Below are 72,089 nucleotides of genomic sequence, written 5' to 3' on the forward strand. Positions count from 1 at the left end.
AAAAACCTTAGCCACTACTCTTCTTTACCTTTGGAAATTAGTTCTCAAGTAGCCACACCCGTGCTTTAGAGTCTATTGATTGCAGGTCTAACATTGCTCGGTTGATTATGGTTCTTGCTGAGCTTGCTTGTAGCTCAATAATGGTTAAGCCAAAGGCAAGCCCCGAGAGACTTCATTATTAAGACTATAGTTCCCAACGGTGTACCTCGAATTAAGTCCTTCTCAACCAAGACAATAGATCCTTGTCCCACTTACCCTATTGCAATGAACATGTCCAACCTTTCATGGAAAACTTAAGGACCTCTCCTCTTAGCAAGAAAGGAGAAACCAATAGCTCTGATACCAATGTAATGGAAATGGCCTATGAACTTTGAGAATAGCAGAATTAAGAGAATTAGAGTGAGCATTTTCATGAGACTACTTTGAGCACATAGAGGGTGAACTTAATTAGCAGTAACAACATAACCATTATACTTAATTAACTTGGCATGAACAATACTCTTGCAAGAGAGAGAATTAGAGAATATGATGATAGTTGAGGACCGGATTTATGTGAAGCTGGTCCCCCCTTAAATAGGCTTTTGTGTTATAGATTCTCTCATCACGAGAGACTTGGTACAATACAATCTTTGTGTTCCTTGAGGCCTAGGTAATGCAATGAAGATGGAAAGCTTCATGCATCACAAGCATAACATAAACTTTGTAATAGCATTAACCATCTCCGGCCTCAGTCCCAAGGCCTCAAACACCTTCAAAGGTGGAGAGAGCTAGCGGGGAATGAGGGCAAGGAAGGGGAAGAAGAAGCATTCATGGGAGAAAGAATTAGTTCCTCACTTATCATCACTCTTCTTGCTTAGCATAGCATAATATCATAGTAATGAAGATGAAGAAGATGGAAAGCTTAAGCATGAAGCATGGCTCTTGGTTGAATTTTCATTCCATAGCCAAGAGTGTTGGTGTAGGCTCTCAACTTCTCAAAAATCTTGGAGAAGGAGATGGAGCTCTTGCACTTTGCACTTCACACAATGAGTGTGTGTGTGTGGGAGAGTATACCCCCCAAGCTCCCCCCTAGCTTCCTTGGTAGACCCCCCCTTGTAGCTCATGCTAGAAGATGATTGGACCCCTACAAGCCTAGCCAATCACACATGCAGGGTGCATATCAAGCAACCATGCTAGCCTTGGGACAAGTGTCCTCCTTTCCCCTTTGAGAGAGAGGACTTGATAAATGCATAACCAATTAAATAAATTAGCTAAATTATCATTGGACCCCTTGAGAGGCCAACCAATAGGCTTTAGGAACACCATGAGGGCAACGTGAAGAGGAACTTGACAAGTGTCCTTGTTACTTCTTTAGACCAAGCTTGCCTTGTGTGAGGGTATGTGTGTTCTCTCTCATGCTCCTACACAATGAGGGCTCGCCCCCCCTTGAGTAGGGATCATGTTCGACTTTTGGGAACACCTTGAACCTCTTGAGCACCTTAGTCATGGAGCACCTTAGCACCTTAGTCATTAAACACCTCAAGCACCTTAGTCAGCAAGCACGACAAGCACCTCAAGCTTGGGTTGAGTTCCCACCTTAAGCACAGCCCTAGCTTGCCTAAGGTCAAAGGACTTTTAACACTAACCTTTGGAGGTCTTTAATGCAGCTAACCCTAAGGTCTTTAAGCTCCATTAGGTAACCTTGCTATTTGACAAACCCTCTCTCATTTGAACCCCTTTAACCTTGGCCCTGTGTTGAGATAGATCCATAAGCACATGTCTATATTTTAGCCCTTGTTCCCGTTTATTCTCCCACATTAAATGATCAATTTAATAGAAGAAAGTCATTTGGGTTGGCTAGATATTAGATTTGATTACATCTAATATTTGCAATGTTCCCTCTAAGCTTGTGTGAGAAACATTGGCAACTGCAAAGGACCCATTTACAAAATGAAATACCAAAGGTGATTTTTATCATTCAATGTCTTGCATGCAAAATTATGATGTAGTCCTAATTCCTTACGTATCAATGCCAACATTCAATGGTCCATAAGATCATTTTTTTGTGCCATAAAATTTAGCACAAAAGCCAAAATGTAAGTTGCACTGAGCAACGCTCGTAATGAGGCAATACCAACTAGTAGTCTTCTCAAGCTCATAGTTTGAAGGGGTAGCTATTGCATGCCATTGATAATGTGAAGGTAGCAAGATTTTAGAGGTTGGTACATTAATTTAATCTAAACATGGGGTCCTGCATGTGCATTGTCCTACCCCACAAACAAAGGATACAAGTCCAAGTGTTGTTTTCCATGACCATCCCTCAAGGACCTGCCTAGTAGTAACGAATGATGAAGAAATTTCATTAGTACTTGTTATCATTTTTGAGCTTTCAAAATTGATGTTTGTTAGTAATGGTGGTGGAAGTGAGAAATTAGTTGTAGAACAAGGGATAGGAGAATTCTTAAGTAGAATAACTCCATCTTTCCTTTGGACAACACGCAACATGGAAGGTTGGCTTAGGCTAGATGCACGTTAAGATTCAAAGCTCCTCTTGAGAATCATTACATTTTTATTCGTCTCTTCAATAGAAAAGGATTCATTAGACTTCTCAAAACCATTTTATAGTTGTGGCCACCATGAGATGATCATACCATAGTTACGTCGTAATTTGTGGTTTTGGTTTCACATGAAACATTGAAGTTGATGGGGATTTTGCACCCTTTTTAGAGATTGCACAACTCATGCTTGATAATCGGGTGAACAATTGTAGCTAGTCCATTTGCATTTCCGCTTGCTTTCTTGCAAAGGCCAAAGGGCCCACATGAGCTATCTAGCATGCACTTATTATCCAACATTTGCTAGACATTTTCCCACAAGCTTACAATCGATTTTCTATTGGCAGAAGGGAACCTACTCTAGGCTCCAAATGCACACCTCACCATCTCTCTCTGAAAAGCATAAACAATAAAGATCGTGACATATAATGCAACACACCTACACTTACACACATGAGGATGCCGGTATAGAAGTGTAAGAAGGAGAGATGTGAGAGAAGGAGAGGGTGACTAGATTTCACAAAAAGAATAGGGTAGAGAACAAGATAGGAGAATTACACAACTAATGATCTAAATCTAGCCCTAAGTGCATGACACACTTTGCGTCTTTTGTATTTAATATTTATTCAAAAGTAAGTCGTGTGTTGAATTAGAGGGCCCTCTTTTTATATAAAGTTATATGCTTAGAGGGCGCACCTCAAAAAACATAATGTACCATGTGCGTTCAAAAGGAGGATCGTTTCATTCACAATATTCATTTTATATTAATTATTTTACTTATAAAAGGTTTTTTTAGTTAAATTTTTCTTTAAAATCCAGCTTGTTTAACAAGAAAAGGGTTCATTTTATTACTTCATAATATGTAAGCATAGGGTGTTTTTATATGTTTTGAATGCGCCACATGATATAAACTGCCCAAGGTTGCATGGCCAACCATAGGAGTGGCTCCCATTGAGAACTAACTCTAGCTTTCTATATACTAAATGAGCTAAGATCGTTGGCTTTATTGAGCAAAAATAAAATAGTAATAAACACTACGCTGTTATGGCTTAAATATTGGGTTGAAGTAATCAACTGTGCAACCTCCTTCTCAAATGCTAAAATTCCAATCTACACAAACACCATTCTCAAAATTATCTAATGACTAATTTATCAAGACAACAACAAAGTTATTAACCATTACAAAGCCCACGTAGCCTTTACACATGTGATACTAACCATATGCAACACGTAAGGCATGGAGGGTCAACAATGCCATAACATCTCTCTTGACAAGGACAACAACTATCTTTAGATGCTCAATAGAGACATCAATTGGATATGAGTGATGAAAGGTAGAGAGAAGGTCTGAGAAATTATAAAAGAACTCTTTAGGTATCCAGTAGGCATCTTCTCTAGGGTGACACTCAAAATTCACAAGATATCTATTATAGACATTGCCAATGCATGTAGTTGTGGTCTCATGATGATGAACAATGTATGCAGATACAATTTTCTCTTCATGATCTACAAGTGAATGTGGATCGTCAGCTTCATAGATTAGAGAAGAGGGTATGGGATCCTCTGAAGGGCATTATGAATGTGCCAGCGAGATTGTAAATCTAGCTTATAAGAGACATCATTAAGGATGGATAAAATTTTAAAAGGATGTCCCCACCTAGAGACTAGGGCAACTTGATAGTTGGGCCTTCCTTTTTTCTTTGTTCCATTGACAACACTTTACTCCAATCCAAAGAAGCAAGGATACAAGCAATAGAGTGATGGAAGCATCTATCCTTCACAATCATGGATGTAAGGGCCCTATACCACAAGCCACTTCGATAATTCAAAGGTTATGATGGGAGCTAAATCCTATTACAACTAAGCTAAAGGCTCAACATACTTAGGATCTATGCATGATGCCTTTTTTCCCATGTTTAAGGGTTATTGATGCCATCCATAAACTCTTAAATATGGTAAGAGACTTATCCTTAACTGAGAGCTAGTTGCAAGAGAAGCAGCCCCTTTTGGTGCAATTCAGCCCACAGGGAGATCAACCCATGTACGTGGAGTAGCCAAGAGTGTTAGGAAGAGAAGATGTTGAATTCAACCCTTGTGTATGTGTGCTTGAGTAAGCAATCATAAGGAGAGCTTATTCATTTGCATATTTCATAAGAAGAGAAAATTTACAGTCATGGTGCACAATTTTTAGTCCGAAATATTGTCATGTACATGGGCTATTGTGGGATGCATCACTCTGGTGAATGCAACCTCTCACACATACATGCATACGAATCGTGGGTAGCCTTCTAGATTTGCACAAGGTGCGATGCAGGTGTTCATCCGAGCATGTATGGTCTATGAGGATTTGTGTGCACGTGTTTGAGGTGCGAAAAGAACACATGGCTTCTCATGTATAGTGGTGTGGGGTTAATTCAGTGAATATCAAGTTGGGTTGAAAGTTGCGTCATACACTTCTTTGAGCGCACATATATGCATTATGCTTTGCATATACCGAGGTGTACAGTAGCTCATGTATGCTTGAGTGTAGATTTTGCACATGATTTGCTCATGGTCTTTAGAATGTTTATGGCATGCATGGTTATGAAGGTCACATAACCAAAATATTGCCAAATTTTTCTACAATTTTGTGTGTTTATGCACATGGTTTGTTTGCAAGCATATTTTTGATTGCATTTTGGAACTCAGTGATTGCTTTGCCATATTGTTTTTGCATCCCATTGTGAGAGAGTTTTCTCTTGTTGGCTTGAGTTTTTGACTCGCCAGATTATGCCATGTTTCACATTTATGCGATACACTCTTCAAGAGGGAGATTGGTGACATGTGTTAGATGAGTATGTACGACATCTGTGGTTGCTTGCGTTGTGATGTTGTCGCATTGTTATGCCATTTTGAGTTGAGTTTATGCTACCCATACAAGGAAAACTTTGCCAAAATTTCCCCAGATTTCTTACCTCTTTCACATGGTGGTTGTCTTTATTTTATTCCCACATTGACGGGCATACAGTTGTTTGGACATGGATATGTGTTCACATACCCACACTCGTGCATGAGTGCGCATGAGATGTATGCTTGTGTGGCTACGAGTTATAGGTAGCTGATCTTGAGCTTTGGCAGTGGTTGAGTTGTTCTCCCACTCAGTCTATTTGTTCCATGCACAAGTTCCATGTACATTTGATAGTTGAGAGTTGCATCAGTACGTTGACGATTGTAGAGCATAGTGTGGTAACACCGTGCTCTACAATCGTTGATGTACTTGAGCACTACAAGTGTTGGTGAGCTCTTTTGAGAGCATTTTCTCTCTGCCATGAGCTCCTTTTGGTTCAAGCTTGATGCACTTCTCTTCAGCATTGATTTATGCAAAGTGCCCTTGCACAAGTTGTAGAGCCATAGATCTCGTTTATCCCACTTTGACATTTTTTTGGTCATAGTGGTTGAGTTGATCTCCCACTCTGACAGACACTTATGCCAATTGATATGTGTGTCAATACTGAGTCCAGAACAACGACTCATGTGAGACATCAGTCTCATTTGTACCAACATTTGAGATTTTGGCATTGTAGTCACATAGGGCACATTAGGGGACATTGCTTTAGATGCTTAAGGAAACATGGAGATACATGCAAGATGTAGATGCGGGTTTGACACATGTTAGAGAGGTAGTTACAATGGCGATATATGCTAGTGACAGTGATGTCACGCTTGCCTTGAGTATATCTCTTGCAGATACGTATATGGATAACACACTTTCTCCACAATGGTTACTAGATGGTGATGAAGCTATCTACGTCACACCATGTCGTGAGTGGTTTAGTAGTTTTTCTAGTGAGAGACTCGATTGTGTGCAACTTGTTGATGGTTCAACGTGTGACATAGAGGGTGCAGGAGATGTATGTTTGTCATTGCCCAGTGACGCATCATACACACATTATCATGTGCAATAAGTTCCTCAGATGAGGCATAGTTGATCTCGGTGAGATAGTTGAGAGATAGTGGATGTCAAGTACTGCTTAGAGAGTAATCTTTTTAGATGCATTGCAAATCGCTAGTGATTGCGCGGGGAGCTTGGAGTGGCTTGGTCTACCCTCGTTTATAAGTGACACGGGGTCACTTTCATGGGATCTACGACAGGGGCGCGCGATCGGCGTCGCGCGGATTTTAGACCGTCGGATATCCGTAGCAAGGGGGGGCAGACTTTATGTACGCGCGGACTCGCAACATGTGCACGGATGCGTAATAGGCGAGTTGGATAGAGCTAAGGAGTGTGGCGGGGGAGGTCCGGGGTTGAAGGCGCGACGGCCGACTGGGAACCCTAATTTTTTGTCTTCATGGAGCTTTAATTGACGTTGGATCTCTCCAGCGCCGTCGATCCCTCGAGTTGGCCCCGTGTCCTTTATGGACGAGGTTGGTCTACCCTGCGCATGCATCTGAGGGACAAGATGACATAAGCCTTGATTGTGTTGCAAACAAATCAAGAATCACAACTAAAATCCTCAAATTTGGATTCGCGAAAAAGTTCACCCTGTATGTAGGCTAACTCAAATGACACAACAGCCAAACCAGGAGTAGGCAATGCAGTAGCGGAATGGGGGAACGGGGCTCGGGTGTAGACACGAAAGCGAAGGAAGGGAAGAGTCGAGTCATCAAGGAGAGACGCAGTGCTAAGAGGAACAGAGTCTCGTACTCACAAGAAGCTCCCGATATTGACCATGAGCGAGAGGAAGGCTTGCAGCTGGAGAAAGGGCTTTCTAGCTATGGAGTCCAGCCTCTTGGAAATCTTTTCCTTTCTTCATTTACACACAACATCAGAGATTGCGGGCTCGGCTCCCTCTTCTTGCTAAGCGATGAAATCCTATGTGAAATTCTAGGGTTTCTCAAGGAGATTGACCTCGTCACGCTCTCTCTTGTCAGTAAATCCTTCTATGTCTTCTCTCACCAGGACTTTCTGTGGAGAAACCTAGTCCTGGATAAGTTTGGGGGAGACTTTCGTTTTAAAATCGATTGGAGATGCTCTTATGCAGCAGCTATATCACCCTTGTCTCCTCCTCCTCTGCCCGTCTTAGAAGTAAGCATGGTTTTTTGATTTCGCATCTTTGAATAGTATTTAATCACATGTTTAGATAAGAAAGTTGAAATACAGGGATTAAAATGCTAAATAAACTTTAATAAAAACATAGTGAGCTGACTTCAATCAAGTAGGAAGAAAATCAATGCGTCTTGATTGTCTCCGGTGTCATTTTGTGCATCGATGTGCTACATTTCGCACACCATTGTGCATCACACCAGTGCTGAAGTTTTACTGCTTGTGGTGGACTAGATGCTATTAACAATGCTTGCAAGCAAGTGTTGCAGTGGGCACATACTCTTTAAAGCTCGAACAATGGAGTGGGTGACATTTTGTGAATGTAGGAAGAACTAAAAATTCTTGTTTGGAATCTCTGTGTGTTTGGTACTCACACTATGAAGAATTCTGAGTAAAGCTTTTTGGATGATTGGGCTTCCTTTGAGAAGGCAAACTTGAACCTCAGTCTTTCTTCATAATATGGTAGCCAATCCAAGCACGAGCTATGAGTTGCCTCATGTTAGCAACAACTTTACCGACATAGAAGTCTTGAAGTGAAAAGGGTGGTATGATGGTGTTTCTCTTAATTGACATTGACTTGTTAGAGAGTAAACCATGAAAGTGGAGTGGTCATGGGCAATTAAGAGTCCCATAACTTCTACTTATAGGTTTGAGGGTATTTGAAGGAACAATCCGAAGGTGGCCCATGTTGCTACCAAGTCCAACTTGAAGGTGTCATCGAGGAAATTATGGAAGAAAACAGCTTGGAATGAAGAATTAGGTTACGAGCAGAGGAAATTTCACCATTGCATAGCACTCTTCTTCAAGAAGTTCAAGAAGGAATGATTTTCAACCTTGATTCTTCTATGGAGTTTTTTGTTTGGAATAAGAAAACAACTGGCTTCAGGAACTTTTAGGAGTGCTCAAAGTCTTGAACTTTGACGAAGGCAAAAGTTTGTATTGCATATCCGCATTTTTGAAAGGTCGGCAATTCATATAGGCGAGTAGCTTAAGTAGTGGAGTTTTGTGATGGAGGCACATGGTATGCAGACAAACGGAGAGGTAGTATTGTTACCCTTGGTGAAGACAAAAGTTTGTGTTGTAGATCCTCATTCCTTGAAGGTTTGCAATCTTGAAAGGGAGGAGCTTGAGTAGTGGAATTTTGTGATGAAAGTATGGAGACATGCGGAGGATGCACATGAAGAGGGCGCACATGAAGAGGGCTCACCAATGAGTAGTGATGCTACATCATCTCTAACAGATTGCGTATTCTTGGAGTCCATTATAGCACATGGGAAGGACATTGCTTCAATTTGCAGAGGGCATTGGGACTAGTAATTGAATAATGACGCAAATTTCTATTGCAACATTCTAATGATCATAGTGCAACACTTTAGTCAAGCAGAGTAGACAAGATAGTGAAGGTAGAGAGAAGATGGAGTGGGATACTTCTGATAAGAGAGTTCGCTAGTGCTTGATTGTCTTTGTTTGTTGGGTGTTTTCCTAGAATTTGAAGATAGCGTCTATCACAAATTGCAAACTAATTAAAATTTATTTGAGAAGCTTGAGCAGCTTGAGGTGCCTAAAGGGAACTTGTTGACAAAAATAGTAGGTGGTGGACTCGACGACCCAAAAACAGTGCACAACTTCATTCAAGCAAAGTAGACAAGATATTGAAGGGAGAAAGAAGAAGATGGAGTGGGATGCTTTTGATGAGAGAGATTGCTAGCGTTCGATTGCCTTTGTTTGTTGGGTATTTTCCTAGAATTTGAAGATAGTGTCTATCACAAATTGCGAACTAATTAGGATTTATTGAGAAGCTTGAGCTGCTTGAGGTGCTTCAAGGGAACGTTTTGACAAAATAGTAGGTGGACTCCACGATCCAAAAATAGTAGGCGGCTAATTTGCCAAAAACAGTAGATGGCTGATTTTGGCAATTCAAAAAGAGCAAGTGGTTGATTTAGTTGCCTTAAAAATAGTATATGGTTGATTTGGGGTTCCAAAAATAGTAGGTGGTTGATTTGGTTGCCCCGGAATGGCAAATGGATGACTCGACACTCTAAAAGTAGCAGATGATTGAAGTGATGATCCAAAAATAGGAGGAGGACACACTAGCAACCCATGCATCCATGGGTCTATACCTTGCACTTTCCTTCAAGGGTGAGTCTAGGCTTATCGTGGATTTTTCTAGGTATGTTTTTTAGTCATATAGCGGACATGCAGACTTCATATTCTGAAGTTTTTGTCCGAGTTACGACAATTTGATATTGTGCTAATTCTTTCTATCTTTTGTGATGTGTACGACACATCAACTAGTTTATTTTTGTCACCGTGATGGAGGCTGTAGAACAGTGTGACATGAGACATTTCGGGGTTTCGTGCCTTTTGGGGTTTTGAGATTTTTGAAACGTTTCGTTTCGGAGCTCAAAGAAAGCAAAACATAGGTTTTGTTTTACACGTATGTACTTTTAATCATATATTGAATATACATACAAATTCACCTGTCAAGACATGTGGAATATGAAAATCTAGATGTGAGACTTGAGTCACGAGTGAACAAGGTAAGTTGGCAGCCAACTACAACTAGAGGTAAATACGAGGGGGCCAGGGTGACACATTAGGTTGAGAGAGAGAGAGAGAGAGAGAGAGAGAGAGAGAGAGAGATTATTCGATGTGTGTAATGGTAAGAAAAATCCATAAATCTATCGATTTTTTGAGGCGGCCTTTGTACTCGTCTTTAAAAATCCCCACACGGGTGGTTTGAGGTCAATTGGTCAAAAGGGGGCTGTTGCTAAATGGACTATTTTCTTATTTTCTTATTTTCTCGAGTAATTTCTTTTTATTGAAAGTACGATATTTAAAGATATGTACTTGAACCGTAAGGTTAGGAACTGTAGATCTACTGGAATTATCAAAAGCCATCAGGAACGGACAACTCTGATGCATAATATGATGGGTGACATTAAGCATCGCGAAGGGGTTTTACCGTTAGTTCGGTGGGAGAGACCGGGAAACGAATATTTCTGATGCGTAACGTGATGGGGTGATGGGAGCATCGGAAAGGGAATATCTCGTTGGTCTGGCAGGAAACCCGAACTGGAAAGAGGAAAGACGCAAGCACATGAATAAAGATGGGTTCTGAGAAGCTTTTCTTAAAAAGCGGAATATTTTAGTGAGTTTTCCGAGAAGAGCAGACGCTTTCCCTTGAGGAATCTATGTTTGCATTGCATTCGTGCATGTGGTTGCATCGAGGGACGCCTGGGAAGTGTTGTGAAAGGCATTGTTTTTAACTTATAAGGTTTTATTGAGTTTTTGGGCAGGTTCAGACCAATTTTAAAATATACCGGCCGCCCACTTAATAAGTGGGCAGCCACTTAGAAAATAAAGCAACAAAACCAGCGAGCGAATTCTCTCTCCCTATTTCGGGTAGAACAAAAAAAAAAAAACCGGCCACGATCTCTACGTGAGCAGCTATTCGTGTGATGGCCAAGGAGCTATAAAAGCACCACATGCCCTCATTGAAAGGGAGTTACCAACGTCAGCAAGAGAAGACTCTGCCGCCAGATAACGCAAGAGATCGCGAGACTACGAAGCACGAAAGTCGCTTTTCCCGCGCAAGAGTGACAGGTATCTATTGTGGATTCGCCATACGAATTGTTGTCGCGTGTTTGTGTGTGTGTTTGCAGGTACTTCATCGCGAAGGAGAAGCGAGAAGGCTTCGGCCTACGCTTGGGAATTTCGGGAACGGAATTCGGAAATTGTCTGCGGAGTCTCGACTCCGAGTACAGACGGAAAAAGGATTGAGAGCTCGTCTCTCGGATTTCCCTTACGGGAAGGAACGACCATTGAGTCAGAGATTTAGAACGGAGGGGTTTTCTCCGGTTCTTGTGCTTGTAAAAAGATTCTCCCTAATAAAGGATTCTCTTTAAGGGGGGGGACTAGCCCATCTTCTTGTCCCAAATACCGTGTCGAACTTCTCCCTCAACTTTGTTTAGTTGAAAGATTATTTATTTTCATCTTGTTGATTAGTCGTGTGCGCTCCCGTTTGTGATAGTGGTATCAGAGTTCGGATTCCTCTCTGTCTCTGCAAAGAAGGACGATTCCAGGAAGGAACGGGAAGAACCATGACAAGCCACGGAAGAAACGTTGAAGACGAACTTCACCAACTGAGAGCCCAACTCGCGGATTGCAACAACTCATTGTGTTGCCGGCTGTCCAAAAGGCTTTGGACGGAATCAAGAAGCCGCAAGGAACGGATGCCGATGGGCGTCAAGAAAATCCTGTTAATGGAAGCAACCCGCAGGTGGATGGTGCGGAAAAAGGTGCCGAAACGCACAAGGGATCTCCGGATCCGGACAAACTGCCTTCCAAGAGCAAGGGCAAGGAAAAAGAACTTTCTGTGCTTAATGAAAGCAAGGATGTCTCTATCTCTTCTCCATCATACTCTCCTGATTATACTACTACATCTACTTCTCATACAATATCTAAATCTTCTCCCAAGAAGAAAACTCCTACTACTTCCCTACATGCTACTAAAGAGAAGCCCCAGATCAAGAGGGATAACCGCAGACGTCACCGCAAGATGCGGATTTTCAAATCCGGTGACAAGGATGTGAAGTTTGATAACTACACAGGATGGAGAGATATCTCCAAGGCACTGTCTTTCATCAGGCAGTTTGAAGTTGCTTATGCCAACGGAAACTTCACTGAAAAATCCAAGTTGCGTCATGTTGGGATGCATCTGAAGGAGATTGCAAGCAACTGGTGGCTAGCCAAAATTCTGGAAGGTACTCAAGCCAGAACCTGGGCTCAATTCAAAGCTGAATTCTATGAACAATTTCTTCCACCTGATTTCGAGAAGGACATTCGGAAGGAATGGGACTGGCTCGCCCAGAAGGAACAAGAGAAAGTCACGCTTTATGTTGACAAGTTTTGGTCGGTTCTTCTAAAAGTTACGCCTTTTATGAAGATTTCCGACGAAGAAAAGATGCAAAAGTTTGAAGTAGGTCTTCAACCACCGCTTCGGAAGAGCATGAAGGTGTACCCACATGACACCCTTCAGCGGATGATGGAGTCGGCAATCATTGCCAAGGATTTACATTCCACTAGTACCCCCAGACGGATGGAACATAGCACATACCGTGCAAGGCAAAGAGCGGTCTATGATGACCATGGCAACCAAGAAAAAAAGCGTTCCCCAAATGAGCCCAAGGAGCCAGAGGGTACCGGAAAACGGCTTACGTATCTCACGCCGAACCAAGTACAAACCTTCAAAGAGCAAGGAAGGTGCTTCTACTGTGGTGAAAAAGGACATATGAAGCCCGACTGCTCTGTTCGGTAGCAACGGCAGGAACAAGCTTCTTCGAAGAAGGAACAATCGAAGAAGGAATCCGCTCCACTGAGCTTGAATTCCATTCCTGACGTGCAAGGGAATACAGAAACCGAGAAAGGGAAGCCCCAGCTCCTTAAAGGCTGGGGATCTGTGAATAACCAACGGGTGTTGATCCTCTACGACCTTGGATCGACGGACAACTTCATCTTACTAGAAACTGTAGAACGTTTGGGCCTTACAACGGCTCAGCTTGGAACTCCAGTCACTTCCGGATCGGCATTTGAGGGGTTGACCACCAATGCAACTCCTGTGCAAGGACAACTCAATCTCCAGATTGGTGAATACAAGGACCGCGAATGCTTTTTGATGGCACCTATCGAGGAATGTGATATCATCCTCGGTATGCCATGGCATTACCATATGCAACCGGTCCCAGATTATGACCCTCGCTTTTGAGCATGAGGGCAAGAACATTAAAATTTTTGCTGATGCAGGGGATTGGCTATTCCCTATTGTAAGCCATATCTCCATTTAAGAAGAAAATAAAGAAGTGCGTTTCTGCTTACTTGATTTTTCACACGTGAAAGAGATATGTTGCCAAATTGGCTTTATCTGACAGAAAAATAATTCTAAATGAATTATTGGATTTATAAGTGAGAGGGTTTTCTCGCTTGGAACACCAAGGAAAAATAATTCTAAATGAAGTATTGGAATTTTAAGTGAGAGGGTTTTTCTCACTGGAGACATCCGAGTACAGAATATTCCTAGTGCGTCATTCAGAGTAATGACGGGAGCACTGTGAAAGGGAATATCTGTAAGGCCACCAGGAACGGGTACTTTTGATGCGTCACATCGGATGGGTGACAGGGAAGTATCCGACCATCCGGGAACGGACATCTCTGATGCGTCATAGGATGGGTGACATAGTGCATCGTGAAGGAGATTGTACCGTAAGTTCGGTAGGAAAGGACTAGGTGATGGGTATTCCTGATGCGTCACAAGGTGGGTGACGGGTGCATCTGAAAGGGAATATCCATAGTCGGGAGGAAATTCCGAACTGTGTTGGAATTGTGCACAAGGAAAAACAAGCACTTGAATGAAGATGGGTTCAGAGGAAACTTTGAGGAAAAACAGATGCTTTTTGAGAAAGCGGGATTGCTTTTCGGGAAAGCAGATGCTTTCCCGCGAGGAAGTCTATGTCTGCATTGCAACTGTGCATGTGATTGCATCCAGGGACGCCTGGGAAGTGCTGTGAAAGCATTGTTTTTAACTTATAAGGTTTTATTGAGTTTTTGGGCAGGTTCGGACTATTTTTAAAATACGTCGGCCACCCACTTAATAAGTGGGCAGCCATCTGATAAATAAGGCAACAGATCAGCCAATGTTTTCTCTCTCTCTTTTTTTGGCAGAACAAAAAAAAAAAAGAAAAAAAAATTAAAAAAAAAAAAAAAAAACGGCTGCGATCTCTATGCGAGCAGCTGTTCGTGCCCGTGGCCAGGAGCTATAAAAGCATCACATGCCCTCACTCAGAGGGGAAGACCGATCTTTGCAAGGAGGAGATGCTGCTGCAGATTTTCAGCCGTAAAGAAGACGTTGCTGGTGATGCCCATGGCTGCCCCAAGTGTACCAGATGTCGCCAAGACCCAGTGCGCGAGTTCCCTCGCGAAGAAGTGCCTACGGAGCGTGTTTCCATCGCGAGAAGTTGCTCGTTTTCTCTGTTTTCAGCCCATAAACGTCGTAGACGGGGCTGATCTACGAGAAGGAACCCGAGAACACACCTCTTCTGTGTGTAAGATTGGAAGAGAGGATTTTCTATGTAGAGATCTCTTCCGGGGAATTGTTTTTCGAGAACCGAGTTGCATTTCGAGCATCGAGACTTTGAAGGTAACGTTTTCATGTTATTATCTCTGAGTATTTGATTGCAGGTGTACTTCCTCTTCGTGAGGGAGTAGGAGCAGAGGAAGGCATGAGCCTCTGCACGAGAAAAGTGCTCTGAGGAACTAGAGCCAGATCAGCCCAAGGGTTTCGTACCCAAGTTTGGGAAGCAGATCCACGGATCGAAGAGAGGTAGACTCTCGAGATGTAATCCAGAAGTTGAAATTCCCAAGGGAAGGACTTCGTGTCCAGGAAAGCGGAGTTAATCTGCAGGAAGAGGACTTTGGAAACAGAGTTAGAAAAGATTTGCAGGGATGTCATGCCCTGAGTCTGGAAGGTGAGTTCCAGAGGCGAGAACCTTGGTTCTCAAGGATTTGGAATAAGGAACGGAAGTTCCTTGGAATAGGGTTTTGCCCTAGGAATCGGAAGCTAAGGCTTCCAGGAACCATCAAGTCTTATTCTAGAACGAACGTGGTAATATGTTCGGTTCAAGTGCTTGTATAGACTTCTCCTCAGTAATAAAGATACTATTACGGGGGGGGACCAACCCATCTTTTGGTCCCCAGTATTGTGTCGATCTTCTCACTCTCTATCTCTCTCTATCTATTTTTCTCTATATCCTTTGGCTTCAGTAAGAAGTGATAAAATCTATTTATCCGAATGTATTTTATATTGTTATGCGCTCCTGTTTGTGACAAGATAAAACTAATGAGGGTTCGCTCTCTAGTTTGGAAATTAAACGTTTTCAATTTCTTGAAAAGTATAAAGATTGTTTCACGGATACTCTACCAGACAAGCTACCTCCGGAACGTCCGGAAGATCATCGCATTGATCTCGTACCGGTAGCTCTCCCCCAAACCTACCCCCTTATCGGGTTAGTCTTGCTCAGCAAGAGGAAATTTTGAAGCAAGTCAACGAGCTTCTGGAAAAAGGTCTAGTACGACCAAGTACTTCGCCTTACTGCTCTCCAGTTCTACTGGTGCAGAAGAAAGACGGCACGTTTCGAATGTGCATAGATTATCGATCTCTAAACAAGATCACTATCAAGAATCGCTTTCCGATACCCCGGATTGATGATATTCTTGATAAGCTGCATGGAGCAAGCATTTTTAGTCGCATTGACTTAAAAAGCGGGTATCATCAGATACGCATAGCCCTTGAAGATGTCCATAAGACTGCCTTTCGCACAACTTTTGGACTTTATGACTTTTTGGTAATGCCGTTTGGGTTGACCAATGCTCCTGCCACATTCAATTGAATGATGGACCGAATTTTCAGCCCACACCGAGCTTTCACAGGAGTGTTCTTTGATGACATACTCGTCTTTTCAAAGACTGAGGAGGAACATCGGAAGCACTTGGATATAGTGTTTCAGGAATTGCAAAAGCATGAGTTGCATGTGAATGCAAAGAAGAGTGTGTTCTTCCTCACTGAGATACACTATCTTGGCCATATAGTCTCACACAACCAAGTGAAAATGGATCCCGCAAAGATCCAAGTCGTGCAAGATTGGCCAACTCCCACTACGGTACATGATGTACGAAGTTTTCTGGGATTGTGTTCTTACCATCGGAGGTTTATCCGAGGCTTTGCTCAAGTAGCAGGACCACTTCATGACCTAACAAGGAAAAAGATCCCTTTCAGGTGGGGATCGAGACAACAAGGTGCCTTTGGTAGGCTAAAGTACCTATTAAGACATGGACCTATTTTGATAGTGCCAGACTTAAGGAAACCATTCGAGGTTCACTGCGATGCTTCAGGTGATTGCATCGGTGCAGTGCTTAACGAAGAAGCCCATGCAGTGGCTTATGAAAGTAGACGACTTAAGGATGCAGAATTGCATGCCTCGATCTACGAGAAGGAACTTATGGCTGTGATCCACGCCTTGTCTACTTGGAAGCATTATCTTCTAGAAGCGGATTTTGTGATCAAAACCGATCACCAAAGTTTGCGGTATTTTCTTACGCAACGGAAATTATCTGAGAAGCAAATGAGATGGGCCATCTTTTTGTCCATGTTTCACTTCCAGATCCTCCATACGGCTGGGAGTAAGAATGTGGCTGCAGACGCATTGTCTAGACGGCCTAGGGTGAACGCAGTTACTTCTGTGTATCACCAAGAATTGGAATCACTTCCAGAGTTGTATCCGAATGACCCAGACTTCTCCTCCACTTGGAATAAATTACAGATCGGAGAGGATGAATATCCTTATTCTATTCGGGATGGTTACCTCTATCACCACCAAGCAATTTGCGTGGCAGAACCATTGAGAAAGAAAATCATGGAAGAAGCACATGCTTCACCATATGCAGGTCATCGGGGAATTCTCCCTACGACCTTAGCATTGGAAAGATATTTCTTTTGGAGCAGACATTGATCAATATGTCAGGGAATGCTTGGTTTGCCAAAAAGTAAAGTATGATCGGCATAAGACGCCTGGGTTACTCCAACCTTTACCTGTGCTTGATCAACCCTGGGAGAGTATTGCCATGGATTTTATTATGGATCTCCCAAAGACTCAAACTGGAAATGATGCGATCTGGACTATCGTGGACAGATTTAGCAAGCAAGCTCACTTTATTCCAGTTAAGAAAACAATCAAAGCAAACCATATCGCTAGAATTTTTCTAGCACAGATCTTTAAGCATCACGGGCTGCCCAAGTCTATTGTGAGTGATCGAGATCCTCGCATGACAGACAACTTTTGGCGTGCCTTGTTTGATAACCTTGGCACAAAGTTGAATTTTTCTTCTGCATATCATCCTCAAACGGATGGGCAGAGTGAGATCGCTAATTCCACAGTATTAGATATGCTTAAATCTTATGTGTCAGAAAGACAGTCTGACTAGAAGTATTTGCCCCTTGTTGAGTACGCGTATAACAATACCGTGCATTCGTCTACGGGGAAAGCACCTTTTGAGATTCTCTATGGTAAGCCTTTGCTTCCATCGATCCTTGTCACTAAGGATAAGATTTTCGCAGCAGATGAGTTTGTCCGGGATATGGACACGGCCTACGGGCAAGTTAAGAGAGCAATTTTGCGCTCTCAAGAAAAACATAAGAAAGCTGTGGACAAGCACAGAAGGAATCTGGACTTAACAGTCGGTCAATTAGTCTTACTCAAGTTTGAGAAGGCAAGACTAAAGAAACAAGCGACTCATAAAGGGAAAGTGGTAAAACTTTCCAATCGCTATTATGGGCCGTTTAAGATAATTGACCAAGTGAACGATGTGACGTTCCGATTAGACTTACTATCTAATTGGAAGATCCACAATACTTTCCATGTTAGTTTACTCCGGCCATATGTGGGACCGCCTCCAAGTCGGCCTATTGCTGAGGAACCTCCTGAGGTTGAGGAAACGGAAGAAATACTCCAACCGGAACAGATCATTCATCATCAGGACCGGCCACTTAAGTCCGGGAAGATTACACGGAAGTATTTGGTAAAGTTTAAGAATTATTCTACTCTAGATGCTCAGTGGATGACCGAGTAGGAATTAGCACCCTATCCCGAGATTCTGGAAGGATATGTACAAGCGCTACAGTTGAGGACAACTGTTTAGAAGCCAGAGGGATGTTGCTAAATGGACTATTTTCTTATTTTCTTATTTTCTCGAGTAATTTCTTTTTATTGAAATTAGGATATTTAAAGATGTGCACTTGAACCGTAAGGTTAGGAACTGTAGATCTACTGTAATTATTAAAAGCCATCAGGAACGGAAAACTCTGATGCGTCGTATGATGGGTGACATTAAGCATTGCGAAGGGGTTTTACCGTTAGTTCGGTGGGAGAGACCGGGAAACGAATATTTCTGATGCATCACGTGATGGGGTGACGGGAGCATCGGAAAGGGAATATCTCATTGGTCTGGCAGGAAACCCGAACTGGAAAGAGGAATACGCGTAAAGACGCAAGCACAAGAATAAAGATGGGTTCTGAGAAGCTTTTCTTAAAAAGCGGAATATTTTAACGAGTTTTCCGGGAAGAGCTGACGCTTTCCCTTGAGGAATCTATGTTTGCATTGCATTCGTGCATGTGGTTGCGTCGAGGGACGCCTGGGAAGTGTTGTGAAAGGCATTGTTTTTAACTTATAAGGTTTTATTGAGTTTTTGGGCAGGTTCAGACCAATTTTAAAATATACCACAAAACCAGCCAGCGAATTCTCTCTCCCTATTTCGGGTAGAACAAAAAAAAAAAAACCGGCCACGATCTCTACTCGAGCAGCTATTCGTGTGATGGCCAAGGAGCTATAAAAGCACCACATGCCCTCACTGAAAGGGAGTTACCAACGTCAGCAAGAGAAGACTCTGCCGCCAGATAACGCAAGAGATCGCGAGACTACGAAGCACGGAAGTCGCTTTTCCCGCGCAAGAGCGACAGGTATCTATTGTGGATTCGCCATACGAATTGTTGTCGCGTGTTTGTGTGTGTGTTTGCAGGTACTTCATCGCGAAGGAGAAGCGAGAAGGCTTCGGCCTACGCTTGGGAATTCCGGGAACGGAATTCGGAAATTGTCTGCGGAGTCTCGACTCCGAGTACAGACGGAAAAAGGATTGAGAGCTCGTCTCTCGGATTTCCCTTACGGGAAGGAACAACCATTGAGTCAGAGATTTAGAACGGAGGGATTTTCTTCGGTTCTTGTGCTTGTAAAAAGATTCTCCCTAATAAAGGATTCTCTTTAAGGGGGGGGGGGGGGGGGGACCAGCCCATCTTCTGATCCCAAATACTGTGTCGAACTTCTCCCTCAACTTTGTTTAGTTGAAAGATTATTTATTTTCATCTTGTTGATTATTCGTGTGCGCTCCCGTTTGTGACAGTGGTATCAGAGCTCGGATTCCTCTCTTTCTCTGCAAAGAAGGACGATTCCGGGAAGGAACGAGAAGAACCATGACAAGCCACGGAAGAACCGTTGAAGACGAACTTTAGCAAGTGCGAGCCCTACTCGCGGAATTGCAACAACTCATTTCGTTGCCGGCTGTCCAAAAGGCTTTGGACGGAATCAAGAAGCCGCAAGGAACGGATGCCGATTCGCGTCAGGAAAATCCTGTTAATGGAAGGAACCCGCAGGTGGATGGTGCGGAAAAAGGTGCCTCAAGGTAAAGTTCCAAAATCTGAGGAGTATCTGCTAGGTCCTCTTCCTCCATCCACTTCGCATCCACTGTTAGATAGTTCTTGAACTTAACTAAGAACCGTCGTATCACTTTACCTTTCACAAGTTTCGATTTCATTGTTTGCATGGGATTGATGAACGGTTTTGCACTCCATCTATATGTTCATCTACATTGCATGCACAGTCTTTAAAGAAGACGATAATTTTTCCAGTCACTTTACATGGAATGGTTATGTTCATGTTTTTGTGTTGGAAGTGGTTTCAGGGATTTTCATCCTCGGAGATTCTTGAAGAAGGTAGACACATGACTATAGACGAAGTTGAAGCATCGAACGAGTGACATATGACTTTGTTGCTTTCGGTGCGGCCCATAGAAGCAAGCGTTGCAGACCTTTATGAAGTTCAAGTATCGCGTGACCCACGCATCAGAGTGGGCCGGCGAAGAGTCCTTTCCAGGATTCCAGACGCTTTTGGCGATCTCTCTCGATGCCATACAGCTCGGTACCAGTACCTCACTTTGAAAAGGAGGGGATGTCATGTGCACATCTAACCCTATGTGTACGTGGACAAGCTACTTCATGACAGGGGTTCAGTTAGCCTAGCTTAGGAAGTGTTATGGCACTTTTCTGAGTCTGTTCGCAGACCGTGCATGTCCATACACTTAGAGTAGATGCATATCCTCTGGTTGCACACAACATGATCATCAGATTACCATCAGAACACATTAGGAGCATTTTTATAGTGCACAGACCTAATTTCCCTATTTTAGCTATTTTTCACTTATTATTAATAAGTGACTGTTGGGAAACTGGGTAGGGAAAACTTTGTAATTGAGTATATAAGAAATCCTAGTGCTAGCATTATCTCGCAGAAGAGGCAGTAGAGACCCATCGTCTGACAGGCACCTTCTCAGCAAGACCAACAAGACCACCTAGCGTTTTTGCAGTAGACATCCCTAGCGTTTTCTGCAGCAACACATCTAGCGTTTTCATCAAAGATCAGCCCGAGCGTTTTGCAGTGCAGATTAGCCGGCGGTAGAAGACAGATTCAGACCTAGCGTTTTTGGACCAGAATTTCAGCCTAGCATTTTTTCAGTTTTCCGGCGTCACAACCTTCTTTGCATCAGCGTTTTCAGTTTTCAGCATCTGGACATTGCAGATCAAGTCCCGAACGTCACAGATCTCACCTTCGCGCAATAGATCCTCGCCGCACGGTCAGATCAACCAGTGTGTGCAGATTCAGCCTGGAAAACGCAGATGCTGAAATCTGCGTTTTCAGCGCGTCGTTGTTGCATCGTCGTCATCGCCGTCGTCATCAACATAGAGTCAGAATTCAGCAGATACAAGATTTGCAGATTTCAGTCCTTAGCATTTTCATCGTCGTCGTCTTCATCGTCGACGACATCGTTGGCAAAAGTCCATTGCATTGTAGAGATTTGTGCAATCAATAGTAGACCGCTCCCGCCATAGAGAGTGGGGCCTTTGGAGGAGGGTTTGACAACATTCTGGTGTCGTATTTGTTAGGTGCAGCGGAATGAATGTTGTATTTTCTCAAGATTAGTGATCTTTATTGCTCAAGGTTCCTTTTAGTTCTTAGGGAAAGAGAGAGCTTTCCGTCTTATGGAGAGTGCTATGATCACGAACAAAGTGAATGGACACTGTGCGTGCAAGTGTATGAGACTGAGAGATAGAGAGAGAAGAGAGATACAACACCAGAGACGTTGTAAAAACCCTCCTCCGAAGGCCCCACTCTCGTTGGCGAGAGTGGTCTACTTTTATTGCACAAAGGTGTACAATGCGTATGCAATGGACTGATGCAATGGACTATGCCGATGACGACGACGGTGGTGACGACGACGACTTGATGGCTGAAATCTGAGATCTTCTAATCGCTGAATTTCGGGGCTGTTTCGGTGGCTGAAAATGACTGTTTTGGCTGCGTTTTTATGGCTGAAAATGGGGGAACATCCGCAACCAACTTGGGGCTGATCTGCTTCTGTGTCCTAAGGTTGGGAACGCTGTGGATCTGATGTGGTTTAGGGCTGAAACCAAAACGCTGCAGCAGAGCAAAAACGCTAGCAAAACGCTAGGGCTGATCTGGGGCAGAGTTAAAAAACGCTGATGGCTGAGTAGTGCTGGGGGCGATCCTGCAAGGACGGGGGAATCTGGGTCTGTGGCGATGTAGCCATGCTAGAAAACGCCAGGGAAGGTGAGGGGTGGCGATGGTAATCTGCTTGAAAACGCTAGGGTGTCATGAGGGGGGGTACTGCTGAGAAGTTGCCTGTTGAGCGGAAAGCTCCTGCTGCCTCTTGTGCCAGAAAGTGCTAACTTGGGTTTGCTTATATATTACCTTAGCAAAATTGCCCTACCTACTTTTGTTGGAAAGTCACTTAAAAATAATAAGTGAAAATAACCAAAAATAGGGAAAATAGGCTAAATGCACTGGAAAATTCCCCTAACTGATGCTAATGGATTCTGATGGGAATTCCGATGATCATGCTGTGTGCAACTGGAGGATATGCATCTATGCTAAGTGATTGGGCATGCACGGTCTACGAATAGACTCACAAAAGTGCCAGATCACTGCTAATCTAGACTTGACTGAACTGACTGAATTCTGTTGTGGTGTAGCTTGTCCACGAACACATAGGGTTGGGATGTGTCACGTGACATCCCCTCCTTTTCAAAGTGAGGTACTGGTACCAAACTGTATGGCGTCGAGGGAGATACAACATCCGGAATCCTGGAAGGGACTCTTCGCCGGCCCACTCTGCTGTGTGGATCGAGCGGTACTTGAACTTCATAAAGGTCTGCAACGCTTGCTTCTTTGGGCCGCGCCGAAAGCGACACAAAGTCTTCTGTGGCTCTTTCGATGCTTCAACTTTGTCGAGAGTCATGCTTCTTCCATCTTCAAGAATCTCCATGGCTGAAAATTCCTGAAACCATCTCCAACACAAAACCATGAACATACCCATTCCATGTAAAGTGAAGGAAAAAATTCTTGTCTTCTCTAAAGACTGTATGCAATGTAGATGAACATAGAGACGGAGTGACAACCCGTTCAACAAACACAAGCAAACAATGAGGTCGAATCTTTTCTGTTTGATCAAAATCAATCAATTGTGGCAAATCACAATGGAAATGCCCATGCTTGGTGCTCATACTATCATGTGCTCGCTCGGAAACTGTGTCATGCCAAGGAAGAGACATGGAATGTGACTTCCTGACATACAAACTTTTCAGCTTTTCATGAACAATCCGCATACAGTCGTGCTCATCCATGAGAGAAACGTGCTCAACATGCAATATGTCATGCCTAGGAAAAGGGATCACATATCGATGCTGACTAAAATACAGGAAACCGTCATGAATGAAACACTCGATCAATGCGTGCGTATCAATCATGCGAACACATAATACTTCCTGTGAGGGTTCTTGAGACCTAGGCTCGAGAGCCAAGATCGCTTCTTCTTGAATGATCGAATCGTCTTGTGGGGGTTCTTTGGACCTCAACTCGAAAGCCAAGATCGGATCTTCGTGATTGATCGAATCTACAACGAGGTTAGCTTCGCTAGGAAAAGCATCCACTAACACATCATTCCTGTGAACAATCACATCATCTTCATGCAACTCATTGTCATTCAAATCATCATCATGCTTCACACAATCATGCAAAGCTTGTGTATCATGCTGTGGAGAAGAAGAGACTGAGAGAGTCTTCTTTTCCCGAATCTCTTGCATCGGTGTCGACACTTGAGAAAAGAGTCGCAACATCGCTTGCATTCGTGCTTTGTTCTCGCGATAAAATTCTGCTTGTCTTGCTTTGTTCGCTCGATCAAATTCTGCTTCTCTTGCTTTGGCTTCCAAGCGTGCTTGCTCGTTCTCACGCGCTATGGTTGCCATTCTTTCTTGGTACTTACGCTCGATGGTTGCCATGTCTTCTTTGTAGGCTTTTCTTTCTGCTTCTCGTTGGGCATCTCTTGCTTTGTCTTCTAACTTCTTGTCCATCATCCTCTTGTCGAAAGCCTCCATAGGAGTTAGTGCAATCGGTGTCGTAGATGGGGAAGGGTCGGAAAAACCTCCTGGTGGGGAAAATTCTTCTTAGCCTCTCTCATGCTCATCACCTCCAAGCGAAGTATCCATTCCGCTTCGAGTGATGACCATTCTGCAATCGTGGGTTCTTGTGGGTTCTTGGGGTCTTGGGTTCTTAAGTCCACGAGGAACTTGGGTTCTTGCGGGTCTTGGGTTCTTAAGTTCACGAGAAACTTGAGTTCTTGGGGGTCTTGAGGTTCTTGAGGTGTTCTTTCGCTTGCAAATCGCGTTTGAGAAAGATCTTCTCTTCACCCGAGTTCTACTCCTTTCTGTGGCGGGCGCACCCCTTGGCGGCCTTGCGCTCACACCAAGGTTGCTTTTTCTCACCTCACGTCGATTGGCCGGCCGCTAAGTGCACGGTCCGCTCTCAATGAGTGAAAAGAGACACAAGGGTAGGCTGGACAAGCCCTTCTTTCTTGGGATTCCTGTCACTCTTCAACAAAACACGATTAGGAATCGCCACGCCCAAGCGAACTTGGGTTCATGCGACCTCAACAAGCAAAAAAAATTCTTGTGGTTCTTGTGGTTCTTTCCTTGAGTAATGTAGAACACTTCCAAAGCTCTGATACCAATGTTAGGTGCAGCGGAATGAATGTTGTATTTTCTCAAGATTAGTGATCTTTATTGCTCAAGGTTCCTTTTAGTTCTTAGGGAAAGAGAGAGCTTTCCGTCTTATGGAGAGTGCTATGATCACGAACAAAGTGAATGGACACTGTGCGTGCAAGTGTATGAGACTGAGAGATAGAGAGAGAAGAGAGATACAACACCAGAGACGTTGTAAAAACCCTCCTCCGAAGGCCCCGTTCTCGTTGGCGAGAGTGGTCTACTTTGATTGCACAAAGGTGTACAATGCGTATGCAATGGACTATGTCGATGACGACGTTGGTGGTGACGACGACGACTTCATGGTTGAAATCTAAGATCTTCTAATCGCTGAATTTCGGGGCTGTTTCGGTGGCTGAAAATGACTGTTTTGGCTGCGTTTTTATGGCTGAAAATGGGGAAACATCTGCAACCAACTTGGGGCTGATCTGCTTCTGTGTCCCAAGGCTGGGAACGTTGTGGATCCGATGTGGTTTAGGGCTGAAACCAAAACGCTGCAGCAGAGCAAAAACGCTAGGGCTGATCTGGGGCAGAGTTCAAAAACGCTGATGGCTGAGTAGTGCTGTGGTCGATCCTGCAAGGGACGGGGGAATCTGGGTCTGTGGCGATGTAGCCATGCTAGAAAACACCAGGGAAGGTGAGGGGTGGCTATGGGAATCTGCTTGAAAGCGCTAGGGTGTCATGAGGGGGGGTACTACTGAGAAGTTGCCTGTTGAGCGGGAAGCTCCTGCTGTCTCTTTTGCCAGAAAGTGCTAACTTGGGTTTGCTTATATACTATGCTAAGTGACTGGGCATGCACGGTCTACGAATAGACTCACAAAAGTGCCAGATCATTGCTAATCTAGACTTGACTGAACTGAGGGAACCCTGTTGTGGTGTAGCTTGTCCACGGACACATAGGGTTGGGATGTGTCACGTGACAGTATTCTTCTCTCTCTATCTCTCAGTCTTAGCACCTTCATTCACAGTGTTTACCACTTTGTTTGTGATCATTTGCACTCTCACTAAAGGAACGGAAGGCTTTCCCTTCCGTAAGTAAAAGGAACCTTGAGCATAGTTCGGAGTACTCATCTTGAGCAAAGTTCAACATTCACTTCCGCTACACCTTACAGTCAACATATGCAATTGGGAAGCTGTTGCTAAATTGGCTTTATCTGACAGGAAAATAATTCTAATTGAATTATTGGATTTATAAGTGAGAAGGGTTTTCTCGCTTGGAACACCAAGAAAAATAATTCTAAATGACTTATTGAAATTTTAAGTGAGGGTTTTTCTCACTGGAGACATCCGAGTACAGAGTATTCCTAGTGCGTCATTTAAAGTAATGACGGGAGCACTGAGAACGGGAATATGTGTAAGGCCACCAGGAACGGGTACTTCTGATACGTCACATCGGATGAGTGGCGGGGAGCATCGAAAAGAAGTATCTGACCATCCGGGAACGGACATCTCTGATGCGTCATAGGATGGGTGACATAGAGCATCACGAAGGAGATTGTACCGTAAGTTCGGTAGGAAAGGACTAGGTGATGGGTATTCCTGATGCGTCACAAGGTGGGTGATGAGTACATCAAAAAGAGAATATCCATAGTCAGGAGGAAATTCTGAACTGTGTTGGAATTGTGTACAAGGAAAAATCCGTACAGCCTACCACGTTATCAGCCAACGCAAAACGTGGAAATCCATACAGCCTGCCACGTCATCAGTGTTTTTTTTTTTTTGGTTTGTTTTTGTTTTTGTTTTGCGTGTGTGCGGGTCCTGCTTTATTTTAATCCCTTTATGTCATTGGGGCCCCATCGGACGGGGTCCCCATAAGTTGGTAGGACTCTTCTTCTTCTGGTACTTGTTCTTCTTAGGGTTCCTCCGCTGGCATATGTAAGTTGGCCCCATTCTTTAGGCTTTTACATGTCAGCAGTTTGTGACACCAATATAAGTGAGACAGACTCGCCCTTCAGTTTTACATCAAGTACAATCTCTTTACCCTTCTCGTTCTTTCCTTGTAACCACTGCGCTGTTCTTGTGGAACCGAGGAATTCCTAAGAGAGCGTCACACCCTTCCTAAGGCATGATGTAAAAGTCCTTGTGCCCTAAATACCTCTGACAATGCAACCGTAGTTTGCCAATGACAGCCTCCTTGTTGCTATTGTGGGAAGATACGTGGCAGCTATTCTGGCTACCCATCCGAGCCATAAAGAAGTGGTTTGGGAGATGGGATGCATTACACTTGCTACATGATGCTTCAATTGACTCCCAAAGTGAATGAAGCTTTCTGCAACCCCAATGTATTACGGCTTGGGAGAAATCCAGTGGGTCACGCTTCATACATTACACCACCCATATTGCCCTCAACTACAAATTCTTCGCTGAAAGAGGAAACTGTACTCACACTTACATGCTTGAGCCTATCCCCTTGTCGGCAATACGCACTATCGCAGCCATTCGGCTTAGCTCCCATTCCCTTTGATGCGAGATAGGGCGTTGGGGCAATGGAGAACAGTCAAATCGACTGTGCACACTATGCTCACTGCAAGTTCGAGAGTCTGAGTACCACACACTACTAGAGTGCTCAGCTTTTGGTCACATCCGAACTTGCTTCTCTCACATTTTCAGCCATGACTTAGACCTACACATTTTCCTCTTCCAGCCACAATATGGGCTCTCCATTGCAACTCTCATCACTACAATTTTGGAGCATCGAGAGTGACTCATTAGCCATACACATACTACATCACATGTAACTTTGGTCCCATAGGTCATATTTGACCTCCGAGGACCATAATAAAATCTCTCTCTCTCTCTCTCTCTCTCTCTCTCTCTCTCTCTCTCTCTCTCTCTCTCTCTCTCTCTCTCTCTCTCCAGTCTTGCCAGTGCAAGCACAAGGAGCCTGCACCGTCGAGAATTTGTAGGTGATCGCGTGAAGCCATCAAGCGAGCGTCGCTTTTCCGCACTTAGAGCGACTGTTAAAGATTGTGAATACGCTCTACGAATCGTCGTTTTCGTGTTTGTGCTTTTTGCAGGTACTCCATCACAGAGGAGGAGCAAGGAGGCCTCAGCCTACGCCCGGGGATTCTGAAAACGGAATCAGGAACGGTTTTCGGAGTTTCATGCTCCGGATGCAGACGGAAAAGGAATTGAGAGCTTGCCTCTTGGAATGTTCCGCTCAAAGGAATCGATCTTCAAGTCTGAGATTTAGAACGGAGGGGTTTCTTCGGTTCTTGTACTTGTAAAAAGATTCTCCCTAATAAAGATTCTCTTTAAGGGGGGGGACCAACCCATCTTCTGGTCCCCAATACTGTGTCGATCTTCTCCCATGTCTCTTTTGGTTGAGAGTATATTTATTTTCAGCTTATTGAGTATTCGTGTGCGCTCCGGTTTGTGACACTTATCGTGGATTCATCTAGATATATTTTTTAGCCGTATAGTAGACATGCAAACTTCACATTGTGAAGTTTTCATCCCAATTACGACCAATTCATATTGTGCTAATTCTTTCTATCTTTTGTGGTGTGTATACACTATTAGCCACTTCATTTTTGTGCTAGTACGTTGAACTTCGTGTCAATGTATGCTTGTGTGTATACGTGTGGTGTGTGTTGTGTTTGGGAGCATATGTTAGTACCTAGTTCTACACCCACTATTGGGCATTGATGACGCTAGTGGGGATGTTGAGGTATTTAGTCGACACTATGCATGATGGAGCTTATGGTTATATTGTCTTGTGGGTGACTATCATGGGTCTATACCTCGCACTTTCCTTTTGGGGTGAATCTAGGCTTATCCTGGATTTATCTACGTATACTTTTTAGTCGTATAACGGACGTGCAGTGCAGACTTCACATTGTGAAGTTTTTGTCCAAGTTACAACCAGTTGATGTTGATCTAATTCTCTATCTTTTGTGGTGCGTATGCCGTGTCAACTACTTCATTTTGTGCTAATTTTTCCTATTTAATACTTCTTTTAGTGCTAGGCTTCATCATGGCTGAGTCTGCTCTTGATCTCCGGAGTCATGTCATGATAGAAACTAAACGCTAAACTTTGTGTTGATGTATGCTCATGTGTGTTTGTGTGGTGTGTGTTGTGTTTGAGAGCATATGTTAGTACCTAGTTCTACACCCACTATTGGGCACTAACGACGTTAGTGGGGAGGTCTTGTATTTAGTCAATACTATACATGATGGAGCTGATGGTTATATTGTGTGACTACCATGTGTCTATACCTTGCACTTTCCTTTAAGCTTGAATCTGCGGTTATCTTGGATTCATCTAGGTATACGAGTGTCGGGCTATGCTCTGCTTCTTGCAAACTGGAATGCGAGAGAGAGAGAGAGAAGAGAGCCCTAGTTTCATATTTAAAGGCCCCTGGACTTGAAAAGCAGTGTATATGAAAAGGTCTATCCCCAAAAGCAACTGGGCCAAAACTGACGCTTACAGCTGGTTCCGAGTTTTATGGGGTCTGTACAGTGCCATGTCAGCAGCTTCCGTGATTTGCGGGCTGTCCATACAGCATCCATGTCAGCAGTTTTTAGGTCTCTTGCTTTTTTGGCTGGCTTGTCGATAATTTAGAAGTCTTTAGTGGCTCTAAACCCCTAGGGGTGCCACGTCACCAAACTTGTGACAAGGAGCATACAAGATTTCACTTTGAGCTTGTGGAAGAGAGTTGGTCAAGTTCAGCATGTGAATCATCGGGATGACGGCTTTACAGATACACACGTTGGCATGATTAATGGTGGTGTGCATTATGATGGTCACGAAAAGGGAAAGTTTTTTCGAGAAACGAAAAGGGAAAGTTATGCCTACTCTAGCTGGAACAGTAATGTAACTCAGCCTATTTAGCACCCGTTATCATGATTTAAAGTAGTGTAATGATAAAAGGGTAAAGTGAGGAATGAGAAGGAAACATTTGTCAGCCTCCATTTGTTTCTGTTTGGGGTTGCGGTCTGTACGCTATTTACTTTCTGTTTTTTGAGTACATAACCCATAGGAGAGGCTCTACTTGAAGAAGCACATTTTATCCATCTTTTGCATAGTTTTTTTCTGCCTTCAAAGACTTGTGACTAACGCATCAGCAGGTGGCAGGTTTTTTCTCGGATCATCTTTTCCAAAGCTGGCTGTGCAGCAGCCTGAGTATGAAAGAGCGATGGCTCTCAGTGGATAACATTGACAGGCGTACCAACCTCTCTGTGCAGGAGTTTATCGATAGCTATGAAGAACAAAATAGGCCAGTACTCATAACGGATGCCTTGTCTGATTGGCCAGCATTGAGGAAGTGGAACAAAGAGTATCTGGTGAAATCGGCTGGAGACTCAAAACTAGCTGTAGGGCCAGTGGAGATGACAATGAAAGACTATTTCTTGTACTCGGAAGCTGTTTGTGAAGAGCGTCCCTTGTATCTTTTCGACCCTCATTTTACCGAGAAAATGCCCACTCTAAGTGAAGATTTTGAGGTCCCAATATACTTTAGAGAGGATTTATTCTCTATTTTAGGGAAGGATAGGCCTAATTATCGCTGGCTTATAGTTGGGCCTGCTAGGTCAGGTTCTTCTTTCCACATTGATCCCAACAGCACATCTGCCTGGAATGCCGTCGTGAAGGGTACTAAAAAGTGGATACTTTTTCCTCCAGATGTTAATCCTCCAGGTGTGCATCCTAGTCCAGATGGTGTGGAGGTGGCTGCACCTGTGTCCATAATGGAATGGTTTATGAACTTTTACGAGCAGACAAAGCAATGGAAGAGAAAACCTGTTGAATGCATATGCCAAGCAGGGGAATTGATGTTTGTACCTAATGGTTGGTGGCATCTGGTTATCAATCTGGAGGAATCTATTGCAATCACACAAAACTACGTGAGCAGGTATTGTGTGGCCTTTTCACTCTTGCTGATTCAACGGCAATTTGAAGTGCTGCACTTAAACCATGTTTGCCTTTGATATTAGCTACGGTTATTCTCTTTTTTCTACTTTTTGTTTAGCCTTTCTATTGTCTGAAGTTGTCGTGTTTAGTCTTTCTCTGACCCTTCTCATGTTTTTGAAGTACTTTCTGAGCTTATGATGGTATACATCAATACGGGAAAACGTGTTGATGTGTTCTGTTTTTTCTGCTGAGAATCTTCAATAAAAGCAATCTATTAATGTATTATGTTTGGAAATGGAGGTGTCCACATCAAGTCTAGTTCTGTATAATTGATTCGAATGCCTGCCTTTGTCAACTTGTTAACTGTTAACATGTACGAAATTCTTTTATGATCAATTTATGCCACTCTCACACAGAGCCAGTATTTCTGTTCACTGCATTTGCCAAAACTGTACCGTTTTTCCCTTTGCTTTAGCTTAGTTCATGGTAATGTTATTGTTGGCCACCACGGGCGAAGGCTTTATTTTGGTTTTTTGCGAGAAGATTATTGTTGGTTGTGCTCTTCGATCATTAAACTTTTTGAAGACGTTAACAGGTGCAATCTTCTCAATGTATTGGATTTTCTTAAGCGACCAAATTCAGCTCAATTGATATCAGGTACAAGAGACCGGGTCAATCTGTATAGCAAGTTCAAGAGCACGTATGCGCAGTTGTTTCCTGGTTCTATCGAAGAACTTGAAAAAAAAGCTGCAGCAAAAGCCAAACAAAGTCAGTCTGGCTCTTTTTGGGAGACGGTAACTGATGCCAAAGTTGGTGGCTTCAAATTTGGGTTTTGAATTGAGCAAATTGCGAGCATTGTAACTACAGCAATTTTTTCAGCAGGTAATCTTTTCTGCATTATTTTGTCTTGCCGGATGTCTTTAGGATGGGCAGAAAGCCATCATGTTTTGGCTTTATGTCTATCAGCTTGTGGACCCAATTACCGGAATCCTAGCAATTTTTGTGTTGGCATAAAATTCATTTCCATTGAACATTCTTATGAGGGGATTCTAGCCCCGTCTTTGATACAAAAATTTTGCAGTCTTATATGCTCGAAGCAGATGAGCCTGATCTTGTGATTTCATCTTTCATAAGAAATATCATTAAAATGTCAACGGTGATTGTTGGAGCATGATCACTTCAAGTGTTCTTTCTTATCGACTAGTTGTAAGGATTTGTACTTGAAGTTCATCTCGGGCTGTGCTATGGGAATGATGGCATCATGGCTCATACGTGCCTCTGCCGGCATGAGATTCCTCGTATTGTCTCCTTGCATTTCTTGTCCAGTGGTTTTTTTGGGCAACTTTGATCTAAACAGGGAGAATTTTATACATATCTGAGTATATACAACCGGACTTGCTATACACATCACACCCACCAGATGCCATACAGTGGGAACAAATCCTCTAATGGATAAGTCGGTAACACTGTTAGACTTAAACAGGGAGAACTTTATACATATCTGAGTATTTACAACGGGACTTGCTATACACATCACACCCACAAGAGGCCATACAGTGGGAACAATTCCTTTAATGGAGAAGTTGGTAACACCCATTGAGTGCAGCCTCCGAGCCTCGAACCTCAAAATTGGGGTTAGATTTTAGGCTCAACCAATTGAGCTACGAGTGGTTTTGTTGTGCTTTTGCTCTTGATGTGTTTCAATGCTCTGACTAGAAAGTTCATGAATTTATGATTTAATATTTTTGGGCTCTGTATCGATGACATTGAAGAAATCTAGGATTGGGCTTTGCGTCGACCTGTATAATGCAAAAGTTGTCTTTACATGCAGCTCATGCATGAATGATCCTCTCTGAAACAGGAATTGAAAAGCAATCACGGTTTAGTGATTAAACACAATTATTTCAATCTTAGAACTAAAATCCACACTCAGCAGGACTCTATTAGCAATCCTCGCTCAACAAGACTCGATTATTTCAAACTTTGAACTAAAACCCTCACTCAACAGGACTCAACAGCATCATCTTGATGAAAACATTGATGATCAGATGATTGATAATAGACCGCTTGAGGCATACAAAGGTTAATGATTGAAACATAAACCTGCAACAAAGGCATTTGTGTGGGTATTTGTATTAAAGATCTTTTTGTCTTCTTTTTTGTACTAGCAGTTCAGAGCCGTTTTGAGGTGCAATTACTTTTTCTTTTTGTGGGTAATGATCTTGCTCATTTGGTCATTCAAGCTCTCCGTTTTTATTTTTTTAGTGTATTCTTTGTGTCAAATCTATGCTGCAATCTACTTTGATGAGTTCTTTCATGTTTTCAATCCTAGGAAACTCCTTGTTGCTCTCACACTGCAAAAAGACTAATTTTTAGATGCTCCTAAATGCAATGAATGTTGCTTGACTGTGTCCTCCGAAGACTCTGAAGTGCATGATAAGTCATGTATGCTAGATTTCGTGTATTGACATGGTTATGTTGGTGCACAAGTAGTTATGCTACATCGTCCTTTATGGTATCCCATTAACATGATATGAATTGTAATGGTATTTATTTATGTTACATTAGCAGATATTTATTGTATGGTTGACAAGTGGAAGATCGTTGAATCATCTTGAATTTAGTGGTGGATGTTGGATTCTTACGGAAAAAGCTCTGCTATAATCTCTATTTAGAAACTCTTTTTATCATTGAAACTTTTGTGAGATTTATAAACTGAATCTCATGGGCTCAGTGAGGGACCCATGTGGAGGAGTAGCCTTTGCCCTTGTTTGGTGTCTTCCTCCTCTTTTCTAACTCTTTCTCTACATGCATAGCACTCTAGTTTGGGTGGTGCAAATCTCTCTCTCTCTCTCTCTCTCTCTCTCTCTCTCTCTCTCTCTCTCTCCCCGATTGTATTTTTGCATTGGATGGCATATACATACCAATCCCCAAGTATGCATATTTATAGATTTTGTCGCTTGTATACATTGTTATTTTGTGTATTTGCAGGTACACCATGTCTTCGCTTCTTAATGTGGTGTCAAAGTGACATCAATGTAATAGGCGAGGTACACAATCTTGATCATTGGGTCATCTTAATCTAATAGTTGATGTTAGATACTCATAGATAAAGCTTTGCTATTATTCAGATGCTATTGGACACTAGAACAGGCAATATATGGTAGATTGAAGACACAAAGAAATTATCTTCAAGTAAGATTTCATTGTGATATGTTATATTTTTGCTGCCTGATTTTAACCACTAACGTTGACAAGTTATGATTTGTAGATTGATAAATGAACATTATTGTAACTATTTTGGAATTTTATTGATGGGAATGGGATTGTGCTAGCTAGGGTGGATGAAAGACAAACATCGTGTGCAGTGGTGGTCTTTGAGGTTTTGTAAAACTGCCTTTGGATACTTTTGGAAAGCTTGAATGTTGCTCCTTTTCTAGGGTTCAATGATTTCCCTTTGAGTCGCCTTGAAGCCTTGATTACTTGGCTTTGTTGAAACTTGGTGGGAGCAGACCCTTATGGCTTAAGGTATTGCAGCAGGGGGGAATAAGCCCTTAGCTTGGGGTTTGCTTGGGTGCAACAAGGTCACAGGAAGGCGGGCCATGTAGGATCGAGCAGAGCGAAAGAGGCACGCGGGATAGCCCTCTATGGATCTGAAATGAAATTTTAAGCTTTTTGAGAGAGGTCGTCTGACGTTCGGGCGATAAGCCACTTGTGGCATGGGACTCAGTCCTTGCGGGCCCGCCAGCTTTCCAAAAGCGCAATCTGCCGCACGCTTCAGATCAGCCCAGCTTGCACGGAATTGACTCCACACCCTCTAGGACCAATATACCCTACCCAATTTGGGATAAGCCAACAAGGCTCACAAGCTTTGCTTGTCTAGAGCTTCGAAAAAGTTGGTGTTAAGCCTTCTTCGATAGAGATAAGTGCACACACACCTATTTTAGGAAAATAAATTGGATGAGCAATATGTATCGGACCGGAGAGCTCTAGTCTAGCACTTGATGCACACATAAGTGACTTCAAATGATGACTCGCACAAGGAGTAATTGGAGATTTAAAACATGTGAATGTAGGCTAAATGAAATGAAGATGATTATTCAATTAATTGGGTAAGGAAATGGATTCCCCAATTAATTTAGCATAGAAGTGATGCACACTACATGAAAATTGCACAGAAAACCAAAGCTAAATGTGAGTTCCACCTCACCTAATCACCGAAGGGTAGTGGACCATGCTCTTGCCCAAGTGGTGATTAAGGATTGGGGTTATTGAGCTAATGCAAATAGAGATTAGAGAATGCTAATTGAAAAATACTAATTACTAACACACAAAAGCATAACAAGAATCCTAGGTAGCATAACTTGGAGCTCTAATACCACTTGATTGGAGTGGGATCGTGCTAGCTAGGGTGGATGAAAGACAAACATTGTGTGCACATGTGTGTGTGTAGGTTAGATTATCATTCAAGCGGATTAGGTTCCAAGATAAAAAAACTTGGACTTATAAACACGATCTTGAGTAGTTGCTAACCCATCACGAGCTCACCATAAACAAGAGAGATGTAATGCAAACATGGAATGGATTTGTTTATTCATGAAATGACCTTTAAGTAGCTCTACAACCTTGCACCACTACATGTGGGATAATTCTACCTTTTCTCTCTTTGATTCATACTCTAGTGATTCTAGGACAAAGCTTACACCTTACATTTATAAATAAGTTCACGTGGGTTCATTGAGGGACCCATGTGGGGGAGTAGCCTTTGTACCTGTCTGGTGTCGTTCTCTTATCACTCTCTCCTCATGTGCATATGTACCAGTCTAGTTTCGGAGGTGCACACATGGTTCTCTCTCTCTCTCTCTCTCTCTCTCTCTCTCTCTCTCCCCTCCAAAAAAAATAAAAAATAAAATAAAATAAAATTGTGTATTGTGTTGGATGGCATGTAAATACCAGTGCACCTTTGTTGCTTTGTGTATTTGAAGGTACTCCATGCCTTTGCCTGTTGCATGAATAGCTTGAGTTTATTTTCTAGTCAAACAAATTTCTGCTATCGGTGGAAATTTTGGATTGTAAGCTCTCAACTCAGATGAAGATACTATCAATTATTGAAAACTCAATATATCAGCACACACTACTAGAATTGGGGCACCACTTTACCTTGTGGGGATTAAGGAAACCAATGTACACATCTACACATACGCACGGATACACAAACACACACACAAAACTTAATGCATCCTTCAAGCCCTCTTTCATATAAGAATGTATGCGCATTTGGAAATATTGAACACACTACCAACTTTCCTTCCTCCTTGAGACAAGGTGTCTTGTAGAAACCAAGGATGCCCAATACTTTCATGCAGTCCCTTTGTCTGTTGCTATACTAACAAAATATCTCACAAGGTGCTCCGAATTGTTTTCCTTCTAAATTCAATCTTTTGAAGACAACAAACAGAACAATGTAAGAGAACCCACATAAAATACTCCTCCCCAGCTATGGGGCAACACCAAACTCAACACAAAAGGTCTTTTGATATACTACAAAAGAGCTCACGAGGTGCTCCTAATGGTTATGCTCAACAAAAATGGTGTATTAACATTCAATATTTTGAAAACAACAGATAGAACAAGGTAAGACAACCCACATAAAACACTACTCAACATAGACAAAATTACCTAATGAGACATATTGGTCACACATATATAGCGGTTATGCTAGAATGGAAGGAAAGGTCTTCTATCGTAGAATTTAGATTGTGTCGAAGAGAGTGAAGAGAGGAAGGAGCACGAGACAATAGTGGTCAAGAAAGTTGCAAATAAATCTGAGTTATAGAAAATATTTGAAACTAATACTAAAATAATTTGCAAAAGAGATGTTAAGTTTGAATTATTTAGGTTCTTTTTTGAACTGTGGGTCTTTTTGGCTCACTTAAAAAATAAAATGCATTAATTGAAAGATGCCTTTAAGATTCCCTATGTCCTCATTGCCTAGCCTCACCTCTTGCTCCTATTGCCAAAACCTTCTCCCCCCTGCGTGCTACTTTTCCCTGCCTCTCAACACCTCCTTATGAGATTGTAAATTTTCCTTCCTTGCGAGCTTGCATCTAAGCTTCCCCCGCCATTTATGGACTTGCACCTAAAGAACAATCCCGCCACGTCATCTCTACTATGCTTGTGTCGAGGAAGGACGAGAGAGAGAGAGAGAGAGAGAGAGAGAGAGAGAGAGAGAGAGAGAGAGAGAGAGAGAGAGAGAGGGAAGAAGAAGAAGAAGAGATTCTATTCACTTATGCCTTATGAAGCGTCCCTACCTCTGCTTTGCACGCGCGCGCGCACGCGCGCACACACACACACACACACACACACACACACACTTGGGTACTATAAATACTTTGGTTCCTTTTCCCTCCTTCTATATATCCCCCCCCCGCCCAATGGGATACTGACTGACAAAATGCCCCTAATGGGCTATGGGACTATGCCCTTGCATAACAAATGACTCTCTTGGAATAATGAGCGTGAGTGAAATGCCGGGCTCTCATTACATCTGGTAGGCGGCCTGCGCATCCTAGCTTTGGATCTCCCCTTGCAATGCATTCTGTGCATCGCTTGATGACACTACACAGCAGGGCTGCTCGCCTCTCTCATCGATCACGCTCAGGAGCAAGCTATCCAACCTCTATAAATAAGGTGAGGGCGCACCTTGCCCCTCACTTAGCCTGTGTGTATTTTCTGTTGTTTTGACTAAAGGTGGTTCCGCTTGCTTCACTGTTCGAGCTATGGAGCTCACTACTCAAACTACTCAGGTTTTCTTCTAGGCCTTCTTTACCTCATGCCTGTGTCAAAAAAATCTTTGTACTTTGATGATTTGTTGCTTCTAGTAGCATAACATTTGGTTGGTACTGCTTGCATTAGCTCTCATAGTAACGTTAAACTGTATACAGACAAAACTTTTTTTCAATTAGGGGTTCTACTTGATTGGTTTTGGTTTTTTTCTACAGACATTTGCTGTGGCTCTTAGATATTGTAGCAAGGCATTTTACTGTATCGATGGGGATAAACACTTAAGGGAATGATGTTAGCTGTACAAATGGCCATATTGGGTTCTTTTCTGCCGCTTTAGGACCTTACCTACATTTTTTGTGGAAAGGTACCAGGGTATGAGTTTTTGATTATGGGTTTTGTAGTAAGGTACCTGGTTATGGATTGTGGCATGGTTGGCTTCAATTGAGAGCCTGTTGGTAAAACACTGTTAACTGGTTTTTTGAATGAAACTACTGGGCCGGGGCATGTTTTAGCATTGCTTGAAGACTTTATATGCATAGAATGGGACATTATTGTGGGCCTTGGGACTGCTTGTGCATAAAAAACAATTGTTTTCGACCTATCTTGTGACTGTACCAATGGAGATAAACACCTGAGGGAATGGTGTTTGCTTAGTATGGTAACTATGGGCATGATACACCCCCATCTGCTATGGGCTGACATGTATGATATAAATCATGGTAATATAAATGGGAGGTGCTCCTGACCTTGGACTAGTTTTGCCGCGTCTTTGGTAAGTTGTCGGGGCCTGTCGGCTCTTCATACTGTGTGTGGTTGGCACCTCTTAGGCCAATAAAAGATAATGATTGGCTGGAATGATTTGGCATACATTGGTAGATAGGGTTTTTCTGCTGTTTTTTGGAAAGGAACTGTGTGCAGTATACTGCGATATGATCTTGTAAATGGGTTTCTTTTAAAACCGCTGCAGGGAATTACCGTCTGCATGCTTTACCTAATCTCAGCATAACTGGTCTTTTTAGAATAATGGGGTTATTATTGACCTTTACAATAACTGAGGCGCTGGTTAAATTTTGCATTACTGTGAGTTCTCACATTTCCTAGTCTCGACATTACTGGTTCTTGTCAAAAAGTGGAGTTACTTTTAGCCTTTGTAGCAACTGAGGCACTAGGTACTCTATATCACTGCGCGTGCTCACATTTTGAGGAAAGGATCATCATCTATATTTGAAAATAAAGCTAGATATAACAATGTTTTGGGTTTGCTTATGGTTTATGAAATGGTTCTCTATTCAAACTGTTTGTGAAGGTAAGTATATGGCAGTTTTGGCTTCAACAACAGCTCGAAAAGGAGTGGACCTAGCAGTTTTGCTACTCTACTAACCGGTTATACTGGTATCTTATTGGTTATTTAAAAAAAAGCGAGGTAGTTATCACCCTCATTTGATACCTTTTGTTGACAAAAAGTAAGTCGGATTTCACATCCCCTTAGCTAAAGGGGTACCTTTGATACCATGGGTTTTACTAATTCTAAAGGTAAATATATGGTTACTAAGCTATGGCTCTAGAAATAGTTTGACTCTTAATGGACTTCACCATGTAAGAAAGTAGACTATAACACTCATTTGTGAAGTAATAAAAAAAGATTGCTAAAAATACCAGTTCTAATGAATAACCTAGCTTCTCTAAAGTAACTAAACCCTATAAGATGGACATGGATAACAACTGATATGGTCCATTGATACCTGTAAAACACATCCAAGGCTAATTGAATCGTTGTCTTGTTTGGATGGATGCAGGTAAGGACACTATCTTATCTTGGAGGGTTTTTTTTTCTTTGGCAAGCAATCTTACTTTAATGATGTACTCATTGAGGAACGGGGAAGTTCTTTTACTACTTGTCTTACTGAAAGAGGATCTCTTTCCTACAATCATTGTACCTAAATAATTCTGATACTGAGTTATTTTTGTACATATTGAAGGGGATCGGGGAGCACCACAGACGGAGAGTGAGAGAGAGAGAGAAGGAGACAGACACGATGTGGGTGGGGAGACTCAAAGAGTGAGCAACCCCCTATACACTTATGCTATGTATAAGGTATACAAGTCAGTGGGCGCCCAGACTCTGGGCGGCCGGGCAAGACACATGCGCCTATACCCCAACAACCTCCCACTTAAAGGCGACTGTGCCTTTAAGCAAGAGAACCTAGTCTAAAGACTACAAAAGGTGAGAGAAAACCGCTCTCAACTGATACCCACTGGCTGGCTATGATCGTGTGCATCCGACTGTCCTGCTCCCGTGTAAGTCCATACACCACCAGACGTACCGCACACGTACTGCAAGTATGTACGCAATACCTGCATATCTCCCTCGTGCAGTATGCCATCATCAGTCAACAGACGACTGACAACCCCAACTGCAAATGCTCCCACTGCAGCTGCGATATCCGGTCTCAAGATCAACATCTCATACATGAGACCACCGAATGCCGATGCAATGCTAGCGGGCCCTGCTAGCTCTACGGAGCATGCATCAACATATATGTCCCTGGCAATAGGCATCTCTGACTGACAAGGCGTGTCATCCACATGCATCTCCTGACTGTCTGCAAAAGACGCATCAACCTGTCGTGAAACCTCAGAGCAAACCAGCTGCTCTAGGTGTCTGCTGGAAGACATATCCTGCACAACTATATCCCCATGCTCACTGTCAAGCATAGAAAGGAATGACTGCATAATCGTTGACATCTCAGCCTCCTCTGCAATCATCCACTGCAAACATGACCACTCAATCTGCTGTGACTCACTAGAGCTCTCATGCTCTAACTCCGTATGCATAGACTCTTGCACAACGTCCTCCTGTCGTGACTCACTAGAGCAAGACTGCTCTACCTGTCTATCCTGCATAGAAGTATCTCGCACAACTGACTCTCTGCTTTGCTCAGTTACTAGCAAAGCATGCATGTCTGACTCTGTCACCTCTCTGTGTGACTGCTCAAGTCGTGCCCCAACTGTGTGCACAACGAGCTCACTACTCTGCACTCCTTGAAAAGTACCTTGCAACCCACAAGCAAAAGAGACTCGCCTGCTCTCTCGCTGTCTACCTGGCTGCGTGATCACAGAGACAACACCGTCTCTCCCGTGATCCACATGCAATGGGTAACCTGTACCACTCCTGGCACCTCTCGTAATCACTAGCGAACCCAAATGCATCACAAAATCTTGCTCTCGTAGCGAAATCTGACATCCACTATCCCGTAACTGTCTGACTGAGATCAAATCCCGTCTCAGACCTGGCACATAACGCACATGACGCAGGATAAATCTCATACCACTGGGCAAGGACAAACATACGTCTCCTGTACCCTCAATGTCATACACAGCACCATCAGCCATGTGCACACAACCAAGTCTCCCACTAGAAAACGTGCTAAACCACTCACGATGCGATGTGACATGGAAAGTAGCATCTGAATCTAGTAACCAATGTGAAGACAATGTGCAATCCGATATGCAATCCGTAGACATAAGATCGTCTGAAGACAAGCTAGATGTAAATGTGACATCGCCATCACAAGCATACTCAGTAACCACCGTACTGATCTCACTAGCATCTGTCATGCCCAAATCTGCATCACGCATATGTCGCCTCCGTTGTCTCAAACGCCTGAAACATCGACGCCTAATGTGCCCTCTATGTCCACAATGCCAACATGTCAAGTCTCTATGCCGTCGAGACTTGCGTGTGGGACCAATCTCTCCCATGGACATAGAAGTGGGACTAGATTCCCCTGTAGACATGGATGTCGCGTACATAGCATGTAAACTCTGCCATAAAGCATGAGTTGTAGTCTCCCTGAGCATCAAACCACATAAGGCATACATCGTATCCTCCCACCTGTGAGGAAACTTGCAGCAAATATCACTCTTACATCTGAGAGCAAACCATGTGTGGAATCCTCGACACACAATAAACAACTGCTACTGCAGAAAATTCAGCGTTCAAAATTTTAAAATTCTGATATGACGAGCGCGTCCGGAGCGTGCCAAAACCCCAAGGTAGACTCCACAGACGGGGAGCACCACAGACGGAGAGTGAGAGAGAGAGAGAAGGAGACAGACACGATGTGGGTGGGGAGACTCAAAGAGTGAGCAACTCCCTATACACTTATGCTATGTATAAGGTATACAAGTCAGTGGGCGCCCAGACTCTGGGCGGCCGGGCAAGACACATGCGCCTATACCCCAACACATATCAGTTCATTATTCCTTGGCCAGCTGTCTTTTGAATGTAAAAATTCAATTATGTCTTATTAGTTAAGATTTAAACAACTACACACAAACAGATCCCTAATTAGGAGGCATGGCTTCCACGTGGCCTACCTCCCCCTTCTCACTCCTCTACCTCTAAATCTCCTCAGACATCTTCTTGTCATCTCCACTAATGGGCCATTTTTTTATTTTCTTCCAGTTGGTACCTCTTACTCACAAATGGTTTATATATAATGAAGGGCCGCACTTAAATAATAAGGTAAAATGTGTGCATTGCACATCAGCATTTTGAAACTAAATTTTGAAACTAAATAAAGTAAAAAAGAAGTAAAATAAAAGGACACATTAAAAATTTAAAACAAAAGAATTTTTAATGCTTTTTTACGATAAGAAAAACATAAAAAATGATAAAACAATTTTGTGAAATGATGTTTCTTTGAAATCCTTAAATAAAAGGACCCTTTATTTATACCTCACACAATGTTCGAAGAAGTTTTTTCCCGTAAGCGACAAGTTTCCTCCTTATATAAATGCAAACTAGAAATACTAGTAGAATTTGCAAGATGATTAAACTATTTTCTAGTATATTTAATCAGATATTTTTCCCTTCTACCATCCTTTGCAACTGGCTAATCTTGATTTTCAACCAGCTCAAGCTAGGCTAAGCTAAGACACTCCTTTCTTGAACACTAACCTTGCATCACGGGATCAAACTCTTATGAATAATGTTTAGTCTTTTGTTATCTAAAGTCTTTTTCAAGCCTGCCAAAAAAGTAAATGCATCTTTTGAGAATAGCTTTCTATTCAGAAGACTTTTGAGCCCCTTAGGGACACTTGTCTTGCAATGAAAATTGAACGACCTTCGCCCCTTAGCGACACTTGCATTGCAATGAAAATTGAACGACCTTCACCCTTTGGGTACTAAGGCCTTTAGTTTGCGAAAAAAAGTGCACTTTTCAAGCATGTCTTATGTTTTGGAACCATTTAATGGAATGCAAGCTCAAGTTGGTCTAGGAATGCTCCAAAAAAGTTTGGACACATATTTTCTAAAAAGTTTTTCTTTGGGCTCCACTCCTTAATCCCTTCGAGAAAAGGCATCTAGCATGCTTGGAGGGAGATGGACCGTTTTCCTCCTTTTAGTGTTTAATAATCCCAAGTGGAATTTCGTAAAACACATAAGGCCATACATAAGGTTTAACGTGAGCTCTTATGGCCCAAGGGTTGCCGGGATTTTCCAAGAACTTTAACATCATAAATGAAGAGAAATAGCCCCAACTTTATTTTATGTTGTAAGATGGAAACATTTTAATTGTTTTACTACTATTGAGAAGAGTATGGACAAAACATTAGTTAAATGCTATTCAGAAGAGTATGGACAAAATATTTAGTAAGGTCAATATAAATATACTTAAGATATTAAGAAAAAACAAATAAAGATAAAAATTTCTACAAAGTGAAGAGGAGGGATTTTGTGCACTCAGGTTTCATAGCTGGTACCAAATGCTAATTCAAATGTTGTTGCTTTCAAAAAGTTGGTGACTAGAGGATTTGAATAGAGGCATCGAGCACCGTAGATAAGGATCTCATCACCTCCCATCGATGGACCATCTTTAAGGATTTGTTGATTTGCTTCTATCCTAGCTCCTGCATACAAGTACCTATTGTCTAACGCTTATTTCCATCGTGAATAGACAAACTAGATTAAACACCATCCGACCAAATTTTCCCATGCACAAGCTAATACTTCTCTTACCTTGTATGCTTTGGCTAACCGTCCTCCCGCCCCTGCACCTACTAAAAACCAACACAATCACAAAGCTTCTATTTCTTGATGGAGGTGAGGAACTTTCTCAAGCTACAAAGAAGAATACACACCCACAAAGAAGGACCAACACTAGAGACAAAACATGTCTAGAAGGTTTTCTCTACTAGCTACTCTCCAAGATTGAGATGTCTCAAAAGTGGGAGAATCACCCTGTCAAGGCAAACTAGGAGGCAACATCTCTTAATCTCAATAAACAAGTCAATGAAACATATGAAGAAATCATGTAGAGAAAGAATCCCCCATGCAACCAAGTCTAGGAAGATGGGTTAACATCAATGGATCTTTGGGAGGACAACAAAAGATCGTACACTTCAGTGGCTTACAAAATAGAACCTAAAAGAGACAAATAAAGATCACTTAATGAAATTCCATTGGGCTAACAGGTCCCTCCAAAGGTTGTATTGATTAATTGATTCAAAGACAATCTACTAGATAGCACTATGCTACAAGATGTCAAAACTAAAGGTGATGAATTATTTTTGTGGCACAAACTTATCTTAGAGAAACATCACTAAGTCTATTCTTCCCATCCCAAAAGGGTAGGAGACTCCTTTAGGAGTTCCAAAAGGATGGGCTAGCTCTAGTAGCATGGCTTGTAGCGAGAGGTTGGTGCTCCTTTTCTCCTCCTCCCCCAAGGGGAGGTTTGTTGGTCTTAGTTTATTGTTGGGTTTTTGGTAGAATCTTTAACAACTCCAAGCCATTAGCATCCTAGCCAGTGAATTTACCATAATTGGTAGAATCTTTGACAACTCCAAGCCATTAGCATCCTAGTCAATGGCTTTAGCATAATTGGTAGAATCTTTGACAACTCCAAGCCATAGTCAGTGACTTTACCATAACATATTGAAGACAAATGGGAGAGAAAAAGACTTCTTATCTCAAGTAATGCAAAGGAAATATGGCAAGCCCATAAGGAAGAGTTCAACTTGTGGCATGTAGGATAGATAGGAGATTTCACATGGGAGAGTTATAGCAAAGACTCGATAGCAAGGCAAAGACTCATTAGTGAGGAAAGCTAGACTCTAGACAATTTACATCTCTGCCTCACTTCTTCTTATGGCTTACTAATTCAAGGTTAATATTAGTCTCTCTTCATGTCTAACCATTTTCCTTTTATTATCACTTTAGATAACAAAGGTCACAAAATTATGAATCATTGGGTTCACATTGACCGATTTCTCTTTTAGATCCCTATACTTCAAGGCACCATTTCTTGCATCTAAAGGGAAGCCTTCTCAGAGGGATCCTCGTTTGCTAGGGCTTGGACACTAGCTAATGATAGCCACCCAGAAAATACTGGTTCTTTATTCATACAACATATTGCAAATATAAATAAAATTAAGTATTATGAATAGTAGTTGGAGTGTATAGATTGAGTTTAGAGAACGATTTTTCAATGTACTTTTCCTTTCAAAACTTGCATTTTTGACTTGAATAATAGAACTTCACCATTTAATTACCAATCCTAATTTTTGCGGTGTTTTGGTATTCGCCTTGAAGGATTATTTTCCTTGTTGCTCCCTAAACTCATAAAAATGAGTTTGGGCAAGATTTACAAATGTCTAACTCATAGGTATGGATAATTTTGGTTTCACCGTTGCTTCCTTGAAATTTAGGACATATGATGCATATGGAGATGATTCTAGTGGATTCAGGTATTGGCTATTATTATGCTTGCATAAAATTCATGACCTGGTTCTGATATTGGACTCTGACTTAGTTTTGCTGGCTTATCTGATGGTTGCTACAATCATCTTTGATCAAAATTTAATTTGAGGGAACTTTTATAAGGCGGTGGTGATGGTTCTTTTACTTGGACATCATTAGAAAACTGATTTATCTCCAATAGTTTTTCTTGCTGTGGGTATTTATGGAAAGTTTCTGACCAAGCCCTGAGTTATTGTTGCTTGGTCTTCATGCTTTCTTATATTTCCACTTTGATTTCCCAAGTTGTTGACTATATGTATATTTGTCTATTGATTGGTTATTCTTGTCCTACTATTTCAAAGACTGAAATCTATTCTTAGTGATTAGTTTGACCTCTTGATGGATCAGCATAATTTGTTCTTGTTGCTAGTTCTAAACTAGTTGGTTCCACACTAATAAATCTTGAAATGGATAGAAGTGATACTTGAGATTAAGGATATTTTATTATACTTTCTCTTGGTTGTTTTAATGTGTTGAATCTATAGTACTGAGATATGGAAATTTGGATTTTGGTTGCTCAAAAAATTGGGTTTGCTATACTCCAATTGAAAAACATTACTTCTAGTTGGTTTAGGAACATTTCCTTCCAAGATTTACTATGATAGACAAGGTCCTCTACCATGTTATTTGGAGGCAAATCTGGTTTCTTTTTTCAATGATTGATTTAAAGTAGATGGTTAAAGAGTTATGGTTTTTTAGAAATTTTCTTGACACAAAGCTCATCGATAAAGTTATAACACTTTCACAAGCTAATTCTCATGTATGGTTATACATAAGGCTTACCACTTGGTCTTTTTGGAGCTTGAAAAATAACTTAAATGATTAATGTTACCATATACATGTGGTAGTGATGTGTGTGACTTCGGACTGCCGGGGCATTCTCTTCCTCTCTAGGAGGTTTTTCCCCCTGTGCATTGTATATACGCCCATTCATTCTAGGGCTATCTATCTTTCCATTGCACACTAAGTAATACACTCTTTGTTGTGTGCCTTGAGCTCCCTTCGTCTTCTCCAAGATGTGTGCGTTTCCTTGCAACCCTAATTCCAACAATTGGTATCAGAGCAAGTTGCATCGTCTCGGGCTTAGTCTGCCAGCAACTCCAGCACACGCCTACTCACTTTCTTTGATTTTTGATTCGGGCTCATTTTTTGGCCTTTGTTCCACTACAAGCGGTGCTACACAGGCTATTTCATCATTTTGTGCAAATTTTTGTTAGTGTCGCTTTTTGCATAATAGGTCCCTTACAGTCTTCTACGGTTTGTGCTATATAGCACTTGTTGTTCCCACTTTGTTCCTCCTCTTTTTGGGCAGTTTTCACATCAGGTGTAGGCATTTTCAATAGCCAACAATAACACAGATGTGTTCAAGATGTTTGCTGGTGTTGAGGACAGATTGGATGGGGACAATTACCCTATGTGGGCTTACATGATGGACAACATGTTCTTGTGTCAAAGCGTCTGGAATATTGTGCAGGGCATTGATGTACGTCCTGGTTCTGAGGACATAGGCAATGCTGAGGATGTTGCAGGTCTTGCTGCAAGGATTGCTACTGTTAGAGTTGTTTTGCCTACGACAAAACAAGCTCGTTGGGATGTAAATGATGAGCACACTCATGCATTGATTGCATTGTTTGTGAAGCGCACCATTACTCCTCACATTTGTTCAACAAAATCTGCAAAACAAGCTTGAGATATTTTTGGTTGGTCTTTATCCATGCCGCAATGAGGCAAAAAATTGCATTGCTGCGTAAAGAGCTGGAGTCAAATATTATGCATGAGGAAGATGATATGGACAATTTCCTTGCTGGTCTCAAGGATATCAATGAGCAACTTATTTCTGCAGGTGAAGGCATTTCAAATGGTTCCTTGTGTAGACTGTTCTTGATGCCTTATCAGATTCTTACCAGACAGACTTATGACCCAAGGAAATCCTGAAGTTGTCAAGTTTGATGCATTATGCACATTGCTATTGCAAGAGTCACTTTCCAGAGAAAACAGGACTAGACAGCGTGCAATTGAACAGACTTTTATTGTTGCTCAAAGAAAGGGTGGTAACAGCAATGCAACCACTTCTTATGGTTCTTCTGCGAGTGGAAAATCACATGTTTCTAATGATTCTGTTGGCAAAAATTCGTCTGGAAATTTTGGTGACAAGGGCAAAAAGAAGACGTGTTGCCATTATTGTAAAGCTAATGATCACTTGATCAAGCAGTGTCCTAAGTTGAAGGCCAAAGAGGCTAAGAAGAAAGAGGGTGGTTCCACTGCAAATGCTGGTTCCACTACAAATGCAGCCATTGTTGAGTCTTTTGTGGAAGGAGACTGTGATGCTGATGTTGATGCATAATGGGCTTTTAGTGTAGAGTGCACTTACAATCCTGCTATCCATGATGCATGCATGTCAGTTGCTACAGATTCACATATGTGGTGTTTTGACAGTGGTGCTACAAAAGCACATTATCTCACATCGTAAATTGTTCACCTCTCTCGAGTTTGTCCCTCATGGGAATTCAGTCACTTGTGCCAACAATGCCTCTTATCCGGTTCAAGGAGTTGGAAAGATTGTGCTTATTCTGCAAATGGAAGTTCTTTTACACTTGTTGATGCACTTTATGTACGTGGGATCAAGAAGAATCTTTTGTCTATATCTGCACTTGCTAGACTTGGACTTATAGTCAAATTTATGGATGACAGATGTACAGTTCAATATCTTAGTTTGGTGATGAAATTGTTGCATCTGGCCTTTTGTGCCATGGGCTATATAAGCTCACTTTGTATGACAAGTGTGGAAAAAATTTTGCAAATGCAGTTGCAGATTCAAGGGCTTTTTCACATGCAAAACTGTGGCATGCACATTTTGGGCATCTGAATTTTACAGTTTGCTGCGTTTGCAGAAATCTGATATGGTTGCTTCTTTGCTGCCTCTTGAAGCACCTATCAAACATGTTTGTGAAGGTTGTATTTTGGGTAAAATGCAGCGTTCTAAGTTTCCAAAGGATGGTTTAGTTAGGGCCACATATGCAGGTTGCAGCTTGTGCATAGTGATATTTGTGGACCCATGCAAACCCCGTCCTTGGGAAATTACCTTTACGTCATGAATTTATTTGATGATCACTCAAGACATGCATGGTTATTTTTGCTTAAAGCGAAGTCCGAAGTTTTTATGTACTTCAAACAATTTCTGGCTATGGCTGAAAATGTCTCGAAATGTACTGTGGGTACCCTCCATTCTGATCGAGGGGGGGAGTATATGTCTCATGAATTTAATGCATTTCTGGCTAGTTGTGGGATAAAACATCAATGTACAGTGGCTTATACATCTCATCAAAATGGTGTTGTTGAGAGGAAAAATAGGTCACTTACGGAAATGGCATGATGTATGGTCAAAAGTCAAGCTTTGCCGCATTCTTTTTGGCTTGAGGCCATCATGTGTGTGACTTATGTACTAAACATGTGTCTTACAAAAGCTTTGCAGTCTATTACTCCATATGAAGCATGTCATCATAGAAAGCCTTCTATTGAGCACATGCATGTTTTTGGCTGTTTGGGATATGCTTTGGTGCCACAAACATAGCACAGAAAATTGGATGGTAAGGCTGTCAAATGTATTTTGGTTGGTTATAGTGCTGAAAGCAAAGGCTACATGTTGTATCATCCACAAACAAAGCGTATTCTAGTTTCACGGGATGTTGTGTTTGTGGAAGATTCTGTTCATCCCTTGCTGTCATGTACTAGAGACAATAATGTAAGCTCATAGGACATTTATGACACTTTGATGCCTCTTTTCAGTGGTGGAAATATGAATGTAAAATCCAATGAGGCAAATGTATAGCCTATGGGGGTTTCTAAAAATGTTACAGATCAGCCTATTACTAATGTAGATGTACATGATGTACTTGATGAGGAAAGGGCTAAAATGAGCAGGCTAGAGGTATGCCAAAATGGCTGGTGCATACTTTGCGTGATAGTAAATTGGATGCACCTTTGTCTAGGCGTACTCATTCAGGTTCTCTCCATGCATCTTATGCATCAAATTGTTATGCTTCGGCTGTGTCTGGCCTACATGATGTTAAGGAACCTCTATCTTTTGATGAAGCAAAGAATTCAAAAAATTGGATGGCGGCCATGCAATCAGAATATGATGCACTTATAGAGAATGACACATGGACTTTTTTTTATTTGCCTCCTAGTAAAAAGGCCATTGGTACAAAGTCGATTTACAAATTGAAACGCAAGGTGGATGGTGAGGTTGATCGCCATAAGGCTCGACTTGTTGCAAAAGGCTATGCGCATCAAAAAGGCATAGATTATGAAGAAACTTTTGCTCCCACTTGTTGTATGACTACTGTTCTCTTTCTATGTGCATTGGCAGCTCATTTTGGTTGGGATGTACTTTTAAGCAGTGTGATGGTAGTATTGCCTTCTATCAGAAAAGTTACATGGAGACATTGCTATGTAAGTTTGGACTCGAGGATTGCAAACCTATTGCCACTCCCATGGAAACAAGTTTGAAATTGAGTATACATGATGCTGGTGATCCTATTGATGTCACTCTTTATCAATTGTTGTTGGCTGCCTCATTTATGTATGCAACATGAGGCCAGATATTCAGTTTGCAGTCTCACATGTCAGTAGATTTATGCATAGCCTAGGTCTAAGCATTGGCAGAATGTCAAGATTATTTTCCACTACTTGAGTGGCACTTTACATCTTGTCTTGTTTTATCCCAAGGGGGGATCATTGCTGCCAGACTTACATGATTTTTTGGACCCAAATTGGGTTGGTTGTTTTGACATGCGAGTGTCCACGTGGTTTTTGTTTCATGCTTGGTAGTTCATGTATATCATGGTTGAGCAAGAAAAAACCTACTGTGGCCACTTCTAGTTGTAAGGCTGAGTACAAGGCAGTCTTGACACCTATGGTTGAGTGTGTATGGCTCAGACACCTAATGGCCGATTTGGGTGTTGGACAGGACACTGCCAACACTATCTACACTGACAGCCAGAGCACATTGGCAATTGCAAGGAACCCATTTTTTTATGCTCGCACAAAGCACATTGAGGTGCATTACCACTATGTCAGGGAGAGGCTCCTAGCAGGGGAGATGAGCTTGGCTTATGTACCAACACAGGACAACCTTGCAAATCCTTTCACAAAGGCATTGTCTCGTAAGAAGTTCGACGCTTTCCTTCCGCAAAGCTTTGGGCTTACTTCCCTTTGTGAACTGATCATGATGACACGTCCCTTTACTCATGTGCTAGATCTCGTTCACCTCATCACTCCAGGGGGGATTTGTTACCATATACTTGTGGTAGTGATGTGTGTGAACACACTTAGGGCCACCGGGGCATTTTTTCCCTCTCTAGGAGGTTTTTCCCCCTGTGAATTGTATATATGCCCATTCATTCTAAGGCTATCTATCTTTCCATTGCACATCAAGTAATACACTCTCTGTTGTGTGCCTTGAGCTTCATTCGTCTTCTTCAAGCTGTGTGCGTTTCCTTGCAACCCTAATTCCAACAATTAAGCCAACTATTTATGAGGTTGGAAATTTAAGCCCAACTCAGAGGCCATGGTTTACTACAATGAAGGTTTACTTGTCTCCATAGAAATTTAGAGCACTAGAATATGGGTAACTTGAAAGAATACCAGGAGGTCTCTGTACTTCAAAAAGCAGTGAACAATATTACCTACTTATGGTTTGATTTGGGTAGAGAGCTTGACAATACAATGTCTCCTTTGCGGGTAATGTGATAAGGCTAGAATGGATTGGCTGTGCGATATTTGAAGAAAGATTTAGGATTAAATGTACAATAACTTTGCCCTTGATACAAAAGGGGTATTGACCTTGTATAGTGTTATAGTAATTTAAAAAGAGTTTTTTTCTTTTGTTGCTTCACATACATTATGAATAGTTGCTAATCTATTAAATTTTAAGTATGACATGGATAACAACTGATAGGTTCCTTGACACCTGCCATACATAGCCAAGTCTAACATAATCTATTGTCTTGTCTACATGGATGCAGGTGAGAATGCTATCTTTGCTTAAAATGGTTTAGCTTAGGTGTTGTTTGACTCTGAAGTTGATCACCAATTTTAGTTTTGATGTCATCTACAGCTCTAGTCTTATTGAATGGAAATATTGGAATGATATCCTTTGTATCTCTTTAACTAATCTACCATTTTTTTGATACTGGCTTTGACCCTCTCCCAAGGTCTCAAGCTAGGATTTGAGCCTCTTTTTGTGGCTGGCTCTCTTGTCCTTTGATGTATTAGCATTTTGGGTGTCTCACAACTAATTTATGACTATTCCTTTATGAGTAGAAAAGAAAGTCTCTATTTTACACATGCTTTCGTTCAATAATTGGTTCAAAGTTCTTACTGCTCTGGACAAAGAGCTTGAGGAAGGTTGTACAATGATCTTTGATTTAATCTCCCAGCTCCCTATTTTGGCTCGATAATATAATCAAGAATTGGCCCACTTCTCCTCCTCTAGTGCTGATCTTGTAAATTTTTTGAAGAAACTGTGTGGCTTAAATCATGCCTTTGTTACTACTCCTACCACCCATATAGTTCCGCAATTTGGTGGTGTCTTTTGCCGAGATAAAGCTACCTTGGAAGCATTCTAAGACTTCCAAAATAACCCTTGCACTCTTAGTGAAACCACTCTTTTGGAAATGGTCCTAAGGTTCTAAAGTGTTTCCTTGTCTTCTAGTTATACAAATCGGAGTATATTCATTTGGAGTTGACCACCAAGTTTGGATTTCACCTAATAAAGCATTTTTTAGTGAAACTTGAATTTACCTTGCTAACCTTCTCGTAGCTACTATTGAGGATTTTTGCCCTAAAATACTAAAGGGAGAATAGTTTTTTGATAAAGGAGAACTCATTGAGGGTCCTCTCAACCTCAATTTTGTAGATTGTTCTGAATGTGCTTCCAATGTAGGGCTCTACATTCACACAGACGGTATAATCCGGACTTCTACCTATAATCAATTTGGAATGTTAATAGGCCTTACCTAAAGTGCACATGCAAATTTCTTGACCCAAAAGTGGCATGTGACTCTAGTATCATGTGATTCGACCATGCTATTTGGTACATTCTGAACCATCTTGAGCTCCTCTTTCCAGAAAAATCGGTGGATTTTCACTCTCCCTATTTTTTTCTTAGCTTGGGGAACATGCACGATCCCTTGCAATTGCCCAAATTATTTTTAATTATTTTAGAAGCATGATGCTCGACATTCTCTCAGAGTTGAAATCAAATGAACCTAGTACTTACCTCACTAGCTATGCTAATCAAAAGGGTTAATAGTGTGACTAGTTTTCTTAAACCATGTATTGAAGAATAACACACCCTCTCTTAAAAGGCCAAACTCTCTCACTACAGTCAATAGTTCTTTTACTTCTTTCCTACCCCTAGCTTCACGTCTAGAATAATAGAGGAAAATCTAGAAGTTTTCCTAGAGGGAGAGGGAGAATTGGCCCTGTTCAACACCTCCTTAACATGTAATTTGAACATAATTGCAGGTTCTTTTTGGTCATTGTTGGAGAAAGACTATTTCTAGGAAGACACTGCCTTTACCACAATGAAGTTTTGGATTGTTTTCATGGCATTTACACTAACATTTCAAAGGACACTACTTCGTGTCTTGGTCTTATCCTCTCATAGTTTGAACTCATTTGTGCCAAAAAATAAAAATTTTGCAAGGACTTCTTAAAAACTAGCTACAATCCATTCTAGCTCATCAAGAACTTCACAGAACTAACTCTAAATCTCCTAAAAAAATTTATTTCCTTCTTTTTGTGGATATCACTCAATGCTACAAAAATATTTCTCTTGTTAGGGAGGTAGGCATTATAAACATCTTACACAAATTCTTGTAATTCAACATTTTCAAAAGCCAATCCGACTGGTTCTCAAAAATCTCATTGACCCATAAACCCAAAAGGGTTAAAAATTCTAATAAAAAACCACCAATACACTTCATCAAGAAGGAGTTCTACAATATTATTTCTTGGGTACTCATGAATTGCTTCGTACAATTTGGACGTGGGAGTTGCTTTAGATAATGTTAAGGCATTCCGATGGGCTTTTCTTGTTCACCTATAATGTGTAATCTCTACCTTACATATTTTGAATGTAAGTGGTTCCTAAATACCTTAGATTCTCTTCACAAGCTACCTCTCTTTTCACATACCTATAGATACATGAATGATCTCCTTGCATTAATAATAGAGCATTTCAATTGGAAATTGCTTCAATCTACCCTGACATTAAGAATAGAACCCATGCTTGTCTCATGGTTTGAAACTTCTTTTGGATTTTTTTCAACCTCTTGTATAGATCGATCTTATATGGAGCTCCTCCACCATTAAGTATTTCCTACTTTTTAACTTACAATTGAATTCTTGATTACTATCTCATTCCTACCAGTGGTTGCATTTTGATGATGGATGTCTATCACATTGAGTGGGTTTAGACCCGATAGGTTTTGACCCTAAGATAACCCTATTGACTATACTCCTTGGACATAATGTAATTGTAGTGCTTCTTCCTTTCTCTCTATATAGTTGCTAAAAAGATTGGTCTCGGCCTGAGTAATGGTTTATAGATACTACTGTGAAGTAAAATGAGCTCCTACCCAATCCCTCCTCCTTCTGCCTCTGTATAAAAGGTGAGTAATTCTTCATACCTTACTTATCCTTGGCTAGATTTTTTGGTTTTTGTTATTCAGTGCGTGTGTGTGTGTGTGTGTGTATATATATATATATATATATATATATATATATATATATATATATAGAGAGAGAGAGAGAGAGAGAGAGAGAGAGGTAAAATGTCATGAGTAAATTCTTAGCCGTGACGCTTTAATTGTGTTGAAGATATTCTCCCTCTACTAATAAGGAGCTAGTTGACAATGCTTCCTCGTCCCTGGTATCTTTTGCTCACTGATTTTAAGCTTTACCTAGATAAGGCTTCATATTTTTTACCCAAAACAACTAATGATTGGTTGATTTTCTTGATTTTTTAATGTGGCATAGTTACCTTATACCCTCTGTCATGTTGCCTGGTAATTCACTAATCACAAAATTTTATAGTCCAACATAGTAGAAATAATTTTTTGTGTACTTTTCCTTTCAAAACTAGTATTTTTGACCAAGAATAATTGAGCTTCACCATTTACTAATTCTAACTTTTGATGGTGTTTTGGTACTCTTCTCCTTGAAGGAATATTTTATTTCTTGATGCCTAAACTCATAAAAATGAGTTTGGGCAAGATTTTTAAAGGTGTAACTCATAAGCATGGCTAATTTTGGTTTCTATGCTGCTTCCTTGAAATTAAGGAAATAGGATACATATGGAGAAGATTCTAGTGGATTCTAGCATTGGCTATTTTTATAGTTGCATAAAATTCATAGCATGGTTTTGATTTTTGACTCTCACTTAATTTGGTTGGCTTATCTAATGGTTTGCTACAATAATCTTTCATCAAAATGTAATTTGGGGGAACTTTTATTAGGTAGTGCTGATGGATATCATCATGTTACTAATTTATCTCTGATAGTTTTTCTCGTTGGATATCTATGGGAACTTTGTGACGCCCATCTTGACTTCTCGCTTTTGGATCCTACTATGTCTAGTGCTAAGTTAACATTTTTTGACTTTGGCAGTTGTTGGTTTTTGACTTACAAGCTATTGCTTGATCTTAATACCCATAGTATCTGGTACTTTGTAATAAACCTAAATTTTAAAACCTCATTGTCTTTTATTATGATCCTTGAAATACAAGGTTGATCTGGTTTGTTTAGGGTATCTCTCGTTGCCTTTTTACTTATCTTATTTCCTTTAAATTACTCTATCATAAGTAATACTAATGATATGCTCATGTCCAAGCCTTGAGTTGTTGTTAGTTGGTCCTCTACATTACTTACGTTTCTGCGGGATGGGTTTCTAACCTTACTCCTATCTTGTTGCATACATAGCGAGAACCACAAACATAATTGTCAATCCATGGGACGAAGCTGAATCAACTAGTGCATAGAGGCTAGAAGAGGGTGTCAATCTCTTGAAAAACAACAAACAACTCGCATGTAACTCAAGCTACACTCAAATGAGCAAAGTCACCAAAAGCTAATCGCTAATCGACAAAAAAATCATAACCGTTAGAGCATCGAACGACATTTGAATGTTACGAAACTTCTAGGACATGTATATAGGACCTAAGCACACATGCTTATGGTCTCAAATCTCACTTTAGGTTGTGTAAAAATCATGATTATTAACAACAGTGAGTTTTTGACCTAGTCGTTTTTGACCCCAAATGCATCTAAATGCTTAGCAATGATTCCCCAATACCCCGCCTATTCTTATTTTGTAACTTTCTAGCTTAAATTCCTACTTATGATGAAATTAGGCCATAGGTTGGCGATGCCAGATGGCACTGTAATGTGACAACCGGGAAGGGAGTAGGAAGCGCGAGAAGGAGAGAAGTGAGCGCCATTAGTTCACGCTGTGTTTCTATTATCCAAAACTTGAAAAATAACTTTTAAAAATTAGCCTGTATACCTTAGCCAAGGTTTTTTGGTCAAAAACTAATAATGTGGGAGCTCTAACAAAAAATAAGTTGATACGATCTGGAAGCTTATAGCCCCGGCTCATCGATTACAATATCCATCTGGAAAATAGGGGTTACACTATTTCCGACTTATCAAATTAATAAGTGTTTTTACAATAAAATCTCCCAAAAAATGTTACATGGGTTAGCTTGCTGCTAACATCCCCCCCCCTTGATTGTTTCGTCCCTTGACACAGTTTCACGGACTGAAGTATTCTTCGGGTTTGACGGCTGCCGAGGCGGTCTTTAAGTGCATGTAGAGCTTTTTCATATTTGATACGTCTTTCTTTGTCAGGGACTTGCAAAAACTAAATAGGGACTTTTGTTTTTAAGTTCGATGGAAGAATAGCCAACAAACCTTGATGTCAGATTGCTGATCACTGACCTGGAAATCTTTGCCCGCCATGTGAAGAATCCTGTGTAAAAAGCCTCTTTGAATGCCAACATATTGCTTGATGGCAAGAACATGCATCTGGCATAGAAGCCTTAGAGGACTTCTTCTGAGAGTTGTCCACTCAAATCATAGCATAAGACTTTGTTATCTTCGAAGAAAGACATTTGTGAGATCCCGACCCCGCCGTCTCAAACGACGGATCTGATGGTAAACCTAGTGGCCACCATATCTATAGCGGAAGCAAACAAAGTGGTTTATGGTTCATCTAGCGGACGATCTCTCATCACAAATTGAGTCGATTTCGATTCTACTAGCTTCGAGATCTAGTTCCACCCCCCAGGGGAAGCTTGATTAACTTATCTAGCGATCCTAAGACCCACCTTCTAAGAGGAGAGAAGTCTCGAGTGTCTTTTTTCCCATAGCTTTCAGAGGCACGTACACTTGAGACTTCGCCGCTCTTGGGGCAATGAGTAATACTAGCGTCAATTTATAGTACTATGGGGACGGAGAGTTCCTGACCAATCGGGACCACCCTTCTCATAGGCATTGGCAACCCGAGCCACAAGCCCCCACTTTCCACCCCATACTCACACTTCCTTTGTTACCTAATTACTACCACAATGGTTGTTCAACATATAAGTTCTTTGTTTATTTTTCTGATTCACAAGTTCTTTAATATAGCCCTTCAACCAGTATTGCAAAGCGGCACCAAGACAGTAATTCTACTAAAAATTCACTCAAAACCTCATTCATTTAAAGTTCCAATGCTCTGGAGGCACAAAATCCCCCCGCGAGTGTTTACTCCACATACAACTAGGTTGTCCACCGCTTAACCAACAGTCGTGGACTTCCACCGCTTAACCAGCAGTCGTGGATATCCACCGCTTAACCAGCAGTCGTGGATTCAAGAGCCCTTAACCAGGAACTCTAGCTCCTGCGAATAACTTCGTGAGTTGCCTCGTGTGATCAAGAGGGGGTTCGGACTAGATCAACATTGGAATTGAAAATGAACTAGCTGAGCTAAATTTTCCCTAGCAACTAATCTTTCCTACTTCAGACAGTATATTTCGAAAGCATTCTTTCCTACTTGAATATAAAATACAATTAATTTAAATGCCGTGGTTTCCGTTGATTTCCAACATGTTGGGAAATGTATTTTTCATCCCACCTTATCGAATGCAATGTTGCTTTAACAAACTTGAATTAAAACTTGACCTACCTCCACAATTTCCTCGTCATTGCTCCGTGAGATGGCCGGTACTTGGTCGACCATGGGAGCTTTTCCCTTTCCATTAGAGTTGCTTGTCCCCGCCTCGCGGTCGTGGGAACCACCGAAACAAGTTCTCTTTACCGGGGCCATTTTATACTTACTACTTAATTGACAACTTGGAAAAAGAGAGCTAACATTCAAGAGTAACATACAACCATGATGACGGATTAGTTTCAATAAACAAATCCCCTTGTACGAGAGGTTAGAATTACTTCAAGACATAGAGAATCCCAATAGCACCATACTTGTTCTATAGGAATAGGTCCTAAGGTTAATTACTTGACCTAGATAATTATGAAATTCAGATTTTTACTTAATCAGTTCTACTAGAGATGAAATAGACGTGCTTAATCACTTCTTAATGCAAGTAGAGAATTGCATATTTACTGTATGCATAGATGAGAGGATTTCTCCCTTCCTAATGATTAATGATGGATAAATTTTTTCTAATTAAATCCTAATCCATGAGCAATTGATTCTAATTTAATTATTTACACATTATGGAGTAATTGAATAAAATGGACCATTCCCACCTCAAAGCTGACTTGATTTTTAATCACAACGGTGACTAGTGGATGATTCCTTAAACATGCATTAAACTATGATGAAGAGTGAATAATTGCTTGCATGATTACTAATTAGATTAAGATTTATGCAATAGATCATGGATACGGAGAATTAGAGAGTATCTAATGAGTATTTTGACTATAATTATGCATACTAGATGCAAAATTAAGAGGATATTAGAGTGGGAACTACAACTAGCATGAATTAAATTGAAAATTACCGAGGTTACGGCTGAATTCCTCTCAAAATTCTGATGCAAGGGCCTCCTTGAGACGAGAAATGGGCAGCACCTTCCCTCCTAGCTCCTCTTCCAAAGACTATGTCTGCTGGAAACACCTCCTCAAGGTGTGTGTGTGTGTACTTAGTGTGTGTGTGAGCATATATGTGTGCTTGTGTGTGGGTGAGCATGCTCTTATATAGGCTCACAAGCTGAAAAATTTGAATTTTCCTGCTATATGCATATGGAGGAGTACTCACTTCATGCATGGCAGCTTTAGTTGCATACTTACCAAGTGTCCCAACCTGCTCAAGAGCTCACTTAGTCTCTCTCTCTCTCTCTCTCTCTCTCTCTCTCTCTCTCTCTCTCTCTCTCTCTCTCTCTCTCTCTCTCTCTCTCTCTCTCTCTCTCTCGCATGGAAAGTAGCCCACGAGCCCTGTGAGTGTGTGAGGGCGCCCTCTTACTGCCAAACTCAGTATGCAGTGGCTTGGAGCCAGTTCCCACATAGCCCCCGAGTCCCGGTGCCTCCCCGCACAACTTTAGGAAAATTTAATTTTAACCTAAAACGGGCAATACGAATCAGAATTTAATGCCGAAACTTGCTATACTAAGCTCTAACTAAGGTGTATTAACCTAGGTACCTGCCATATTTAGCAGCCCTTGGAGTTCGAAAATGCATTTTTTTCAAATTTGGGGTACGGGTGCAGTTTTTCGAGACGGTCAAAACTAACGGGTCGAGTGACCAAAAACTTACTATTTTTGGAAAATTTCCACAAAAATTATTTTAATTCACTTTTAGAAGCTCTATGACATTCTAAACATCATAGCATCGACATATTTTGAAAAACTGCTATAAATAGTAACTTTTTCCATTATGATTGTTTCATGGTACAATGGTGTCCTTTTAGCTCGGGGTCCGAGACCTTACATCCTCCCCAACGTGAAAAATTTGAGATGTCCTCATCTCAAGAATACATCTGGATAAACTCTATGCTAACTACTTAGGTACATATATCCTTTGTCTAAAGTAAAGACATTCTTTGATAATAGAATAGTCTTTAGCTTTATGCGTCTTATTCTGCTGAACTTTGATGAGATCCTGGTGCCTGAATTATTGCTCACTAGGATTAGCAGTTGCAGCATACAGAGCTTCTCTCTCATTAGCTTCATCACCCACAGTTGGTTGTCTCACTGCGGCATTAGCGAAAGCTCCGCTTCCTTGTCGTATGTTTCCTCTTCCTCGGCCTCCTCTTCCGTTTGGTTGACCTCGCCCGTTGACGTTCATAGGTACATTATTAGCACCGTATGTTTGGGAAATCCTTTTTGGACATCGGCTTTTGTAATGTCCATACTCCTGGCACCCAAAGCATATTATCTTGGGAAACTCGATAGCTACCGTAGTAGCTACTACCGGATGATGGTCGTATGCAGGGTTGATTGGTCTGTTACTCCAGTTGTCTGGCCTGGCTCTCTTTGACAAATAGTATTGACTATCTTGGGTAGTCCTCTGAATCTCTTTAGCTAACCGTTTGGCCCTTAGCAAGGCATCTTACAGAGTTGCTGGCTTGAGAGATCTAGTCGGTTGTTGAAGGGGTCGATGAGTCCTTGGCAGAACCGTGCTACTTGCTGTTGCAATGCCATCCTAGGAGCATATCTCTGAAGTGTGACGAACTTCGAGTAGTATTCTTCGACGGGGGAAGAAGTCAGCTGTTGAAGTGAGGAAAACTTATTCATCTTCAAGGCTTTGTGAGGGGGTGGTAAGTATCGCTCCATCACAGCAGCCTTGATGTCTTCCCATGATTGGGAAGATCCCTTGATATCCAAGTCCCTGCAATGTTGTTTCCACCAGATCATGGCATCGCCAGACAAGCGGAACATCGCAAGCATGGTTTGGTTCTCGGGTTGAGTTCTCGCAACTTCGAAATAGTCGTCCAAAACTTCCATCCATACTTCCGCATCTCTCTCCACATTAACCCCTTCACCTTTAAAGGTTGGAGACTGAGCTTGATTAAGGAGAAGCTTTTTCTCCTGAACGGCGGTATATAGTGCAGTAGACGGTACCTATCCAATGGTATAAAACTCATTACTATAGCACTCTTCTCAAATGAACCTAGGCTTTTCCATACTCAAGAAGAAATTTAACTTTTTGGGCTTAACCAGCCTACTTAATCTGTACAGCTATCACAAAGGATTTAACCATTCCACCATTAGTTTAAATTCCATTGAATACATCCAAAATTTTCCGATAAATAATGATAAAAACTTTACTCGAGAGCTTTGATCCATACTTATAACTTTATGTACATCAATAGGCTACCTGCCCGCAACACTAGTCGCACCAACGACTTCTCAAAAAACATCATGTGGAACCCACTGAATCCCAACAAGCTCAACGAGTAAAACTCTTTAACATCACTCAGGAGACAATCCACTAGACAAATCCAATGTCATTATTCTGGGAAACATCATGCTCAAGCTTTGAGTACGAGCTATCCTACTATCCCTTATTTTTTAAAATTTCAAAAAACATCATTTTCCAGTTCGTAAACCTATAGCTCTGATACCAGGTGTGAGGTCCCCACCCCGCCATCTCAAAGGACGGATCTGATGGTAAACCTAGTGGCCACTAGATCTACAACGGAAGCAAACAAAGTGGTTTATGGTTCATCTAGCGGACGATCTCTCATCACAAAGTGAGTCGAGTTCGAGCCTAAGTCACCAAAAGCTAATCGCTAATCGACAAAAAAATCATAACCGTTAGAGCATCGAACGACATTTGAATGTTACGAAACTTCTAGGACATGTATATAGGACCTAAGCGCACATGCTTATGGTCTCAAATCTCACTTTAGGTTGTGTAAAAATCATTATTATTAACAACAGTGAGTTTTTGACCTGGTCGTTTTTGACCCCAAATGCATCTAAATGCTTAGCAATGATTCCCCAATACCCCGCCAATGCTTATTTGTAACTTCCTAGCTTAAATTCGTACTTATGATGAAATTAAGCCATAGGTTGGCGATGCCAGATGGCACTGCAATGTGACAACCGGGAAGGGAGTAGGAAGCGCGAGAAGGAGAGAAGTGAGCGCCATTAGTTCACGCTGTGTTTCTATTATCCAAAACTTGCAAAATAACTTTTAAAAATTAGCATGTATACCTTAGCCAAGGTTTTTTGGTCAAAAACTATTAATGCGAGAGCTCTAACTAAGGATAAGTTGATACGATATGGAAGCTTATAGCCCCGGCTCATCGATTACAATATCCATCTGGAAAATAGAGGTTACACTATTCCCAACTTATCAAAAGAATAAGTGTTTTTACAAAAAAATCTCCCAAAAAATGCTACATGGGTTAGCTTGCTGCTAACATCCCCCCCCCTTGATTGTTTCGTCCCTTGACACAGTTTCACGGACTGAAGTATTCTTCAGGTTGACGGTTGCCGAGGCGGTCTTTAAGTGCATGTAGAGCTTTTTCATATTTGATACGTCTTTCTTTGTCAAGGACTTGCAAAAACTAAATAGGGACTTTGTTTTTAAGTTCGATGGAAGAATAGTCAAAAAACCTTGATGTCAGATTGCTGATCACTGGCCCGGAAATCTTTGCCCGCCATGTGAAGAATCCTGTGTAAAAAGCCTCTTTGAATGCCAACATATTGCTTGATGGCAAGAACATGCATTTGGCATAGAAGCCTTAGAGGACTTCTTTTGAGACCTGTCCACTCAAATCATAGCATAAGACTTTGTTACCTTCTAAGAAAGACATTTGTGAGATCCCCACCCCGCCGTCTCAAACGACGGATCTGATGGTAAACCTAGTGGCCACTAGATCTACAACGGAAGCAAACAAAGTGGTTTATGGTTCATCTAGCGGACGATCTCTCATCACAAATTGAGTCGAGTTCGAGTCTACTAGCATCGAGATCTAGTTCCACCCCCCAGGGGAAGCGGATTAAGTTATCTAGCGATCCTAAGACCCACCTTCCAAGAGGAGAGAAGTCTCGAGTGCCTTTTTCCCCATAGCTTTCAGGGGCACGTACACTTGAGACTTCGCCGCTCTTGGGGCAATGAGTAATACTAGCGTCAATTCATAGTACTATGGGGACGGAGAGTTCTGACCAATCGGGACCACCCTTCTCATAGGCATTGGCAACCCAAGCCAAAACCCCAGTTTCCACCCCATACTCACACTTCCTTTGTTACCTAATTATTACCACAATGTTTGTTCAACATATAATTTCTTTGTTTATTTTTCTGATTCACAAGTTCTTTAATATAGCCCTTCAACCAATATTGCAAAGCGGCACCAAGACAGTAATTCTACTAAAAAATCACTCAAAACCTCATTCATTTGAAGTTCCAATGCTCTGGAGGCACGAAATCCCCCAGCGAGTGTTTACTCCACATACAACTAGGTTGTCCACCGCTTAACCAGCAGTCGTGGACTTCCATCGCTTAACCTGCAGTCGTGGATATTCACCGCTTAACCAACAGTCGTGGATTCAAGAGCCCTTAACCAGGAACTCTAGCTCCTGCGAATAACTTCGGGAGCTGCCCCTTGTGATCAAGAGGGGGTTCAGACTAATTGCTTGCATGATTACTAATTAGATTAAGATTTATGCAATAGATCATGGATACGGAGAATTAGAGAGTATCTAATGATTATTTTGACTATGATTATGCATACTAGATGCGGAATTAAGAGGATATTAGAGAGGGAATTACAACAAGCATGAATTAAATCGAAAATTACCGAGGTTACGGCTGAATTCCTCTCAAAATTCTGATGCAAGGGCCTCCTTGAGACGAGAAACGGGCAGTACCTTCCCTCCTAGCTCCTCTTCCAAAGACTATGTCTGCCGGCAGCACCTCCTCAAGGTGTGTGTGTGTGTGTGTACTTAGTGTGTGTGTGAGCATATATGTGTGCTTGTGTGTGTGTGAGCATGTTCTTATATAGCCTCACAAGCTGAAAATTTAAAATTTGCCTGCTATATGCATCTGAAGGAGTACTCACTTCATGCATGGCAGCTCTAGTTGCATACTTACCAAGTGTCCCAACCTGCTCATGAGCTCACTTAGTCTCTCTCGCTCTCTTGCATGGAAAGTAGCCCACGAGCCTTGTGAGTGTGTGAGGGCGCCCTCTTACTGCCAAACTCAATATGCAGTGGCTTGGAGCCAGTTCCCACATAGCCCCCGAGTCCTGGTGCCTCCCCGCACAACTTTAGGAAAATTTAATTTTAACCTAAGACGGCCAATACGAATCATAATTTAATGCCGGAACTTGCTATACTAAGCTCTAACTAAGGTGTATTAACCTGGGTACCTACCATATTTAGCAGCCCTCGGGGTTCGAAAATGCATTTTTTTCAAATTTGGGAATCGGGTGCAGTTTTTTGGGACGGTCAAAACTGACGGATCGGGTGACCAAAAACTTACTATTTTTGGAAAATTTTCACACAAATTATTTTAATTCACTTATGGAAGCTTTATGACATTCTAAACATCATGGCATCGACAGTAACTTTTTCCATTATGATTGTTTCATGGTACAATGGTGTCCTTTTAGCTCGGGGTCGGAGACCTTACAACATCCATGGGGCTCTTGCTTGTTCAGGATCATGAAAAGCTTGAATGCATGTAAGCAACATTCTACAGATTTTATAGAGCATTGCACATGAGAGATCAGGGAGGCTTTTGTTCATGGCGCTCATTAGGGTTTTCACCATGTAGTCCTCCGTTTTGGTGGTCCCTACTCTGGAGTTGGCACTCTAGGATTATTGAGCCAAGTCGGCCTCTTCTTCTTTAATGCTTCGTGTGCCTACCATGTCCTTACCCTTGGTATAGGACAGAATGTCAGATCTTTCTGTATTGCGATAGGTGCTCTTATAAACAGATTGAGGTAACTTGAGTTCTTGTTGAGTGAGTTCTTTCTCCATTTTGGGTGGAGAGCATCTGAACCTTCTTCCTGCATATCCTTGTAAAGTCTTTCTTTGACTTGCAGTACCTCCACCTTTATCAAAGGGTAGGGTAGCGACTGCTGATGCCATTGAGCATTGATTTGGTTGGGAGTGAGCTGGGTTACATTAATTAAGTGGAGAACTCTCAACTCCCAATCCATTGCTGCTTTCCATTCAACATCTACTCCATAGACAATCTGCTCTTTTAGTGCATCTTGCTCAGCTTTAGAAAGCTGGACCATTGGTACTTGATCTTCTTTAGTGATTGATACCTGGAATTCAGAATCCCCAATCTGTCCTTCTGTTTGATGGTATGTCTATGATTGGTTGTTTGGAGGTTCCTGCCCCCTTTTGAGCTTCTGTATGTCCTTCTCTCGGGATCTAGTTAGTTCTTTTTAAATCCTCTATCTCCTTGAGCAATTGCTCGTCTCTTTGTACCCGCATTAAGGCAAGGTCTCGTCTTTGTGCATGTTCTATCTTCAACTCAAGCTCCGGATCCTTGTTTCTTTTTTCCAAAGTCTTGTAGACTTCATCTATCCCCTTGAGTGAAGCTACAACTGGGTTTTCCCTGATCTGCCTTAGGAATGCCGCTTGGTCATTGATTCTTTGCTCGGATTATTGCAATGAGGCATTGGCTACAGCTAATTGAACTTGGATCTTTTGGACTGACTGAGTAGTGATTAAAAGTGCATTGGTCACTTTTGTCAGTTGATTGTCCTTGCTTTTGCATACATCTGACAGTTTCATGAGGAGCTCCTCTAAATCTTCCATCTCTTTCTGCTGCTTGTCCTTGACAATTTGGTGTTGTTTTGATTCATTTTTTAGATCTTTAATTTGTCATTGGAGATCTTCAATGATGATCATACTATCCTCGAGCTCACCTTGTAGAGCATCTATTACCTATTTTAATTCTCAAGCTTTGGCACTGAGGCTAAGTGCTGCTGTTCGCATTTTTTTTTTGTCATTAGTTGCATCTACTTTGCATAATCATTAACTTGGATAATCACTTCATCCATTATTTCCCATTCTTTAGGTCTTACCTGAGGCTGCTTAGAAGTTCTAGCAGATTTGGCTTGGGGCTCTTTTGGTGGTGCAACGGATTCTTCTTGTGACCTTGTAGCTAGTTCAACTCATTCTTGTTGAGGCTTTGTGGCGGCCTCAACTGATTCTGCTTAGGTTTTTGTAGAAGATCCAACTTGTGGCCTTGTAGCTGGTTCAACTAAATCTTCTTGAGGCTTCATGGCTGCCTCAACTGATTTTACTTGGGTTGTTGTAGAAGGTCCAGCTTCAATATTTTTTGTTCCCTTGGACTGTTCAAAACTGGCCTCTTATTGTTGCTTCTCTTTTCCCTTTGCTTCCTCGCCTTCATTGGATTTAGCAGTTGGTGAAGGGCTTGGACTTGGAATGGGATGGTCTTCTTGCTCTGTAGTGGGTGAAGTGGGTCTTGGAGACATCTCTCCTTCTTCGATGTGGTTCACTTTGTTGTGCAGCTTCTGCTTGCCTTTGTTGCACATCCAATTCTTCTCTTGCTTTCTGTTGTGCTTCTAGAGCTTCTTGTATCTTCAAGGCCTCGGATTCTGCATACATCTGCTCAAGTAAATTCTACGGATCCTCTAAGACCTTCTTCGCGGGGTCCTTGGACCCCTGATCTTCCTCGGACTCCATGATTCCTGGTTTTCTCCTACAGCTTGGAGGCTTCTTCCATAAGACTCTTTTTCCCTCTTAAACCTGGCCCTTTTCTGCTGAGGTTCTTCTTGATGGGATGCCACTACTTTCTTCTTCATTTCTTCTCTTCTTGCCCTTGTTTCTTCATTGTCAGAGCTTTTGCTGCAATGGGCTTCAGGCGAGCTTTTTGTTGATTCCTCATCTGATTTATATATCCTTTTCTTTGTCGATCTAGTGGTTTGTAGAGAAGGTTGAGGTGATACTATCCATGTATTCTGATCTTGGACTGGCGGCAAGTTATCTGCCATTCCGATAGCATGGTATGTGATTCGTGTTAGAACTTTTGAAGAGCCCATATATGTGATCTTTCCTTGATTTTTTTGTGCTCTTGAGTGTTGTAAGCACGTATTGCGCGTTCTTAAATTTCCTGCCTTGTCATTGACTTCAACACTTGAGTGAAAGTAGTCGCAACTGCATGATTCGAAGTCGTGTATCTTGGTGGTCTCTTTGAGAGGAAATGGAAGTGTTGATGATAAAGATGAGCTAAATACTCCACTTGGCTTAGAATGAGATCAGAGAAGGTGGTGGTAGTTGTATCCTTGGTGAATGTACCTATTGTTTTCCTATCCTTGGCTCTCATTGTCATACTCTCCGTTGGCAGCTTTAGTGCCTCGGTCGCTATATCCTTGTTGATAACCACTTCAAATTTTTGGCCCTGCTGAGCCATGATTTGAGCATATCCATCTTCTTTGATTGTGGAAAACAATTCATAGGCTCTTTGGAAATCCACTCCACATGACTCTTGGTCATAGAATTTTTGAAGTCACAGTCTTCTGTTGGCTTCTTTAGTGTCTGGCCTTGTAGTTACATCATAAACTTCCTTGGGTTGAAGTTGTAACTCCATGTGGTGTCCATCTTCACTCTTGAACCTGCCGGTGAAGATTGTAGTACTATTTTCTTCAAGTTGTTCTTTGGACAGGTAGGTTTCCTTGGACAGGTGAAGATTGTAGTACTGTTTTCTTCAAGTTGTTCTTTGGACAAGTAGGTTTCCTTTGCCATTTTCACAGAGCTTGGCTTCAACTAGTATGGTGGCAATTCTTAGCTTTTCTTTCTGAGACATCCTCTTCTTTGCCTTCAAAGCCACTTGCACTGCACCTATTAGAAGAATACAGTTTCAAAGTTAGAAAATTCCATGGATTTTGCTCTGAAACGCCCTGATGTGAATTGCTGGTAAATGATGTCCATTTTGCTTCAAATCAATTTTGGAGCATGCATAGATGCACAAAAACATGTAAAGATCAAAATCATACGATCCAGGCAAAATTTACAACTAAACTAAATAATCATGATTATTTAGAGCTGGGAATTTTTTCCAAATTTTTGTATTTTTGACATCATAGGCTTGAAACATATGTAATTTAGATACTCTAAGTGAATTATGGGCTCATTTGAGTGCACAGAGTAAAAATGGCGCCAGATTTAGGCTTCAAACTCTGAAACAGTAGATATAAAGGGATTTTGGGTTTTTGTGATCCAAATGTGATCAAACTTGATTACTAGGCTTGTCACAACTTGTATTTTGGTCCCATAAGGTCAACGTTGAAATTTACACCCAATTTGATAAAAAAGCAAATAATCATGATTCTTTATCAAATTGGACATTTTCTGTTGCAAGTTGGTTCTAGACATGATGCAAAGCCTCTGTGTGATATGGGATGATTTGGATCAAAACATGTGACAATCAGCTCAAAATTTGGACAGAAGAGCCTTGAGTGAATTTTTTTGACAAAATCAAAGATTATCTTGATATTTTGAGCTCAAAGTTTACATGTGACATGAGATAGATGTGTACAAATGATAGGTAGAGTGAGAAAATAATTTTGAAGCCAAATGTGCACAAAAGTAAATAATTGCGATTATTTACATCAGTCACTTTTTTTGCATGAAAAGATAATTTGATGACATAAACATCTTTAATACATCTAAAACAAGTCCTAAATGAATTTGGTAAGGTATGGTCGTGTCGGCATCACTTCGTGTTGTTGTCGACTCCGAAATCACCGGTTTTTGTTACTACTTGGTGTGTAGAGTTGTTTGGTCACTTTTGAAGCCATGGGCTTGTCCACTACATAGTCCTGATGCTGCTCATCTAGTTTGGGCTCATTCGGAGTCATTTTGACTTCATATGTCAAATTTTAACACTTTGTAGTCTTCAAGCTGTTTCCTTCTGTTTGAGAGCTTGCCTTGACTGTTTTCTTGAAACCATCTAGGTACATTGTGTATATACCTTGTCCATAAGCTGCCGATGGAGTCAGAATCCAATTTTGTTTATGTGGCAATAACCTAGATTATTTACTTGGGACCCCCTTGACCCCTACCAAACGGTCATCTCTAATGATATGGAAGTGTCTAGGGGCATGCTACAGTTCAAGTCTCATCCAATTCGGTTGAGTTGACAGGCGGCTATGGTCATTTTTGTGTCGTAGGAGTTCATGCACAACTGGGATTCCAGGGTTTTTCCTGGGCCTAGACCTGCTATACGATCGTATAGAAATGTTGTTTGATAAGTTTAGAACTTACTCCTCATGTCTCGTGTGAGACGGCGCTGAAAATAGGCTTCTCGCTTCTATTTGTCATTTTGATTGAAAATTTTTGTGCCTGTCTACTTTGTTCTTTTGATCATTAGCATAGCTTCAGCTTCTCCATCTGAGCTCATTTGCTATTTATTATTATTTTTTGACTTATTTATTAAAAAAATCAAAGAAATTAATAAAATGCAGAAAAAAGAAAATTAAAAAATCAACAATTAAGAAAATCCATTGGAGAACACTATTTTATTACTTTTCTGTGGATTTCTTCATTTTTAAGCTCCAATATTAAGAAAAAATTATAAAAATGAGAAAAAAGGCTATTTTTGATGTATTTCCGAATAGTTTATAAACTATTTACACTCCAGAGGCGGGGTGGAATGACATCATCACTTAGGTTATAAAAGATGCCATGGCTATGCGAGCACATAATGACTTGAAAAAAGCGTGAGCATCTAAGCTATAGTGGCGTGCCCATGAAGATTCTCCCTAAAAGCAAAAGCCACTTAATTCCCTCTCCACTTGTAAAGCCACTTTATTCCCTCTCCACTTGTCAAGTCACTTTACTAAAGTGATTCCCTCTCCATTAATAACTTCGTGTGCAGGACAAGTCATCTACCTTCGAAAGGCACCTCTCTTCTTTATATAAGAAGAGCACCCCCTCAGTGTCAATTATCTCATGTGAGTGTAGGATATCTCCAAGTGTGAGCTCTAGTGATCTCTAGTAACATCTCTCAAGTCTTACCGAGCCTTGTATCGATCCCCTGCACACATAGTGTATTCCCTTTGTAATCCTTTTACTTCATAATACACAGCTTCCACCTGCAATCGCGTAGTGTGCGTATTTTGGTATCAGAGCCATCGGGGAGATGTTATCAGATAAAATTTCCCTGTTAATGATTTTTAAGGGCATTATTAGGTAATTTTGCAACATTCAACTTTTTCCTCCCTCTTCAAACATTGCACTTAATTATTGAAGTTCCCTTCCACCCCTCCTAGATGGAGTACTCCGGGATGACTGTGTGCATGGGTTGAACGGCGTGTCTCTGCATAGCCGTGGTTGGCTCTACCATGCTTTGAAGATCAATGCAATTCAAACGAGTATGCTATGTAAGAGTTGGGTCTTGAGTAGTTAACTCAAGAGTTTCCGTGGTCGAGGTTTTCTGTTGATGTTTTCTAAATAGCAAATTCTGTAATTTGTGTGCTCTTTGTCTAATTGTACCATTTGGATGCTTTGGCACATTGATTTCTTGAGCTGTAGATATCAATGATGATGGTTGTTGAGCTTTAACTCTCCATTTGTATTTTGGTTTTCCGTTGTGATGAACTGTTGTGGTTGAGTTTTTTGAGATTTAACCTTCCACTGAATCATTGGCTTTACAGTTGGTGGAGAAGATAAATACTCGTTTGGTTTCCAAACCCATTGAGTGCTAGTTTCCTTTCTCAAAGATGTTTTCTCTGAGTCTTTAGATGTGAAACTTTCTTCCGTATGGTAGATAAGTTTTTAGGCACCCAAATTTGAAACGGATTTTCCTTGATTTGTGCTTTTGGTACCCATATTTTCCTGACTCCTTGCATGATACTTGTGACATTTTATTGTCTAGAGGTTGACCTAGATTGATGACTCCCTTGTTGCTTCTGTAGGTGACCTCTTTTCCATTCCTCTTTGCTTGGTGCAATTGGAACGATGAGTTGTCCTCCTTTAGGTGATAGCTTGAGTTGATTGGTGTTGAAAGCATGACTCATCAATCTTTGAAAAGTGGCATGAGCATTAGTTAACCCAAAAGGCATAATAGGCATAACACGAAAAATGCCCCATTCAATTTGTTAAGTATGGAGCCTGATTTACCCTTGTAATTTTCTGTGGTAAAAGCGCACATTTGTAAGGCCCCCATTATGAGGAGAAGCCATCGTGCGTGAAGGAAAATCACTCACCGGAAACCAAAATTTTCACGGACAAGAATCAGGGGCAACTTTACTTTTTTTTTCCGCCAAAATATTCTTTTTCGCCGAAATATTATGGCCGGACGGCGGCCGGAAAGTGGTCGGAAAACAACCGGTCGGGTGGCCGGTGGTCGAAAGTCAATGGCCGATGGCCGGTGGTCGGAAGTCAATGGCCGGTGGCCGCTGGCCGAATTCAAAAGTGGACTTGTCTTCTCAAGGGCGGCCACACATGGGCGGATTGGAGGGTCCGATTTCAACTTATTCGCACAAGTGCGGCTATACATGGCTGTCTCTCATAAGAGAGGGCAGCCCTTTTGGCCTATAAAAGGAGGCCATTTCTACACACATTTCATAGTGTGAAGTTGATGCAACAAGGTGAGTGTGAAGCAAGGCGGGAGCTCCATTAAGGGTATAATCCCTTTGTAAACTACTTCTTGTTTTGAAGTACTAAAGCCATTGAGTGGCTGCTTTCCCGTGGACGTAGCCCACATTGGGTGAACCACGTATATCGTGTGTACTCTCTCTCTCTCTCTCTACTCTATAATCTCGTGTATATAAATCTGTCTCTCTCCATTAAGTAATCTACTCAATTATCTATTTAGCTACGTCTTATTTCCCAACAACTGGTATCAGAGCAAGGTTTGCTCGTAGCTAAATTATCTCAAGGAAAGGATTCCTTGAATTGAGTGGGAGTTATGGCGGAGGAAGGGAAGCTCAAGATTGAGAAGTTCAACGGCAAAAATTACCAACATTGGAAGATGCAGATTGAAGACTATCTCTACCAGAAGGACCTCTATTTGCCACTAGGCGGTCTTGCGAAGAAGCCCGCAACAATGGCAGATGAAGCATGGATTGTCCTTGATCGAAAGTCACTGGGAACAATCCGGTTAAGCTTGGCGTCAACAGTGGCCTTCAATGTTTCGGAGATGAAGACCACGGAGGACTTGATGAAGTCACTTGACGACTTCTACGAGAAACCATCGGCATCCAATAAGGTATTTCTTATGAAGCGCTTGTTCAATCTAAAGATGGCAGAGAATGGTTCAGTTGCAGAACACCTAAATGACTTTAACACAAACATAAGTCAACTTTGATCAGTGAAAATCAATTTCGATGACGAAGTGCGAGCTCTCCTTATACTATCATCTCTACCGGATAGTTGGGACGGCCTTGTGATGGCTGTAAGTAATTCTATCTCTGGCACAAATACTCTTAAGTTTGATGATGTTGTGGGTTTTCTCCTAAGCGAGGAAATGCGAAGGAGAAGCACAGGAGAATCATCAAGTGGTGCACTATCAGTGGAAACAAGAGGAAGGCTTAAGGAGAGGTTCAAAAACCAAAAGGGTCGTGATCGCTCAAGGCGGAGCAAGTCACGTACAAAGTCAGTTCTTGAATGTTGGAACTGCGGCAAGAAGGGCCACGTCAAGAAGGATTGCTGGTCCAAGAAGAAGAAGGAGACAGAGTCTCAAGACAACAAGCCAACATCGGAGGCCAATGTGGCAGGTAAAGTAGAGAAAGATGCTCTAATTCTCTCATTAGACAATGGTCTAATTCCTGGATAGTAGATTTCGGGGCTTCATTCCATGCGACACCACACAAGCAACATTTCCAAGACTACACCAAAGGTAATTTTGGGTATGTATACTTGGGAGATGATGAAGCCTGTGAGATTATCGGCAAAGGTACAGTTTCTGTCAAAACTGCTAACGGAAATGAATGGAAGCTTAAAGATGTTAGGAATGTTCCTTCTCTTCGCAAAAATTTGATCTCTACAGAACAATTGGCGATGAAGGTCACAACATTGCATTCGGAAACAAACGGTGG

At 41.6% G+C, this 72,089-nt stretch overlaps 1 protein-coding gene across 2 annotated transcripts; it reads left to right on the forward strand.

Annotated features, from left to right (window-relative positions):
* The first annotated feature begins 7,005 nt into the window (after positions 1 to 7,005).
* On the forward strand, positions 7,006 to 31,710 carry LOC147440319 (transferring glycosyl group transferase). 2 transcript variants are annotated; one of them, XM_086530103.1, is made up of 3 exons: positions 7,006 to 7,599; positions 29,679 to 30,460; positions 31,055 to 31,710. In XM_086530103.1, exons 1-3 carry the CDS (start codon positions 7,120 to 7,122, stop codon positions 31,293 to 31,295), a joined length of 1,503 nt encoding a protein of 500 aa, XP_086386229.1. In that variant the 5' UTR covers positions 7,006 to 7,119; the 3' UTR covers positions 31,296 to 31,710. The 2 variants fall into 2 exon arrangements, with proteins under 2 accessions (XP_086386229.1, XP_086386230.1); XM_086530104.1 differs by having other exon boundaries at positions 7,406 to 7,599; positions 29,686 to 30,460.
* Positions 31,711 to 72,089: the final 40,379 nt, after the last annotated feature.

The sequence above is a fragment of the Adiantum capillus-veneris genome, chromosome 15 (genome assembly GCF_014529385.1).
Source record: "Adiantum capillus-veneris isolate H3 chromosome 15, ASM1452938v2, whole genome shotgun sequence".
Lineage (NCBI taxonomy): Eukaryota > Viridiplantae > Streptophyta > Polypodiopsida > Polypodiales > Pteridaceae > Adiantum > Adiantum capillus-veneris.

What these genes read in the sequence shown, in the direction of transcription:
- LOC147440319 (XM_086530103.1), top strand. Translation starts at nt 7,120, where the DNA reads ATGGGGGAACGGGGCTCGGGTGTAGACACGAAAGCGAAGGAAGGGAAG. An exon ending in CTCCTCTGCCCGTCTTAGAA is followed by an intron (nt 7,600 to 29,678) that starts GTAAGCATGGTT and finishes ACGCATCAGCAG; the next exon opens with GTGGCAGGTTTTTTCTCGGA. An exon ending in ACACAAAACTACGTGAGCAG is followed by an intron (nt 30,461 to 31,054) that starts GTATTGTGTGGC and finishes AGACGTTAACAG; the next exon opens with GTGCAATCTTCTCAATGTAT.